This window comes from Ambystoma mexicanum, chromosome 9, assembly GCF_040938575.1.
Source record: "Ambystoma mexicanum isolate Mex_15411 chromosome 9, UKY_AmexF1_1, whole genome shotgun sequence".
Lineage (NCBI taxonomy): Eukaryota > Metazoa > Chordata > Amphibia > Caudata > Ambystomatidae > Ambystoma > Ambystoma mexicanum.
This window is the reverse complement of record NC_090931.1, coordinates 1,415,403,810-1,415,475,898: the sequence shown is the minus strand read 5'-3', so window position 1 is coordinate 1,415,475,898 and position 72,089 is coordinate 1,415,403,810.

Sequence of the window (72,089 nt, the reverse complement as noted above, 5' to 3'; positions counted from 1 at the left end):
CTCAACACACCAAAGGATGAAAGAGGTGGGAACAGGGTCATGTAAGTAGTATTTCCTCTATGGTGTCGAGTGAGGCTTGTTGGGGTATATTGGTGTAAAGCGAGATTATATCAAATCCCAGCAATAGGCAGGTTGAGGGGTCAAATTCCAGGTTCTCGTAGTTGTTGATAACCTCCCTGGAATCTTTGAGATAGGATTGCATCTTCTGTACATAGATTTTCAGATAGTGGTCAGCAAATGTAGAGAGTGGTTCTAATACAGAGTTAATTCCCGCCACTATTGGTCGTCCTGGAGGGTTAGTTAGAGTCTTATGTACTTTTGGTAAAGTATAGAACGTTGGAATGCTAGGTTTCTTGTTGTACAGAAAGTCTGCTTCTTGCTTAGAGATCCATTTGCGGCCTTTGGCCTTAAAAATCTTGTCTGAAATCAACTGTGGGAGTTCTTTAGTTGGTTCCTCTACGAGTGGGCGGTAATAGTGAGTATTGCTCAGTTGTTTGTCGCATTCTTTAATGTAATCAGTGCGATTGAGGATCACAATCCCTCCGCCTTTATCGGCCCTTTTGATGATAATAGAGGGATTAGCTGATAGAGAGTCTAGGGCTCTGTGTTCAATGTTTGATAGATTCTGAAAAGGTCTATGTTGATTAGCTTCAAGAGAGACTATATCTGCACTTACTTTCTTTTCAAAGATCAGATGTAAATGTACAGTTAGCCAAGCAACTCTCTAACATCATGCCTTTCATTCACCCACAGGAACATCATCTGACATGGACGGCAGCCAACCTGAGCCATCGAGGGCCAGCGAACGTGCAAGTTTAGTTTAGTTTAGTTTATTATTTATAATGCGCAGTTATACCCAGGGGTATCAGGGCGCAGCATGTACAAGAATATGCGAAACTTGGTTACAAGGTGTAAAAGTACGAATTGGCGTAGGGAGAATGTACAGAACAGCAGAGAAAGCAAGCAACATATACAATATATACACAATAGAAGTGGCATGCATACAAGTATGGATCACAGGAGGAATAACCTTGGCATTTAATTGTCTGGGAGGTCCTTCAGTTTCAGCCAAGAGATGACCTTAGAGCGGAAGTTCAGGTAGGGCATGTCTGCTCTAAGGTTAGGGGGCAAAGAGTTCCAAAGTTTGGCTGCTTTTACCGGGAAGCTGTTACCTCCTATGGTGGCGAGTTCGTAGTTTGGGACAGAGAGGCAGTCTTTGTAAGCCGTTCTGAGGGGTCTCGCGGAAACTTGTCTATGGAACCTGTTAATCAGGTAGATCGGGGCGGCATTGTTAAGGGATTTGTAGGTGAGTGAAGCCGTTTTTAGGAGGATTTTATCTCTGGTGGAGAGCCAATTGTTCTGTTGACTGAGTCCTGATATATGCTCTCTTCTGGGGATCCCTAGGGCTGCTCTCAGGGCGTTATTCTGGAGAGTTTGTATCTTGCTAGTGGTAGCCTTGGAGGATCCCAGGTAAAGGGCATTACAGTAGTCAAGGCGGGATAGTATAAGGGCTCTAGCGATTGTAAGACAGCTGGTATCTGACAGAAATGGTTTAGCTGAGCGGATAAGTTTGCACGTGTATGCAGATGAGGATGCCAGTGAACTCAGTTGTCTTTTGAAGGAGAGGTTAGAGTCTAAGTAGAAGCCCAAAGTTTGAACCTCCTGTCCAACTTTAATGTTGTTCCCATCTATCTTGAAAGAGTTGTAGGCCGGGCTAAGTTTCCTTACACTGTCTGTTGTGCCCATGATGATAAGCTCTGTTTTCTCATCATTCAGGCATAGTCCGTGAGTGGCCATCCATGCCTGGATGATGATGTACACCCTATTTAGCAAGGCCAAATCCTTTCCATAATCTCCAGAAAGCGGAAGGAGGATCTGAGTATCATCTGCATAATTAGTGTAGGTGATACCAAGATGATCCAAATCATCGAAAAGGGGCTTGGTAAATATGTTGTACAGTGTAGGGGAGACGCAGGAGCCCTGTGGTACACCACAGGTGATGGGTATGGGATCTGCTGCAGCTGTGGGCGAGAAGACCCTCATAGTTCTACCGTTAAGGAATGAGGTGATCCAAGAGATGGCCTCAGGCGAGAAGTGTGCTGCTGTGTGGAGATGTGAGCATAGGACAGAGTGGTCGACCAGATTGAAAGCAGCAGCAAGGTCAAGGAGGAGGAGCAAGGCAACTTGTCCTTTGTCCCTGAGTGTGTCAATCTGAGCTTTCAGGTCGATGAGTGCAGTCTCAGTCCATGTTGAGGGCGGAATCCTGATTGTCTGGATCCTAAGAGGTGGTGTTCTTCCAGGTGCCTCTGTATTTGAACGTAGGCGACCTTGTCTAGGATTTTTAGTAAAAAGGGAACAGTTGTTATAGGTCGGTAATTGGTAGGTATGACTGGGTCAAGAGTAGGTTTTTTTAGTAATGGAAGTACCCAGGATTGTTTCAGATTCGTGGGGATGGAGCCAGTGGTGAAAGAGGCCTTGATCAGTTTCGTAATGAAGGGTGAAAGATCGCGAGCAGCGTCTTTGATAAGCTGTGCTGGGCAAAGGTCTCCCTGGCAGTTAGAGGGTTTCAAGGACAAGATAATGTTTTCTACGTCGAGAGTATTGACTTTTGAAAATTTGAAACGGGTAGGGTCTGTGGTTACGCACTTGTCTGGTCTTCTGGAGGGGGGCAAGTCTTTTAAGGTCGCTTTTTTGCTAGAGATTTTAGTTTGGAGGGTCTTGATCTTATTGGCCAGGGCATTCTGAATTTCTGAGCACCAGTTTTTATCTTTGGTGCAGGTATCAAGGGGTAGTATGGGGGTTTCGACTTCTTTGAGAATGGAAAAGAGTTCTTTCATATTGGACTTGGCAGATGATATGCGAGAGTCAAAGGAAGTTCGTTTGGCAATGTATATTTCTTTTTTGTAGAGTGCAGTTATTTTAGATAGATTGAGTTTGTTAGCAGCTGAGGGACATTTTTTCCATGTAGTCTCGCAATTTCTCTTTTGTTGCCTCAAATTTTTGAGGAATGGTGTATACCATTTGTTGAGGTGTGATTTCTGTTTGCTGGGTCTGAGTTTGAGAGGGGCGATGAGGTCCAGTGCTGTGGCCATGGCTTTATTATATTCCTCAACTAGGATCTCTGGGTCTGTGTTGTCCGGAAGTGAATCAAGTATGGGGAGAAGGTTCGGGATGAGTCTTTCTGCGGTAATGTTTTTCTTGTTTCTGGTGAGAATAGGTGGGGCTGTTGTTGTAGGCGTAGGTGTCCGTCTATCGGTAGTTAGCCAGAACGAGACTAGGTGATGGTCGGACCAGATTAACGGTGAGATATTGGTGATGTTTGCTACACAGTTGTAATCGGCCACCCAATCAAGTATTCTACCTTTCGAGTGAGTGGAGGCCATGCTTCTTTGCGCGAAGCCTAGTTCAGCAAGGGTGGTGGCAATAGAATTAGATATATGGTCTGCTGGGTCGTTGTAGCCTAGGTTGAAGTCCCCCAAGGTGAAGACTTGAGATGAGGTTTTAAGATTACTAGTTAGGATGGCGTTGAGGTCTTCATCGAAGGTACTGATGGGTCCTGGCGGATGGTAAATTAGGTGTATGGTAAGTGTTTGGGTGTTATTGAGTGGGACTTTGACTGACAGGTTTTCGCAGGATTGGACAATGTTGGGTATAGCAAGTCTCATGGGTAGGCTGAGTTTATGTATAATAGCGACACCCCCTCCTCTGGAATTAGGGCGATCTTGCCTCAGGATGGTGTACTTATCTGGGACTGCTAGCATGATCATGGGGCCTGCTGCAGGGTGTAACCAGGTCTCGGTGATAGCCAGGAAGTCTAGGTCGTCTTTGAGGATCAAGTCTGCTATTTCTATAGGATGTGCTACTAAGGATCTAGCATTGATCAAGGCTCCTTTAATTTTAGGGCTGACTGTATTTGTAGTGGTAGTTGTGTTCTCAGTAGTACTTGTGTGTCGTTTATCTTGAGTTGGTCCAGGTGTACTCTGGCAGGGGTGTATGAGTATGGGGCTGGAGGTGAGGTTGTGATGTAAGTTAGCAGTTTTAATATTGGGGCTGAGTTGGGGCGACTGCTTTGAGGATTTATGTAAGGTAGGCAGCGATCGGGCCAGTGGCTCATACATTTTGGCTAGTCTAGCTCTAAGTGTTAGGTTTCTGTCTATGGTAGTGCGGGGGAGATTAGGTAGTAGCTGAAAGTTGGCTGGCTCTGTAAGGGGTGGAGTCTGGTTGGTGAGGCTAGAAGGATGGGGCAATGTGGACGATTGTGGTGCCATCTTACAATAAGTAGCGAGGTTCAGGAGGATGAGGACGGAGGCGTCTGTGGCACATCACACCATCCGTCAAGGTCCCGTACAAGCATATCTGGCATTGTGCAAGTGAAAACTGCCACCGTACACCAGGCAGCCATGGCGGATACCCCAGCTGCCCCTGTCACCTAGGCAGCCCCTGTGCCTGCACCCCCAGTTGCCCTTTCCCCCCGGCAGCCTTTATTCCTGCACCACCAGCTGCCCCTGTCACCCGGGCAGCCCTTGTGCCTGCACCCCCAGCTGCTCCTGTCACCCAGGCAGCCCTTGTGTGTGCATCACTAGATGCCCCTGTCAACCAGGGAGCCCCTATGCTTGCACCCCCAGCTGCCATGAACCACCTGGCAGTATCAGCAGTGGCACAGGGACACACAAGTGGATTGTCAGAGGGACATGTACCACCACCACACCAGCAGCCCGACTCATATGCCACAGACAGCAGTAATGGGGAGGCAGCTGTCGAGGCAGGCTTAACACCGGCGACAACACAGATCACACCCCGGATATGTTGGGCACATTCAGCTCCATGAGCCCGAGAAGTCCACAGCGCTTGCCCTACCCCTCAGTACGTCAGATGAATGTGCATCTCCAACGAATGGAGGAGTGTCAAGACACCCCCACTGTCCTGGTGCAGCAGCACTTGGAAGAGTCCCGTCTCATAACGGAGAGTAATCAGGCAATTGGATGTCGGGTTGCCCATGCCATGCCAATGGGTGGTCAGCTTGTGCCACCATACATTTGGCTAGGAGGGTCCGTGAGTGCAATAGCGTAGTCAAATATTGCAGAGACAATGGCACTGGCCCTCCAGACATGCATGTCCTCACTCTCTCACGAAAACACGCTGTTGTCCTCCACCATCTCCACGCAGGCAAGCTCCCAGGCAGCCAGCCCTAGGAGGAGATCTGTCTGGCTCCTTTCACAAGCACACACATGCTGCCAAACGTGGGCACATGTAGTGTGGAACCATCGACACTTGCTCCACATGTGGCTAATTTGGGAGTGGGAGATGGGAGGGTAAGTTGGTGAGTCAGAGGGGGGTTCACAGTTGGGAGATATAGTTGGGGAGTGGGAGGCGGGTTCACAGTTGGGAGAGATAGTTGGAGAGTCAGAGGGGGGAGGGAAAGTGTGGGTGGGTATTGAGGTAGCATCTGTTTTTCAAATGTCTATTTAAAAATACACTGGGTTCTGCATATCAATCCGACTGGACTTTCTGTTTCTGCGTGAGTATTAATTCTTTAATGTAAGTGCTTGAAAATACGTGCCACCAGCTGTGCACCATATGATTGTGTGTAGTGTTCAAAAGAAGTTGTGTATCAGTGCATCCCATGCATGTTGGCCATCCATGGCCTCCTGTCGTTGTCACACTGGCATCCCGTCATCGTTGTCATCCCCATCCTCCTCCTCTGCAAGTTCCATATCCGAGGGCAGTGCAATGTTGCGTTGAATACTCATATTGTACAACATGGCATATGCCAGGGCAATCTTGCCAACCTGGATGGGTCGATACATAAATGCACCACCGGATCTGCTGAGGCAGCAGAGCCTTGCCTTGAGTAGTCCAAATGTCTCTAAAGTGCCCCATGTATGTATATGTGCCCGGTTGTAGGTCTTCTCATGCATGTTACATGGCCGTCTATCGGGTGTCATCAAGCATGGCATGAGGGGGTATCCAGCATCACCTGCATAGGAGTGACAGAATGGTAATTTAATGTTTGTGGTGTCAATCACATGTCAGTGATGTGAGCATGTACACATTTCAAATATTTAATTAGCACAAGACGTAGCGCATGCCACAGATGACCCTATTGGTTTTTGCAATGTTACATGTAATGCCATGACCATATTCAAATGTTTGGTCACTCATTCGATCTGAGACTGTTTGGCCTGCTCACTGTCTGCAGTCATGGTATGGCCTTCCATGCACCTACATGTTTTTTGGCTGGTATGGAAACAAGGGTGCGTGGCTGCCCATTAGGATCCGCCTGTCTTGTACGGTGCAAGCAATCTACCTACCGTACCTGCAGCACCCAGAGGCCAGACACTGCTGTGCGCAGCTGGCCCGGTAGGCAGTGTGCTCAGGGGAGCACCAGCTACTTTCTAACGGGTAACAATACTCTCATGTATATGTTGCCATTTCGTACTGTGGCACTCCATGGTTAGGGGGAGTTGCATTTTACAGGCACCTGGCTTCCTGTGCCACAGAAACATGTAATGGCCCTGTGTCACTGGTAAGCCAGGTGCATGTAAGGGCTGGGGTGTCGGGCAAAACCCGGTCATGGGCAAGCTCGAGCTTCCCGCAGGCCTACGGATGTGGCCCATGTGTGTGTTGTCATTGATGTCTTTCACATATTGATGCCCAATCTCACTGCATTGTTCTTTCATGTTGTGTGTTTTTCCTGCTTCACCATGCTAATCAACATCTTCAGAGTGCTCATGTGTCAAATTGAGGTGGGTGTATGACCTGTAGTGAGCGACCAGTGCTTGCTAACCACTTGTGTAGGCATGTGTACTGGATACCTGTTGTGGGGATCAATGCTGATGGTGTGTAGGTTTGCATTGCATTATTTGGACTTGTCTGTGAAGCAGGCTATGGAGAATGTGCACAATCCTTTAGCAGGCACATGTGTAGGTTGCCTGATGCATTGTGGTACATGTGGTAGATTTGTGTTGCCTCTTTCGATTTTCAATGTATAGGTATTGGGTGTGATCCATTTGCCTGTTTGGTACAGGCATTACATGCCATGAGAATAAGGGATGCAGTGTATTTGTGTTGGGTTGCTTTTGCCACATGATCTGTTGACTGTGTTTCTATCACCCCCCACCTCTCCAGGTCATGCTTTGGTCATTCTACTCCGCCAACAGTCAGGTGCACTCTGGTGAGTGCCTTTTCACACACCCACAAAATACACAGAGGTCATGCATTGGTCATTCTACTCACCCAACAGCCAGTTGCACACTGGTGAGTGCCTATTTACTACCCTCTCCCCCAAATACACAGAGGTCATGCATTGTTCATTCTACTCACCCAACAGCCACGTGCACTCCGGTGAGTTCCTATTTACTGCCCCAACCCCGAAATACACAGAGGTCATGCAATGGTCATTCTACTCACCTGACAGCCAGGTTCTCTCTGGTGAGTACCTATTTATCCCCCCAAATACACAGAGGTGATGCTTTGTTCATTCTACTTACCCAACAGCCAGGTGAGCTCTCTGATGTGCCATGCCATGTACCCTGGCAATGTGGAGTTCTGCAAGACCATTGAGTCGCGTGTGGATCCTGGAAACCGTGCACTGAAATGGGGTATGAGGTGTTCTGCATCACAGACCATCTGCACATTGATGGAGTCGAATTGTTTGCGGTTTCTATACACTGCCTCAATGGCATGTCTGGACATCAAATCCACATGTGTGCAATCTAAAGCACAAAAGCAATTGGGCATGCCTCGCAGGGCATTGAAGGCCACTTTGGTGACATTAACCTGGGAAGGGGTACGGGGTAGGGTGATGTGAGCTCCCACATGGCGCAGCAGTGCACCCAGTACCTGGAACAAGACCCTGGAAAAACAGGGTTGTGACAGCCCATGCAGCTCACCCACGGTGTGTTGGTATGTGCCGGTCGCAAGGAAGTGCAGTACCGACACTACCTTCAGCAAGGGGGGATTGCAGTCTGTATATTTATGAGCCTGCTGATGTCATCATGAATGATGTTATGGTCTTGCTGTCAAGCCGGTACAAGGCTTGGGGTCAGGTTCCAGGGCAAGGCAATGGTGCAGGGTATTGGGAGAAGCCTGGGGGGTGCTATTGGATATTAATGTTAGGCACGGCCAACTGTTTCCTCCTTTGCCTCCTGCCCCTATGCCACCTCCTCTGCCTTTCAGCTGATTCATCCTCAATCCCTCCTTGCACGTTCCACAGCCCAATTGCTGCTACAGCAACTGCCAGCATGGTTGAGTTAGGAGGTAGGTTGGGTGTGGGTGTGGTCCTTTTGTACTTTCCCAGTGATCAGTGGTGTGCAGCTGGGCTTATTTTGTACACCTGTGGCCAATTTGCCAACATGTTTGGGTTGGGAGGGGTAGTAGGTGTGGGTGTGGTGCTTTCCTCCATTCACTTTGGTCAATGGTGTACAGCTGTGGTAGTTTGTTTCGGAAACCTGGGGCCTGTTCCTGCAAACCTGGCACTGTTTAACGCCTGGTCTGCGGTGCCAGTATTACAGGTGCAGTGTTCACAGTGCCACTGGCATTTTAATGGTGGTGTTGCCCTGCATCTGGTACTCCGAATGTGCCCTTACTAATGTCGTGACAGTAATTAAGGCACATCCAGCGACTCTTTATGCAGTTTAAGGTAACGGTGCTACCGGGTGCGTTAGCACCGTGGGTGTCACTTAACGGTAACAGTGTTTCCGCACTTGCGGCTCTGAATGTGCCGGTTTGGAAAATAGTGCCGGTACGGTGCTACCGGAACTGCTCTTTCCAGACCGGCATACTTGTAATGAGGCCCACTTAAACACAGTTTCTCACTCGGCTGCATCCGGAAGTGCCTAACTCATAAACTTTCCAAACTCACTCTGACTATTGATGAAGCCAAAGGTTATTTTTTTCCCATGCTTACTGTTTCCTTTGGAAGGTAAATGCAAATAGTTTTTGCATGTCTTTTGCTAGAGACACACACCAATGCCGAGTTGTCAGATCTAATGTGTTAAAAACCTTTGGCCCTTGGATTGGTGCATTGACTTGGTCAATGAATGGGAAGGGCCACCTTGACACCGGTACCCACTTATTCACTTCTTTCAAGTCTGCGCATAACCGCCACTGACCATTGGGCTTCAACACGTCTAATATGGGCAAGTTTGAGGTACTTTTAATGGGTCTAATGATTCGACTGGAGTTTACGTTTCTGATTATTTCTACCAAAGGCCGTAGATAGGCCAAGGGTAGCCTACATAGTCACACAAAGACAGGTTCCCTACCATGACCTTCTGGCAGTGTAGCGATATGCAGGTCAGTATGCCCAGATTCATATGCATCTCTAGTGAATACATCCTTGAGAACTAAACATATTTTCCTCAACTGGTCTTTCTCCAACTCATTTGTGCATGCATCTGTCGCTTGGACGTGTTCCTATAATATATTAGAACATTCTGGAAAATCCTCCAGAGCAGGAATCTCTGTGCTTTCTTCTAATTGGGTGGCAACATCTATTTGGATAGATGCCACTCTGAAGTATTTTGTCATTTCAGCCTCAACCCCATTTTCATCCACCTGGAACCGAATGTAATCATATTGGCGATGACAAATCACATCTTTTGCTTCATTAGGATACTCTCACTGAATTTTGAAGATCCCTTTTGTTTTGCAGTCTAAAGAATTAGGCAGTTCACCTTGTGTAGCGATATAGCTTCTAGGAATGTTCCCTATAACTGAGTTGTTCAAATATGTCGTGTGTAATATGATGTTTACATTGCCTTTCCGTATGGCATACATCCCTCTAAGTAAATCTCTTGACATCCTTTTTAATCCACTAGTATCCGGATGGGACCATCCTCTGCTTCTACCAATGGTGTGGGTGTGTATTCCTATTCTAGCCCCTATTGTCTCATGGTTTCATTGATACACACAAATGCAGTACGCTCCATAATCTGTTGTCTCTTTCTGGATTTCAATGCTACTGTAAACTGCCTTGTGAATGCATGAATGGCAACATCTTTGTTTTACTTGAAGTTCAACTGCATACAGCATCATTTGTGCAGAGTGGTATGCTTGCCTTCTATTCTCAAATTCGGGTGCAGACCCATCCAGTCTGGACAAAACATTTTGATTTAGAAAATCTAAAACCATACTCATTCTGTGCATGGTAACATTTCCCATATAGAATGTGGCCTTATTTACACTTACAATCCATATACTGTGATGGATGCTTTTGGATCCTATTTTTATTTTCAACATGCATCTCCCCACAATTCTATATCCCAAATCAGGGCTGTCTAACCCGAACATTTGTTGACTTTTTATTTTAAAACTAGGTATTTATTTCCTTTCAAGCATTTGTTTGAACCCTTACTCATTAATGAACCTCCTCTCCTGTTAGAGGCCCAATACCACCTCAATCATTGCCAAATGCCCATTCATGCACACTGGTATCTATGCCTGACCTTCAGCAATGTGTATCCCTGCAATGGTTGAAATATATTTTTTCTGATCTGACACCGAAGCGTCACATTGTTTACAATCTTCATCACTTAGAAATAATCGTAAAGTATCTTCATCCGCGTGTTTGCCAATTTGTCTCAGGATCTAGATGCACCTCCAATGGCTGATTTTCTTATTCCCCTTGCATTTCATCCTGGCATATGAGAATGATAGTGACATTAGGTACACAGCCATTTCGAAGATACACCTCTACCGCTCTCTCTGACGTGGCAATGGTGTGGCATTCCCTTGCACTCCTAACCTGGATCACCACTTTTTAAGGCTTTAGGGACTTTTTAACCAAAGGCCACCGGACACCATTTACTCTATCAATTAGTGCTCCATCAATTAGTGCTGAGAGCTGCTTCAGACAATTTGAGCCTAATAGGACTGATGTCTCCTCCATCAACATGACCACCACTTCTTGTCTCAGTCTATCTTTCCCAATGTTGATGGGAACTTCAGTCACACCTTCTACCAGTATCTCTTCACCATTGAAATTATGCACAGGGACCTCAATCCGTCTTAATTTAAAAATGTTTTGTGGTGGTATCCATTCATTTATGCTATCCAGCATTGTCCTTGACATTACAGTAGCCTGTGCACCTGTATCTAACATTGCAAATGCATTGCATTGCTCTTTCACTGTGATACAGGCTACAGTTATATGTGGTACAGGATACATAATATATATCTTCACATTCTTCAAGTATTTATAGGAAATGTGAATTGTTACTGATCTCAGGGCAGATTTTCTTTAAGCCTGCCTGGCGTCTTGCTAAACAAAAGGGCCTGTGGAATGATATCGTACCCCCACTTTTGCCCATTTCATTTCCAAATTCCCTGTTTATTTTTCTGCCCTGAGATTCCACTAGAAGCTTTACTATTGTTTGGCCTCACTGCAGAGCCATCCCACCTGAGTGCTCATCCAATTCCTTACCTGCTTTTTCCGCATTGCTTTGATTATCTTCACTTACCTTCCCTCTGGGGCATGACGGCTCTGTGTTTTCATATTTTTTTTTCTCCATGTGAAAGAATATCAATATGTGTTTTTTGGAACTCAACTTGCACTTGTACTTTGCCTGTTATATGCACCTTGTTGAACATCTCTGGCTCAAAATATTCCTATGGGAGTTTTTATCTCTGTGTAGATATGAACATTGTTAGATTCATCAGGTAATGAAACCCTTTTTCACTTGTTTTAGCATTCTTTCTATTCATATGATCTAGTTCTGTTTCATTTGTTTCCGGTCTGTTCAGTGCACCATTAACCATGTGATGACACATTTTCTCACTGCCTATTAATTGTTCATTCATATGTTTCTCATCCTTTTCATGTGCAATATGTTTCTTTTAAAACTGCCTTTTACCCCACTGTTCTTTGGGTTCCTCTTGTGAATTTTTCTTTACCATTTCCCTGGCTTCACATAGTTGAATGGAGTCAATACTTTGGTCTAACTCTTGGTTAAACTACAATCCTTTCTTGTGTGTGCCTTTGCCTTTATTTCCTATTGATATTGATATTGATATTTTATTTGTATCGCACTCATACACAAGTGGTTCAGAGCGCGACAAGGCAAGGGAGGGGAAAAAGGGAGAACAAAACAACAATCTTACTAGGCCCAGTGACATTGAGAATGTGCAAGTGCAGGGGAGAGGGAAGGCGAAAGTGCAGTGGAAAGTGCTGAGCAAAGGAATAAAAAACAACAACAGTGGTAGTGCAGACAGCAGGTGGCAAGTGCTAGTTTTAAGGCAACAGACAGGGGGTGCCTGGTAAGTGCAGAAAATGGGGGGGCTATAGGGTTGCAGATACAGATCCAAGTGCAGGGTTTGCCAGGAGGCAGTGCAGGTGCATGGCAGGAGGAGCAGGTACCTGGGCTCTAAATCAGAGGATAACCAGGTACACAATGCCAAAACAGAACAGATCAGCAGGGGAGAGGAGGAGGGAAGGCAGAAGCAAACAGAAAGTTCTTGAGGTGCTTCCGGAACCGGAGATGGTTCTCCTCAAGTTTCAGAGTGGCATGGAGGCTGTTCCAGAGGGAGACCCTAGCCGAAGACAGAGTTCTAAATCCAGCTTGTTTCTTTGAGAAATCACTGACCCTGAGGTAGTTTGAGGTGGAGGAGCAAAGACTTGAGGCCAAGGACAAATCTTGCAGCCGTGTTCTGGATGAGTTGCAAAGGGTGCAGAGGGAAGCAGGTAGATTTAGAAAAAGGCTGTTGCAATAATCCAACCTAGAGAGAACCAGGGCTTGAGAGACAGTGAGATTCTGGGGGAAGGGCATAAAATGCAGAATACTTCTGAGGAGGTGATGTAGGATGTTTGACTTTTTTGAGACATCAGAGATGTGGGCAGAAAAGGTTAGCGTGGAGTCAAAGATAACCCAGCGGTTCTAAGTCTCACAGGTGGGGCTAGGTGGAGGTCCAATTGAGGCCGGCCAAAGAGTGACAGGAAAGGTGGGTGAAGGTGCGCCTATGAGGAGAATCTCCATCTTATTGGCATTCAGGCTGAGATCATTGGCGGCACACCAATCCTGAAGAGCAGACAGGCAATCAGAGATAAGAGAAGGAGAAGAGATGGCCGAGGGAAGCCTGTAAATAAGTTGAGTTTCATCAGGATAGTACTGAAAATTGGAGCATAAAATGGCAATGTGATGGGCGAGAGTTGCCAGGTTTTGGTTGAAAAGCCAGGGTGAGAGGTTAGACCCCTGGGGAACACCGGAGGTAGAAAAGGAGATAGAGAAAAGAAAGGACACAAGTTGGACCTCGGAGGGTCGATCATAGAAGAAAGAGGTCAACCAGGCCAGAGCCTGGTCAGTGATACCCAGGTTGTCACAGAGATGGTTGAGGAGGATGGTATGGTTGACTGTGTTGAAGGCAGAAGAGAGATCAAGTAGGATGAGGACAGAGGGGGTGTTAGAGTCAAGGTTGGAGAGCAGATCTTCACAGATGTTCAGGAGAGCAGTTTCCGTGCTTCTGCAGCTCTAAAACCAGATTGATGGTCGTGGAGACAACCAACAGAATCAGAGTGAAGGTTAGCTGTTGTGAAAAGAGGAAAAATAACATGAGGCCGGGAAACCCAAAGGAAACACACCAAACACTGGTTACAAAGGAACATACAAGTACTTTATTTTAAGGACAAAGAATGACAAAGTCAATGACAGGTCAGATAGCTATCGGCCCTCAGTACAACACAATGAACTTCAACGGGGTTCGATGTATTCAGTGAGAGACTGTACATTGGGACATTCAGGCTTTTATACATTTCTCCAGCCTGTTGTCCAACCCCTTCGTGGGTTAACCATTCCATGAATGTATTACTGGTCTCGGGTCTCTGCCAGGTCAATCTTCTAATACATACATCAGTTTGCGCATAGATCAGTTCCATTGATACAGGTAATCATTTTACATGCAGGTCAACAGAAGGACAAGGTCTCAGTTCACGACCCTAACAAGTGGCTTGCAGGCAAGTTATATATTAGCTGTACAGAGGTCATGTCGACCAGATTCTGTTCGGAATGGCATTGTCCACCATTTTGATGTACAGGGTGACTTTTACACAACAAGAGAACCTAAAATGGCGGTTTGATTCAAGATGGCGGCTTACATCAATTTCTAAGGTCAAGACCTTGCCGTAGAGAGTTATTTGCGTACAGTTTTATGCAACTTGGCGTAGGCCAATATACATACAATCGTTACAATAGGAGGCATAATTTAATATCCAGTTTGACACTGTGAGATGGCAATCTTTTCCTTGAGTTTGCCCAGGAAAGGAGTGAGGGAGATCAGGTGATAGTTTGCCGGGCAAGAAGGTTCAGCTGTGGGTTTCTTGAGAAGATGGTTTACAAGGGTGTGCTTCAGAGGGGAGAGGAAGTCTCCGAAAGCGAAGGATAGGTTGCAGAAATCAGCCAGGACAGGAGCGAGGGTGTCAATGTGCTCATTGATGGTTTTGGAGGAACAGGAAGAACCTGTTTTGATGAGACTTTCATAGATCAGACTTGTCCAGCGACTTTGTCAGGGGAGAAGAGAGGAAAGGATGAAAAAGAGGGTGGGGTGGCTGCAAGAGGGCAGGAGTTCACAGAAGGAGAGAGGAGAAGAGGGGGAGGGGACGAGAGGGTCAACAGGATGTCCTGTTTTTTTTAGATGAAGTGAGAGGCAAGAGCCGTGCAAAAGGGCCTGAGAGGCGACAGGAGGGGTAGAGACTTCAGCAGGCTTGGCCAAATCTTTGCAGATTTTGAAGAGTTTGGCCGAGTTTTTAGATACCACAGAGACACACGCCTGGATGTGGGCTCTCTTCTTAGTATGGACCGAGAGTCGGTATTGCCTTTGGAGCAGGCGGCAGGCCAGTTTGTCAGAGGATGAACAAGAAGTCCTCTATTTCCTTAAAGGCAACCTGCACTAACGTTTAAGGGTAGCTAGGTCAGAGTCCTACCAAGAATTGCACTTGGCTTTGGGCTTCAAATGGATCTTCATGGAAGGGGCAAGAGTATCAAGAGTAATAGAGATAGAAGAGTAGAGCAAGGAAAGGGCTGTGGCAGGATGTGAGTCAGCCAGAGGCGGATGGGGGGGGGGGGAGGTGGCAGCAAAATCCTCAACTGGCACATGCTTCATGGGCCGGATGTCCGAGAAGGTAGGTGGCAGTGGTGGGGTTGGCTTGGCCTCGGGGGACGAGAGGGAGAAATGAGAGGAGAGGAAGGAGTGATCGCTCCAGGAGAGAGGAGTGGTCAGAAGGATGGAGAGGGGGAGGTCAGAGGAGATCAAGACATCAAGTGTGTGCCCTGCAGAGTGAGTCGGGCCAGAGAGGAGGTTAGAAAGGGAGAGGGAATCGCAGAGGTCACAGAAGAGTACAGAGGAGGAACAGGGAGAGTCTATATGGCTATTGAAGTCACCAAGAAGGAGGAGTTGAGTGGTTGAGGTCAGGAGGGAGGAGGAGAGATCTGCCCACTCAGAGAGAAATTAGGTGATCTGACCAGGAGGCCGGTATATAGTAGCCACTTTAAGATAGTGGTCTGGAGATAGAGACAGAAGCCCACTCAGGGAAGATCAGGGCAACACACCCTCCAGACTGGGTGGATCTGAGTGCGGAGAGGATCTTGTAGCCGTCAGGGAGCAGAGTGTCAAAGCTCATGTCAGAACTGTCGCGAACCATGTCTTAGTGAGACCGAGGACATCAAGGTCAAGTTCTTCCAAGAGGTGGCAGATGTCAGAGGAGTCTTTGACAGCAGAGGGAGAGTTGAGAGTGGCAAGAATGAAGAAGGTTGCCAGCCTTAAAGGCCTTCTGCGGAGGGTTACAGATCAGAGGTACACCTTGCGGAGGTGAAGAAGGATCCTGAGATGGGACAGGAGAGGAGGGAAATCAGGTAAGGTAGCCAAAGGGGGGGGGGCAGAGTGTCATCTCCCCTGTGTTTTCCCAACTCTATGTCACTGTGCAGCTCTGTGTATTTGGCCAATGATGAATCAATTGTGGCTCCAGTGTGGGATGTTTGCCTGATTAGTCATTTGTTGGTTCCTTAATGCTCTTCATTCTGACTTGTCACCTGTTGCTGACTCTTCTGACCAGCTCATAGCCTTCCTATTTGATCAGACGGTATGTTCACATGTGCTTGTAGGAATTGACATCTTTTTGGACCCCTATAAATATTCATCTTTTCTCTAGAACTGTACTGGATGGATTTAATTGCCCTGTACTATTTTGGTTACCTTCAGGTGTCTGAATTCTGTTAGTGTTTCCCCTGAACTCCCTTGAAAGAGGTGGTGGGAACATGGGGTTGTTCTCTGTCCATAATCCCCCTGTGCTGTGGCCTGAACATAAGGGTGGGGTTTATAGGTCACATGATGTCTTTAATTCCTTAGATACCGTTCCCTTTGTTCCACCTGATTACCATTCCCATATATCATTGTAGCAGGGTTACATCTACTCTGTTCTCCCAATGCCTTGTGTGGTCCAGTATATGATTGAATGGAATTATTAGTTGATCCTGTCATACTGTATGAAAATCGTACTAGTGACGAGTTTCAAAGGTTCTGGGACTTCACTTCATCACTTTTTATTTGACCTGTCTACAGTCCAATATTTCTCTGTGACATACATTTTGAAAATGCAGGAAATGCTGTTGTATCTTTGTTTTATGTTTGGACTCCTTTTATTGTGAGAAACAACCTCCCGTATTTTCATGGCCTGGCCCAGAATCCAATGCATACTTTTTTCACTTGAGAATTGGTGGCTGAGTGAGGTAATGAGCTCTTTGTGGAGGTCATGAAAAAATGTGCTTTTGAGCTCGACCAAGCTAACATCACAATTCACAACAAACCGCATGAATTCCCTTTTTAATGTTTACAGGAATTGTCTCTGGGATTCCTCTGGGCATGCAGATAACACATGAACTGCCCTTTTAGCTTATTGGATTGATTTATAGGGTGAAAAGAATCTAGTCAAATCCTACTGATAATCATCCCATACTGAAATGTTCACTGAGACGTCGCAGAAACCTAGTATGTGCTTGAACAAATGGAAGAAAGAGATATTCTGTTCCTTGGGATTTTTTATGTCTGGTATATTTGCACAACCTCTTCTATATGTTCTTCTATTGATACATTTGAATCCTTTTAAAAGGGCTTCACTAGTCCTTTAGCGATTTTCATAATCTTAAGTGGGTGAACGAAAGGGATAATGTTCACTAGAAAAAAAAGATTTGTTCACCAAAATGATAGGTCAGGATGGTATGGCTAGGGTCTCCCTTCCCCACGTTTTTAGCATGGAGCAAGATGGGACTCCTGAGCACAGCACACTCCTGGACCTCGCCAGCACAAAATCACAGTTCGTTTTCAAAATATCAGAGCCTACTGTGGCCAAGCCTTTTTCACACAAAATCTCTTGCCTCAGAGGACCTGATGTATCATAACCAACAAAAACAAAAGAAACTTCAATAAATCTTCACGGGCGATTACACTTCACCTTAGTATCCCCCTCTTTCGAGCTCTGATCCTTCGTGTAACATAGGCTTCCCTCCACCGGATTCACTGTGGCCTTTTATTCAAAATGTAATATTCAAGAGTCTCAATGTCTTTTCAAACAGTCATTCACTGTGGACAGCCCTCGATCGGGTTCACATTTGCCAAATACACAGTTCACTTTGCTTTATCAGAATGCAGGTTTCACATCCCTTTACTTTTCATCTTATCGATGTGTCTAAGACTTTTGATTGTACAAGGGGTTTGACTCGACCCTTGTATGACCCCTCTGACTACTCATGCCGGCCCATCGATGGGCCTACAGGTACTTGTAGTTTCAACAAAGGGGACCAGCCAGAGTCCTTTGAATGAGCGCTCGCGTAGCGCCTGACCATTCTGTAGCTGGTCATTCAGTGGGCTTTCTTTCCAGTTTAAAGACATACAAGTTCTTTGTTCACAAGTTCATACAATGTTGCCGTTTGCATCCTTGCGCTCAACACAGTCCAGTTTTCTATCAGCTATCTCCGACTCACCGGCTGTGCTGAACCCTTTGGCTTGTCTTGCCTCTGGAGTCAAGGATGGAACCACAGCAACAAGCGTGCCTCTCCATCTGGGTTATCAATGCGGGAGGCCCCTGTGCACCGCTGACATCTGTTACACCACACGCCAGTTGCAAATCCTGGTCTTATGATTCTTCTTTCAGAGATTTCACAGGGTTGAGTTGAAAAGGACAAGGGCAATTCCCTCCTCGTCATCATCTCAGGTCTCGCCGTCTTCCTCCTCCACTTGAACTGCAAGTATGCAATAGCTGCTTCCTCGTGCATTTGGCCTTGCTTGACATGTGCTCTCGTGCTCCAACTTTTATCCCTGTGGAGAAACGAAAGGGCCGTCAGGTGTGCATAGTTATTGTCAATTACCTGACTCTGCCTGACCCTTGTATTGGGACATGTCAGGTAAATGGCTCTGGTGTTAGTCCGTTGTCTTTAAAAATGTAAGAAAATGTTTGCATCGGAAATGGGGAATAAAGCTTCTAAATATTCTATGGGGTAAAGAGTTTACAAGGAAGGGGGTACTGCGTCTTACCCTTCGGTGTCCCACTTCCACTCCTTGAAGACCCCGCATCCAGGTGATCCTCCCCCACTGGTCCACCACCAGGAACTGGATTCAATAGTGATGGCTGTGTCCTGGCCACCTGGATGACAGATCTCCAGCAACACCTTCAGGTTTCTCACAACACTTGCACAAGACCACTTAACTTAATGCACAGCACTATTGCCAATCATGATCAAATGTGTGCCCAGCGCAGCACACTATCAGGAAATATGATGCTGCCACACCTGACTGATGCACTTAGCTAAAGGTTTGTATATCAAAGAATCTTAGCTAGGCGTTTACAGACTTTCTACCATGCATTTCAATCTAAATGCACATTTACTTCTGGATAAAACCCAAATGAAACTAGACACAATAAAGACCACTGTACACTTTCACAGTTAGGCACTTTTATATAGATATTCAGTTTCATCTGTCAGAAAAATGCACTATGCATCAACACACATTTTACCTTGAGTAAGTATAACAATTCAAACTTAAGATAACCTGATGCATCCTAACTGGCACTGTTTGGCTATGAAAGCTGTATACTATTAATATAGTTTTAGCTCTCAGTTACTGCCCTAACCTTGCTTAACATTGGGCCTCATTACGAGTCTGGCAGTAACTGCGGCGGTAAAACTGCCTGGTTACCGCTGGACTCGTATTACCATTCTGCCTCCGTGACTCCCGGAATTACCAGGTCATTATAGCCCTGATGTCCCGGGAATTCCGGAGGCGGAATTCCGTAAATCCCCATTCCCATTGAGTCCTATAGACTCAATGGGAATGGGGAAGTGGAAACCCTGGTACCATCTCGTGATGGTGCTGGTGTTTCCACGTCTGCCTGCAGGCGGTAGGTGTTCAACCCGCCAGGTCAGACATGGCGGGAAGATCACCTCCCGCCTGCAGTACTCGGGATCGGGCAGTCCGGAATTAACAGTGCCGACGGGTTTACCGCCACTGTTCATTCTGGACTGCCCGACCTGTAATGATGCCCATTGTGTTGGTAGCAAGATTATGAGATTATGAGATTGGTGATTATGAGATTCCGACCCCCACTGTGTGAGTGAATGAAATCCCCAGCTAATACTTTGGATTAAGGCAACTCTGTTAATCCTTTGGTATCAGAAGGATAAAAAAAGTTCTCTCTTCCGTGTCCACTCAGAAACTGCGCGAATTAAAATACCCTGCAGAAGGGGGTCGTAAATGATAGTTGACCGATTAATGCCTACACCAAGCTCTTGCAGCCCAGTATGACTCTGTCCATTTCTGCCAGGACACAGGCACAGATTAGAAATACGGCCTTCAAGGAACTACCCCGGCAGCAACACCACTCTGCAGCCCAGCCGAGAAACTTCCAGAGACAGCTATACAGGACATCCCTCTCCTTTTAGCCAGCCAGCAGCCTCTCTCTCTCATCTGAAAGCTCACAGAAAAAAGACTGATCCTTCCTTCTTTCTCCCAATTTTAAACCTCTCAGTGAAAACCATCTCTTATCCTGTGTCTCAGTACATTTTTCTTTACCATTTTCCCAGCCTCTTCCGTGGTGTCATCTGTCATGTGCCAGAACCATTTATTTATTCATTTAGAACTTATAAAGTGCACACGAAGATCTGAAGGTGTCTAGGTGCTGGTATTGGCAGTACAGACAAAAGAAAGCTCTTTACCAAAAATACACACTGAAAAGGTTAAAACAAATGTTTTTTGAGCACCATGCAGAAGGAAATTAATCCTCCATGACTCTCAGTGACAGAGGAAGCACATGCCATAGTGTAGGAGCCATAACTGAAAAGGGGCACCCTCCCAGGCGTGTCCGCATGTACCTCAGTATTTTAAGAAGTTACAGAGAAGCAGAGCGCAGCTGCCTACTTGGATAAGAGCGCTTATTCTACTCTGGGCCTGTATTGTGTAAAGCCCGGTGAGTGACACACAGCACCTAAAATTCAATCCGTGTCATCACCAGGAGTCAATGGAGGTGGTGCAGACGAGCTGCGGAAGGCGTCAAATGGGACACATTAAGCCCCAATCTTGCTGCTGAATTCTGGAGTACCTGCACAGGTTGTATCTGATATTTAGGTCGCCTGAAAGATATCCTGCAGTAGTAGTTCAGTGACCCTATTATAGTAGACGTGTCCATCATATTTCCACTTTCTGGGAGAAGCAAAGGCAATAGCTTTCTCAAGATTTTAAGTTTCCCATACCTGGCCTTATAGACTGCCGACATCTGTGCTTCTAGCAAACCCGCTTGGAAGGAGTCTAACCCCCAGGCTTTCCACAGATGCATATATTGTTGAGCAGTGACCCAGCAAGTTGGGTCAGACTTGAGAATTCCAGAGACTGCAGGCCATTTGGGGACCAAACACCAGGACCTCTGTGTTTTTTCTCCATTTAGTTTAAGCCAGTTGGCAGACATCCAATTGCCCAAGTTGACCAGGCAGTCCCGAAGTTTGCTGAAGGGTTCAGTTTGTGGGGAGTCCAGCCAGAACACTAACTGTGTGTCATTGGCGCAGGTATAGAATAGGAATCCAGTCTCAGCGATCAAGTCTGCCAATAGGCACATATACACATTAAAAAAGAGAGGGGACAAGGCTGACCCTTGAGAAACCCCACAGGTCAGACCAGAAGTCAGTGATTGGCAGGCCTGAAAGGAAACGGTCTGAATCTGTCCCTTTAGTAATGACTCAAACCATGCCAGTAGGGGCCCTGTAATGCCTGCTTGCTCAACACAAGTCAGTAGATGCCGTGATCCACAATATCGAATGACGCAGAGAGGTCCAGGAGAATTAACACTCTGACCTCTCCACTGTCCTGGAGAAGAGATAAGTCATCCAGCAATGAAATGATAATGGATTCTGTACCCATTGTTGGACGAAATCCAGACTGATATGGGTTTAAGCAGATCCATCCAGCACCCATCCTGACCCCTCTGATTCTGCACGTGTAATTTTCCAGCCCCTGGCTTAAATGACCTTTGGACTATTCTGCATTACACAGCATCACAATAATTTTGCATCTTCCTCCCTCTCTTCCTGCTCTGCAAAATGAATATTTATTTTGAAGACCCAACGTACAGTCACACTGCATGCTCTGCCTTGCGAAGCACTGCTGTTCAGCTTTCAATTTTGCATTACTGAAACTGGCAATGATCAGTGAAAGTGTGTGTGCGCCTGCTGGAATATTAGTGAACTCAGAGCCTGTGGCCTAAAAAAATCTGGCCCTCTCGATTTACCCCTATACTAAGTGTAAGTAACCAATGTCAGCCCCCTTTTGACCATCCATATTAAATATTATTAACCCATCTCCTAGACTCAACACAGAATATGCTGCTCACATTAATTAGCTCATAATCTCCCCTACAATTCCCAGTAAAATGTGGTTGGCGCCTTCTCACTTTCTTACAAGCTAATCTAAGAACAGTGGGTCAGACCTGCTTCTTCTATATCTAGTGCTTGAATGGATCAGTAGTAAACACTGCAACAACTTCTATGAGATAGCTGACACCCGTCTACTTTACAGAGCGCTCCTTGGACACAACCATTGTTCCGTCCTGTAGGGACATGATCAGCTTGTCCTTAAATATTTTCTTAACAGGTACTGTTCGTAAAGTCTGATATGGAATGGGAGTACTCTTTAGCATATTTGCTGTATCTTAGTTGGTAACCCTATTTATTGTCATGCGATGTTGGCTGGAAGTGGTAGATTAGCTAACACTTGACCCGGTCACAATCATCTGCCAAACCTTCCACGTCATCTCGCACTGCAGAAACAAGCATGTTTTATAAAATAATCCTTCCGGGCAGTTTGGTATCTGTGTCATTTTAAATGAAGAATCAATGATGGTTGCTCGCCTACAATGTTATTTGTCCATCAGTATGTTAAATCATTTGGAATTTTTAAACAGTTGAACCATTCGGTCAGCAAGAGCTATGCCATTAAACGGACCTTTTGCTTTGAAAGGCACAACACTGTGTTTAATGTTGTGTCTTTAACAGAATTTGTGTGGTATCACTTCACTGTCTGGAGTCTGGCATTCCCCCTCCAAATGTGGCAAGCGGTGTCTAAAAACCATCTCAAAAGGTGATTAGATTCTATAACATGAAAGACTGAGATTAGCTAAGCGTAATACAACACTACATGCTGAGAGGTTTACTCCTGTACTTTCTTCTTTTGCTCTAATAATCTTTTGATCACGTACAAAATGGAGTTCCACCTCGTGGGCACACGTTGCATATTTGTGCTGTCAATTTGATGGTTAGAAAGAAACATTTGTATGTGGAAAAGGTGGGCACTGCTGTGTTAACTCTTCTGTTTCTAAAGTGAATGATACTTGGATAGTTAAGTCACATCTGTTTGGAGCTCTGTGGTGAAGGGAGGCCCCTGGCACCGGGCCAAAACATATACAAACACTCAGAAGCCCACAGGAGATTTCCTGTGAGAACCACAAGCTCTCGTACTGCCCTACTGATTAGAGCAATAATTCTGTACTAGTTTTCCATAAGGTTTGAAAAACAAAGGTTGCAAGAGCAATTTCAGCACAGTGTTGTTTTAATATATATACAGGGATGAGGCAGTGGAACGTTTACAAGGGACACATAGGTGCCTGTGCATTTCGGATTGAATCCATCATCAGGACAAATCCCTCTATACATTTACACACGTTGTTTGGTTAAACAATATAAGAAAAAACCATACACGGTCATATGAAATTCAACAGGAAGGTCATGATAGCAATAAACCCAAACGGAAACAAAAGGAGACAAATGCGAGAAAAAAAAAAACAGAAACAAAACAAGAAGAACTCTGGCTAATACGTGTGAGTATATCAACAGAACATGTGATAAAAGAACCAAGTCACAAAGTCGCATGTACCTTGGCTTCCACTGCCAATAAAAAAACTGCAAAAAATAGAGAATCATATTGTTCAAGCTCATGTAAGTGGAATAGGACACATTGGGCCTCATTACGACCTTCGCGGAACGGGTTAACGGGCTCCGCTAATGGAGGCGGACCCGTTAAACCCATTCCATGAAATTACGAGGTCTTCTTGCGGGACCCGGTAAGGACGCCTGGTAAAACCAGGCGTCGTTACCGGGTCCCGCGAGGGGAAGAAGGAGCTAACAACGGGCCAGTCACAATCGGCCTGTTGTTAGCTCCCTCCCTCATTCCCATTGAGCCCTGTGGGGGCTCAGATGGGAATGGGGAAGGTCCGGGCCCGGGTTCCCAGAGGGAAGAATTACTGGGCCCTCCGAACTCGGAATGGCCCGGTAATTCCCCATTCTGGGAACCCGGTAAAGGAGCCCCGTTTGGCGGCAGCCATGGAGCTAATAGCTCCAAGGCTGCCGCCAAACTCGTAATGAGGTGCACTGTCACCTAGTGGCAATGTACTCCCTCACCTGTGTTGTTCTTAGAGCGTCACCGATTGTATGGTGAACATTCGTGGGTTGTCAGCCTCTGGAAGCATTTAGAATGCGATGTCTGTATTAGTGTTGTGTGAATCCAGAACTGCAATGGTTAAACTACAGCGCCTAGCGCTCATTCTTTTACCCTCAGTATGCTGCAGGTACCGCTGCCATGTCAGGTGAGTGAAACTGACAGCCCCGTCTGAGCTCGTAAAGAGTATCGGGACATGTAACGTCTTGCGCTGATCTGCACAGTGATGTCATAGGAATCCGATGACGGGGTGCCGCAATGGCATCACTAGCGCATTATGTATAAACAATGTGTCGTGATGAAAACAAGTAGGGCACTAGGCGCAGTCGATGTAAATAGGGGGTTGGGCTCAACCGGCGAAGCAATAGAATGTATTGCTGTAGATATTAGAAATGTGGTAAGAAATGCTGATGATGTGTAAATCTAGGGTAGAATGCCGGGACTCGCTGTGGGTGTGAAATATGGGGCGCATAGTCAGAAGTGTGTATAAACATACCTGACAGAGCTAAAATACAAATTGGTATTGTCTGTGAAATATTACAAAAAAGTGTACATTGAAAAGAATGAAATGGATGAAAAAAAAATGAAAAAGATGAATGCAGTTTGAAAAATGTCCATAGGTAAGCAAGAGGTTCATAGGTAAAATGCTAAATCAATTTCTTTGTTGATTCCGTGGGGGGCTAGCGAGTCCAACTTTTCGATCCAAAATGTTTATCGCTGGTTAAGTCGTCTTCCCAGGTCTTCATGTGGGCCAATCTTAGTGACCACCTCAACTACTTGGACTTGTATCGTGGTGTTCCTCCATCCAATGGCAAGTTAAGGTTCTCCAATTGTTCTGGATTATTGTCTTAATGTATCTACTTTGGATAGAGTATCTGGAAACGTACAGCAGGAATGGTGGTTTCTTTTCTTTACGAACTCTAGTGAGCTCAGCAGACTGTGAAGTCGTGACTACCTGTTCCCTGGATGCATTGACATCCTCGGGTCTGTTACCCCTTGTCAAAAATGAGTGGCTCATTCTTTCGATTTGTTCATCACAATGATTAAGGTCGCTGACTGTCCTTCTCATTCTCTTTCTGAACATTTAACAGAATGGGAGATTCTTAAGTAGACTTGGCTGATGGAAACTCAAGCGATGGAGTACACTTTTCCTATCTGAGATCTTATGATAATTGTTGATGTTGTATTTATCACTTTTCACCGTGATCTCAATGTCCAGAAAGTAAATTTGGTTGGTAAATATTTCACTAGTGAATTGTATCCTCGGGTCAAAAAAGAGACATTGAACATCTTAGATCATGATGGCATTCAAGCAAAGTTGGGCTGAATAGCCCTGCCTGTTTTGCAGAGGTCATTTTCTGGTTGATAGCCATAGTAATATCTTAATCGTTTTTTAAAAAGTGGCTCCAAGCATTCTACATTTGTTCGATACTATTGAGGTTAGTTCTGGGAGTGGGCAATCACTTTGTGTTTTTTCTTTGTTTTTTGTCAGGCTACTGGGGATTTCCTTTGACCAGTTTCCATGATTCAAAATCTTGAAACACTATCCTACTATCTGTATCTGCAGTCAAATCCCCCTACATGGTTATTTATTTTATTTATTCATTTATAAAGCGCACAACAGTCTGGATGCATCGCAGCACTGTTACAGTGAGTTGTTGTGAACATCAGTGCATGGTTGCGGTAGATTGGTACTTTTGACAAGGTTACAACATGATGTCGTATCAGCAGAGACAGTTTAGTAGTGTGTTGTGCCGGGAGTACAGTCAATTGAAGAGCAGTGTTTTTAGAGCTTTACGGAATGCCCCAAAAGAGGCTTTTGCTCACAGGCTGGGAGGGAGGGAGATCCACTATATGAGGGCAATGAAAGGAAAGCGTGTCCCTCCGACTTTAGCATGCCTGACTTTTATTTGTCTGGGTCAGTGGCCGTATGGGGTTCTTATGGGTCTGGTAGAACCTGCTGTCGTGAACTTTTGAGCGAGATAGGAGGGCACCAAATTGGTGAGGCATTTGTGAGTGATGGCTAGTGTTTTGAAAATGACACATTCTTTGATGGGAAGCCAATGGGCTGCTCTCCTGGTGCCAGATATATCTTCTCTTTTGGGTATGCTAAGAGCAGCTTGTAGTGCATTATTCTGGATAACCTGGAGTTTTTGTAGGTTTTCTGAGGAGCTACCGGTAAAGAGGCCACTGCTGTACTCAGGCTTGGATCCCATGATTGCCCTGCTGATGGTGCGACAACTGTCAGTGGAGAGGAAGGGGTTGGCAATGTTTTGTGGCGTACGCTGCTGAGGAGGCAATGGAGTTGACGTGATGGGACATGGAGAGTGTGGCATCAAGGTAGACCCATAGGGTCTTGACTGTAGGGGAGACAGGTACTCGGATGTTGTCTATGTTGAAGGCCACATATTCGTCACTCAGTTTTTGGAGTACTTAGTGGGAGCCTACCATCAATATTTGGGTCTTACGCCCGTTCAGGCAAAGTCGGTTAGCTACCATCGACTGCACTGAGGGATTCTGCCTCTTGGTCTTAGTTCCCGCAGAGGGTGAGGATGACTTGAGTATCATCGGCATAGTTTGTGTAAGCTATACGTAAGGCATCTAGGATATGGAAGAGAGGCCTTGTGAATTTGTTGTACAAGGTGGGGGGGATGCAGGAACCATGTGGTACTCAGCATGTGATGGGGATAGTGGCCGCACTTGCCTGATCTGAGAACACTCTCATGATTTGCCATTTGAGGAAATAGGCGATCTGGGTGCTTTCGGTGAGAAGTGAGCTGCAGTGGTGAGGTGGTCACAAAGAAATGTATGATTCTCTAAATCAAAAGCTGCTGACAGGTCCAGAAGGAGAAGAATGGCTGGTTTACCCTGTCCCTGATCTCCTCCACTTAGATCCACTTAGGTTACTTAGATCACTTATAGTTTCTCTTTTAAATGGCCACCTCTCAGTTATCAGATTCAGATACTCCATCTCCCTGCTTTGGCCTCAGAGATTACCACATCTTTTATTTCATATTATCACAATCAGCCTGTGTCGGAACCATACAAGGCTGTTAATGGCCCACAAGCTTGATCCTTGGTAGGCCCGAGCAAAGTAAGGGCCTCTGAGAGAGCTGTGGGCTGTTACCTGCAATGACCGCCCATGACCCTGACAAGGGGATGATAGCCATTCACAAACTACAGTTCATCCGGCGTGCAAATGGTTTATTTTTTATTTTAGGGTGATGGGCTCTGTGTGTATTGCGTGTGTCCCTTTTCCATTTCTATGGTGGTAGCTACAGGCAGGATGATCACCGGGAACGGAGCACACGGCTCTGGTCATGCAGGTAATTGTGAAAGAAGTGAGGCGGGTGGGAAAAGGGTAATGTTTATTTTTTAGGGTGGGGATAGGTGGGGGACGTGTGGAGGCAACATGGAGAGACTCTCTGTTGCCCCCAAAATCAAGAGGGCACCATCTATGGAAGGCCCTCAGGTAGCTGGAAAAAGCAAGCAGCACACAATGTATTCTAGCCCGCTTTTCCAGTAACCTGATTAACTGAGGGCCCTTTCCCGGGTGCATATGACCAGTATCACCTCAACCTTTGGTTGGGATATTGCGTGCAGTACTATAGGCACAGATCTTTAACTTGTAGATGCCTCAATTGTTGCAGAAATACACTGGCCACCTTCTACACCTCCAATGGTAGCACCTTCTCCACAACATTTCACCAGAGATTGTTAGGCATTCCCTTTGTTGATGTCCCATTAACACCTTTTGTAAGCATTTGTACTGTCTTTAGCAAATTGTATTCCCATCTGCTTGCCAAGAGATGAAGATGTGTCCATCCAGGAATTCTATAAATATATATTTTTGATACAACACTTTTGTGCCGAAATTGCCTCCATAAAGAAATTAAACTTTTGGTTTGGCCCTTCATCACAGACTCACAGAAAAGCTGCCCTCTTGTTTGCACAATTTTTTGTGGCTCCCTCCACATACCAGCTGCTCCCTGACACATTGTAAAGGCTATCTTTACAGAAACCAAGCTCTCTTAAAAAAGTAAAGGTCTAGCTAGTATAGAAAAGATATGCTCTTGCTCCTATCATTCTTTCTTTTATACTGTACTGGCCAGTACCAACCTTTTGAAAATATATGTATTCAGATTTATATTTCTTTCTATGTACATAGGACTGAAGCTTGAAATGTTTTAAATAAATGGGACAAGGAAATCAGATATCTACTAAAACAATTAATTGACTGAAAAAAGAATGAAATGTGTTCACCTAAAAGTTCAAAAAATATTTTTTTCCAGAATAACAAATATAATAAACAAATTAAATTAAAATGTATTGTATTGAAATATTGTTTCAGTTGAATTAACAACTTTTCAATATACAGATTACATTTCAATTGATATTCTTTGATGTTTCTTAATGTAACCAATTTCTATCGTTGATAAATCCAGATTTTACAAACATGTCAAAATCACAATACAATGGTACAATGAACTAGGTTGTATAGCAACAGTAAGTATTCCAGCACCGTTTCTGATTGTTATAAAGTCCATGCTCTTCAATATTGCAATCATTATTATTATTCATGCTGCTGTGTATCATCGTGTGAACAATTGTCAATCGATAGGAAGAAAAATGAATATCAAAAAGCTTCCATGGACTAGAATTGTGATGGAAAGAGGTTCAATTCTCTTAAAAATTGAACAATGTCAATAATGATTGAATAGTTTGAAGCATTAAAGATTGCTGTCCATAATTCGTCCTTGGATAATAGAAGGCCATGACCAAAAATGTGTATACAGATATCTCATCCTCATATCAACAAGGTGTTGGCAGAGAATCATCAGATGTTTAGTTGTCTCAATAGGGTCAGGTAGTTCACAATACTTGCATTTCTTTTCTGAGTCTGGTAAATTATTATAGGTGGCAAGTTTACTTTTGGTAGGAAGTAGGTCAAATCAAATCTTAAAAATGAGTCAGCATAGACACGATCTGGAAATGTAGTTAAATATTGTGGTAGTGTATTAAGTAATTTTGGTTGAAATGATCCCAACCTGACTGCCTGGTATGTACTGATTTTATCAAGAGCTTGATTTTGGCTTTGTCCGGAAATTCTAAAAGTAATGTTTCGGATATATCAGCTGCCTCTAGTAAGGCACTGCAAGTCAGTTTCCATTCAAGCATAGGTTTAGACGCTGAACATTAAAACCCCTCTTTCAGGACAAAGAATAGATTTTTTGTGTCTTGCGATATCAAACATTTTCTGTAGGTCTCTAGCATTAACCATGATACTGATGCATGGAGAGATACAAGTCCTAGTTCCTATCAAATGAATGCACTGGGGACACTTGCGAGCACTGGCAGTATGTGTGTCCAATAAATGCCCTCCAGTATGTCCCACCGAATAGATTGCGGATACGCTTTAGATTGGCTCCCGTAAGTAATGATGGGCACAACTTTTTGCATATAATAAATTTGTGCTGGTGAGAGGGAGAATTTCCCATAAGCTGTTTGTATTGCTTTTCCTTGGATTGCCAAGAGTCTCATTCTTGAAGTCCGTTCTCCTTTATATGGTTGTTCAGAGGGATGGGAATTTAAATTAATTCTTAGATATTTGATTTCATAAATCTGTTTTAATTAATTATTCCCCATTGTCCAATTGAACTTGAATTCTTTACTACTACGAATATGATGAAATATGAGTATTTTCGATTTGTCGGTATTGATTATTAAATCATTTTTTGTAGTGTATTCTGATAATGCATTCAATTTTCTCTGTAACCCAATAGGAGTTCTGTCTAAGAGAATGAGATCATCAGCATATAGTAAATAAGATATCTCATGTTTTCCCAGTTTTGGTGGAAACGAGTGTACTGAGTTAAAAGCCAGATCATTGATATAAATGTTAAAAAGTATTGAGGCAAATGGGAAGCCTTGTTTCAAGCCCGTGTTTGTCTCAATCAAATTTGATAAAAGCCCAACAGTCATCATCTTCACTTGAATAAAGGTGTCCGAATAAAATTGATAGATTAAAAAGATAATGTACAACGGACAGTTAGCTTTAAAAAGTTTAGACCATAAAATTTGTCTGGAGACAGAGTCAAATGCTTGCTTAAAATCAATGAGTGCTATAAAAATCGGATATTTAGCTTGAATTGCTTGTTGTTTTAAAATCGTTAAAAATTAGAAGATTCAAAGTTGTTCCAACGGCTGCAACAAATCCTGATTGTTTTTTGTCCATGAGCTCATTTTCTGTTTGCCATCTTAGTAAATCACGAAGAATAATTCTCGCGAAAATCTTACTAGGCGCATCAAGCAAAGCGATCGGCCTATAGTTGTTAGGATTACCTCAACTTCCTTTTTTGAATATGGGTATCACTATGGCCTGTTGCCAAGATGGCAGTATCTTAGACGTATGAAGTACTCTTAAAAAACTAGTTTCTAGAACCGAAGGCCAGGATTCAGGGTTGGATTTCAGAATTGCATTGGTTAACTTATCTGGCCCAGGGGCTCTAGAAGAACTTAGTTTTTTTTATTATCAACTCAATATCGAGTTTCTCAAATTTGAGTTGATTTAGTGCAGGAACAGACCCAAACAGTTCTTTTGTCAATATGTTAGGTTTTAACAGAAGAGATTGAAAATTAGATGTCCATGATTCTTCTGATATCATGTTGAGCATGACAGATTGGTGAGCATTAGAAGGCAGTTTATTTATTAATTTCCAAATTTCACCAGAAGATTTCAACATGATAGCGCTTAACATTAGCTCAGCTCGTTCTTGTTTGTGAACTGCTAATAGATGTTTGATCTTATTTCTATAAATTATTTTAAGATTTGCCTTTAGAGTTTTGGAATATCTAACAGCTGGAGTTCTCAATGCAATCTTGAGATCTTGCTTAAGATTGTATATAGCTGGATTTTGTGTATACTTTTAAACACATTTCTAAGGATTTAAAGAGGAGACTTTTTGTATTAGTGTCATAATACTATCATTGTAAGATGTTTGTGAGGAACAAGAAGATTGTAAGGTACTCTCTTTAACCCATAGATGTAATTTATTAATTTGGTTTGGAAACCATCTAATACAATTTCCAGCATTGTTGATTCCAAGTTTGAAGGGGAACTCAGATTGCTTAACAAGTGTATGAGGAATCCAATATACTTGCAGGCTATTATGATCACTCAGTGTGGTGGGTATAACTTCGAAAGCGGGTATTAGCTTATCTGAGTCTCAGTTAATATATACATAATCAAGAATTGATTTACTCATATTTCTAGACCGTTTTGCCCTTGGAGGTGAGTCTTCCGGGGTAGAACCGTTAAGCATATTGAATTTTCTTGTACTCATCAATCAAAACCATCTTGAGGCTCTTGAGTCAGGACACATTTTAGATGATAGAAGAGTGTTCAAATTGAGATCACCTGCTAATATAGTAGTTTTAACTTCAGGTAGAGTTAAAATTTTATTTAGAACATTCTCAATTTTGTCTAGAAATTGTAGTTCAGAGGAAGAAGTAGGGTTCCAGTAGATATTTAAAATTATACTGGTTGGAAAGAGAGGATGACTTGCATTGTTGGTAGATACTTTAACCACTTGTATGCCTGGGTCTGCAGATAACCATGGTTGAAGAGCCAATTGTGAATCATTGCGAATAGCGGTGAGGAGACCAGCAGCTAGATGACCTCTAGAGGGTTTTGAAGCTAAGATAGATTCAACTTGGTGATTGGGCCAAATTGGTTCAGATAGCATCCAAGTCTCTTGTAGTAAAACTACATAAAATATATTCAATTGCGAGGATTCAGAGAATAAAAGATGACAGAATCCTCTAGTATTCCACGATATTAAGGAACAAGCATGGATGCTACCTGTAGTAAATTCCTAATGAGTTGATTGATGTTCATTTTTTTATTGCACTTTTTACCCAGTCCCATTTCGAAGGGTTGGGGTTTGTCATGGAGGATGGTTCATTCATGCATCTGCAAATTGGTTTTCCATTAGAAATTAAAGTTGAGGCCACTGAGTTGTGACAAGATTCATGGTCATTTAAAGGGGGAGGTGTTATTGTTTCAAGACTCATTCCTCTGGCAAATAGTTGATGTCTCTCAGACCATAGTAAATGTTTGACAAGCAGTGATGGTGTAGTAATGATGGTAATATCTTGTTGAGCAGGTATTGGATATTTAACTGATTCAAAATCACTGTATTTTATGTGTTTTAAAGTAGGAATAGAGTTGAGGATAGTTAATATTGTCGTTCCATTTGGAAATGGGTCTGAGTGCAGTCTGTCCAGCATTGTGAGACAAATATTTTCGTCTTTCAAAATAGAAGGGCCAGGCTGATAGAAGGCTGGTCTTATCTCTTCATGAATTATATCAAGTGTATTTGACATTTGAGGATTAGGATTTTGAATTGAGTTCAATGATGATGCCAGTTGAGTAGGATTTAAGGGTAACATAGTATGAATGTCATTACTGCTCATGCTAGAAGATATAATAGTTTTGTTAAAGGACTCAGTTGACGGCAGGAGCGGCATGGAACATGCAATGCTTTCTTGTGATCTAGAGCTCACTAAGTTTTAGTTGCATTTTTGATCCATGGTTCTAAATGCCTGTGGGTGGATGTCAAAGTTTACATGAGAGATAGGCCTTAGCTGTTGTTTTGGTTGTTGGGTATGACTTTGGGTATGATGTAAACCATAATGAACATCCTCAACAATTGATTTGTTGCTGTGCAGATAATCTGATAGATTCATGAGTTGCTCGTGTGTAGAATCTAGATTTATTGGACAGAGAGATTCACAGGCAGTTTGAGGTAACTTGGCAACTGTTTCACACTTGGGATGAGATACACTTGAAACAAGATTTGACTTATCAGAAGTCTTACCTTTGAAGATGCCAGCCATCGAAACCGCAGGATTGATTGAGGTGTCATTTTCTTGTCGACCAGAAGTAGACTCCGAGGCCTGTTCAACATCTATGATGGGAGGCCTTTGAATGGGAGAAGACAAATTCGCTATACATTTTTTGGTCTTGGATTTTTTTGTCACAGAAGAGGCCAGATTTGTATTTGTTTAAATTTTTTCTTTGTTCAATGTTTTGCTTAACATTAGTATCAGTAAGATACTGAGATGTTCTTTTTCTATTGCCCTTTCTTTTTCTTCTTTTGTTTTGGGAGGTTTTCGAAAAAAGATCGTATAACGATTTTTCAATGATTATAGAGCCAATACTCTCAGGATTCATTATTTCAAGGGATATGTTCAATTAATGGTATAATTGAAGATGAGGCAACTTCTGGTTTGGATTGTGGCATCTCCATAGATATTACATTTGTTAATCCTGCAGCTTCAAATTGAACATGAGAGTTAACTATCTCAGTGTTGATAAACAACATTTTGTTGGTAGCTAGCCAATCAAGTTTATTGTGGAGAAGTGTTAAAGATGTATTTTGGATGGCAGCACGAAGGTCTAGTACCTCATATAACTTGGTAAGGGGAAAAATGCTAGCGTTTAGGGCCATTAGGGCCAATTCAAGAATGGGATTGGAACTGGAGGGAAACCTGAAAGAAGGCCTCGGGTTGGTTTGGCAAGGGAAGCTACTAGAGATGACTCTGAGTCATCAGAAGGAATTATATCTTGTGCAGCATCAGTTGGATATAACTCTGGCGAATTTGAGAGTGCAGAATGCTCTGAGTTTGGCTTAGATGAGATATTATCCATAATGACACCAGAGGCAGGAGAGCTAACAGAGGTTTGGGTAGATTGGAAGGTAGGTACTGGAAGCGACAAACTTGAACCCGTTACAGTTAGCATGGGATGAGTTAAGTGGTTACTTGAATGGTTCTCCGGTTGAGAACGTCCTAGAATTTGGGAATATAATGGAATTTGGGCCAAAAGATGGGCTGCTTGAGGCTGTTTAAGCACTTGTGAATTCATATAAAATTGGGGTAGGTAAGTTGGCATATGAAAAGAGTCTGTAGCGGTCTCATTGTTGCCGGCCTCAATGCCTCAATGCATCCTTGCATGGTAGCATCAGATAGATGGTTTGGTAAGAATGCTACATTAGCGTTAGAAAGGGACGGGAAATGGAGGTGGGCTACCGATGTTCGTTTGTTATTAACATTTGCAACATTCGTGGGAGATATTCTCACAGGTTCATCTTCAACTAAGATTGTACGAATGTCAGAGGCATATGCAATATTTTTAGGAATATTGACGGTAGCCTTATTCATTCCGGAGCTCTTAGGAGACTTCAAAAAGAATTGACGTTGCAAAGCAGGATTTAAGGAACGTGGCATGCCAGCAGTTGGTCCATTTTTGAATCAAGGTCTTATGAATTAAACACTTCTAGAATCGATTTTAGGTAAACAATGGAGGGAGGCGAGACCGCACTTACTTATAGAAAGTGTTGAATATTAAATCAGGATACTAGTACGCGGGCTCCAGTTTTCAGGCTAACGAGCCAAACAGCTGACACGCTGACACACTACACCATGGCACTGCAGTACAGCAGTCAGTACTCCTTTGGGTACTCGAGCGGCAGCGCATGCGCTGGTGCGCGCAATGTCTGGCAGAAATAGGAAATCACGTGAGGGGGCGTGGCCAGGCTAAATTAAACAGAAGAAGGGTGTATATATTAGTATACATATAGAGCAAAAGTCTTAAGGTCTTAAGTTCAAATAAGTGATGAAGTGAATGGTATATAAAGATATATACCAAGATATTCTGTGAGTAATCCTTGGTCCTTAGGTGATGCAAAACAGTGTTGGCTGCAGACCTGCAGTCAGTACACGTTTGGGTACTCGAGCGGGTACGCGCCGGCTGTTGCGAGCGAGGTCTGGCAGAAATAGACAATCACATGAGGGGGCGTGGCCAGGCAAGATGTTCTGTGACTAATCCTTGATCCTTAGGTGATCCAAAGCAGTGTTGAGCGTGTTGAAACAGTGTTGGCTGCAGGCCTGCAGTCAGTACTCGTTTGGGTACTCGAGCGGGTTAAAATAGAAAACACTACTTTGCAACTGCATTTCCATTACATAACAATGGCTTTCACAAACGCTTATTTTTTTTAAAAGAAATAGTATAAAACTATGGAAAATTAATATAAGAAACAATCTGAACAAATGAAATGGAAAAATTGAATTTATTAGTTATACATTAGATAAAAAATACATGGAATGAAAGCATAAAAAAGATGTACAATAAACAATGTTATAACTGTACTATTTCAGAAAGAAAAAAAGCACAGACTGAGTCAGCATCTTGATATTTCAATACCGGCTCAATTAACCATCCCAGTAGATATTGTTAAAATTAAAATGAAGCAAACTCAACAATGAACCAAAACAATCTGTTTTTCTTAAATAAAATAATTCAACTGCAAAGATGAAGCAAAGTTTTCCAACTAGATAGGAATTTGTATGAAGGATGGCTTTGAAATGAAACACAAGCTGATAAAGGTCTCTCTCTCTATTGTCCTAGGAATAGAATGTCTTCAGGCAGGTAGCGATGGCCATGTTGTTCTATATCATAAGCTACCGGTATCCCATAGTTCAGCATTCACATATAGCATTATTCAATCAAAGTCGAGCCATCAAATACTGATATGTATATACATGGGGAGAAATCTGGTTCAAAACTGAAGAGTAATTTTGAGCTTCAGATCAAAATGGTTTGCATTGTTGGTGTCAATTTCTAAACGCCATTGTTTGAATAGGCTTGAATGTGATTTGAGCCAGCTTGCCCATTCCTTATACAAACATAAACAATCATGCATCATTAATTAGACAGTCATTTTCATCCAAATATGGCCCTATATAGAATTCATACTACGCATGATCGTGTTGTGGCCGTTTCCCTGCCTTTGATGAAACAGCCATTGCACTTATTGTCGATGCATTTTTTAGGAGGGTGTGGTAAGAGAATACTAATTATTGCTTTTTAGTGCAGTGGGAGTGAGTGACATGGGTGGGAGATCGGGGTTTGTCCCCCGTAAAACACTGCCACAAGAATAAGGTGAAATGGCCACCACAACGAGGTGTCTCAGATCCGAATTTACAATGCAGCGGGTCATCTGCCACGCATGGTGAGCTCACTTGTACGCCACTGAAAGTACACATAATTGATGGTTTCCGGGGCATGGTACTCAAGTGGAATGTCTTTTTTCAATCTGACCAGGGGCATTCAGTGGATATCTATCCCCCATACTCTCATCTGTAGTTTGCCACATTAATTTGCAAACTCTGTTTTCCCCTTCTCTCAGACCCTATCCAGGAAAGTGCTCTTACTTTCATGAATAATGCCTATGATACACAGACCATGAACGACCACACTGGTAACAGAGAGATGACCTCCAGCATGTTAGGACAGTGTCATTTATTCAAAACTGAATCAACAACAACTCTCTATAAATAAACAACAACAGAAACAGAAGTGATGGCAGTCACTACTAAACTCTACCTCTGGAGTAGCATATCCTTGCCTGAAGCTTTTCAACCATAAGAGTGTTACACGGGGTACTATTTCACAGGGCTGTATACGCCCTGGCATTTTATATGTAATACCGTTGTATGAGTAATTCCATTTCTGGATGGATCTGATTCCCCTGCCATATGCTCAATGCCAAAAGCTTACTGTGTATCTGTGCACTGCTGCATCATTATCCTGATCTGCAGTGCTTGCCCTACCAGTGGCACAGAACAGGTTCAGAAGACACAAGTGCCCATTGGACAGCTGCAGTGACAGCCAAGGCCCTACAGTGTAGGGGTTGCATTTAAGACAAACACCCCAGTACCAAAAATCCATAATTATGGGGTTACTCTCCTGTTGACAGATATATCTTTAAATATTAGTCATAGCTGAGCTAGGGTATGGTGGGTGGTATTTCAGAGAATTATTACAGCCACAGAAATGTGATATCATGCATGGGTCAGCATTGTGGGCCAATCACAGCTGTGAAAATACCATTTGTATTTTCCCCATACAGGTTACCTTTGCTACTGCTAGCAAGATTGTAGCATTGGGGATGCCTCCACAGAGTGACAGCCACGGCACAGGAATCAGTCCTGGGAACAGAAATCAAAGGGCACATCCCATCACAAATGGCTTGGCCTAAAACCAGGGTGCAACACAAAAGAGGTGATGCCTGGAAGGTTCTGAATTAATGTGAATCTCTGGCAAATTCTCTGGGCACCTCTCCAGGACATTGTTCCTCAGACTGCAAAGCCATTAACGAATGGGGTAAGACCAAATGTGAATCAGGCTTCGTTCCACTTCAAAAGAAGCAGTCCAGCCTGAACTGCTTGTTCACATCCCTTCTCTACCAGACCACAGGCAAACCCAGACCTGTTTGAGCCTCATTGAGGATCATCAATGAGGTGTAGCTTGGGTCTCTAGGTCCGGCAGGTTCGGGGCACATGTCTGTTTAGTCCCTTCCTACTCGGGGTGGCTAAGCAGAACAAAATCTGCAAACCAAAATGGCATTTGATCCTATTAAGAAGGAAAAACCGAGGGGTTAGTGTAGACACAGGGTATTCTTAACAGCTGGAGGAAGGTTCTACCATCTTGTCTCTCTCTTTCTAGATATTTCCTTTCTGTGCCCTCCACTTCCTGTAACACAAAACATTTTAGGTGGGATGTCAGAAGGCAAAGTCCACTTGCTACAAGCACATGGATTGGACCTTTAAAGAAGGCTTGCTTTTGTCCAATCACCTTTGGACTTTTACCCTTAAAAGAAGGGGTCTCCCACTCCTTTGATGATTTACTTTTGGAAAAACATTTAATGAAGAATTTGTTGGACCTCTGTTGGGAGAGTTGATCTTTTCAAAGATCTCCACCAGTGAGGTGAGGAATGAGTGTCCAAGGCACAGTTGAGCTCTGTCCCCTTATCATCACAAGGGACCATTGGCGATGAAATGCTGTTGGGACAGGACCTCCCTCTCTGCCATCCACAATGGGAGATTGTGCGAGAATGAGAACAAGAAAGAAAACTTATCCTGAGCCAAAGGGTAGAGACTTACGGCAACTTAGTGTCAAGGAATGCAGGATCTTTGTGTTTCCACCGTAAAACGATTTTACCCGTGATTCAAGCTTGTTCGACTGCATTGAGTCACAGGGCAGACCTAGGCTGCCTTTCACACTCACCACTGAACTGAGCATTTGAACCTGTTCAACACCCCACTGAACAAGTCAGGAACTTTGTTTGCACCATCTCGAACTTGAAGCTCATCAGTGCACCAGCCACCTTCAACCACCTTTGAACTGCCAGCATCTTCATTGCCGATCTTCATAAACATTTGACTGACACTGGGGATCCTTCGAATCCCGATTTTCAAAGCCACTCGACTCTAACTGTGCATCCAATCACCAAACTCATCTCTTTTGAACCAACTGTTTAACCAACCCAGTTGCCCACAAAATCTGAACTTCTCCAAGCATCGCCTTCAAACCACACAAACTTCTATTTGATTTCTGCTCGACATCCGCTCCCTGTCTAGAACAACACGACTGCTGGATCTGAACCACTGAACTGCATATTCAAACCTGTTCACTGCTGTACTGTTCTAGTTGAGGGCACCATTGCCTCGGCTGGATATGCAAGCACTTTATTGCATCTACCACCCTTGAATCACTGCTCGCCCCCCCAGCATCTTCACTTCCTATCATCATTGTCAGTCAAACTGACCCTGTTGAATTATCGAGCACACAACACTCAAATGCTGCATGAAACCGCTCAAACTGGACTGAGCATCCAGTCTTCAGGCTCTTTGCCGTCAACTGTTGTACTGATCCTGGTGGCCCTCACAATCCACAGCCCCTTGAATGCTTCATTGAAACGATCCTGCAAGAATCACGCATACAGTCACCACCATCTTAGCAGTGAAACCAACTGTCAAACCGCCCTGGTGGCCCTCATGAATCTCCCTTCTTCATGCATTGCCTTCAAAATACTACAAGCTTGTTTGGCCCCTATTTAACACATTTTTCCACCTATACCAACTCAACTGCTGCACTCGAACCCTGTTGCACTGCGCAAACAGCACCAAGAAGCCTGGTTTGTTAGCCTTCAGCTGCTAAGAAACAAAGAAGGAATACTTGACTGCTAAATGCCTCCTTGCTCCACCTTTGGGCCCTAGAGACTTGTTAGTTCACCTTTAATCCCTATCTTCACCAGAACATATATGTTCTACAAAAAGGGTGGTATTTGCTTGCCTTACATCCCTGATTCATGGCCCGAGAGCTACATCACTTTATCTGTATATATTCTGTTTTCTTTCCTCATGGGTGGGTTTTGTGTACTGTTTTTGAACAGTCCCTTTAGTTTCGACTGCTGTGCTATTGCTTTTTGTGTTGCTACTGAATAGCATTCACTTTATAATATATGTATGCTTCGATATCTTACCAGTTTTGGCAAATACTGGGGCCTGTAAGGGCATTCCTAGTGATATTCACTTGTGCCGTTTATGTAAGGTACAGGTGGAGTCCTGCAGACATATCCTCACCCAACGCTCAGCTCTCAGCCACCGTTAGAGGAAAGGGTACAATGCATTTTAATTATTTGGGTCGGATCAGTTTTGGTCCATGATATATGGCACGGAATCGTTGGTGGTAACATCGGTGGCATATCACATTTGGCAGGGGGCAAAAATTAGTCTGGAAGAAATCACACCTGTAATTCACAAAATGAAATTACCAAACCCTAAGTGGACTAATTTATACAAAAAATGTATTAATTCCCCCCAAGGATGAAATTAGTGCTTAAGATTGATAAAGTGCAATAAAGTGTGAGGGTTAAATTCTTGAAATGGTTGAATTATTTATGAATTTGTATGGGTTTATTTTACATTAACATCTTTAGTAGATATTATATTGCCTGGTTTTACTGTTTTGAGAAAACCTTGAAGGACTGAGTTTGTATTTTATAAACATATTTTACTTGTATCTATGTTTGTAGAGTATAGTGTAAACGGTGATTGTATTTAGCCATAAGCACTTTATTCAAAAATAAAAACATAGCTTCCACATCGCCTTGAGAGCAGAGCCTGCACTCGGCCCTCGTTACCGCAAAAGGTGAAGGTGGAATATCTCTTAACTGTGCCTGTTTTACCTTTATGATTGGGGTAATTCTTGGTTTGTAGTAGGTTGAGGGCGGAGTAGGTGCTTTAGCCACTAGTCACCCTTTGTTACTCCTGTAGGGCAGACATCATTCTGTCACGAAGAGTCTGTTTTTACTAAGAATTACTTTATCGATTTAAAGAAACTGAAAAGGTCGATGCCGTTCCAGACACAGGCTGTCAATGGTTTCATTATATCAATGCTGGCAACAGTATTTATCTTGATCTGCTGCTCAAACTAAGGTTACATGGTAACGAGTTAAACATGCTGCGGTCAGACTCTTGCTGCATCTTCATAAATTTGATCCAATTTCTGCTGGTCTGAGATTGCTTTATCGGCTCCAGGTTCTACGCCAGGTGACTTTCGAATCAATGTGTCCCGTGCACAGGTCATGTACAGTCAAACTCCTTTGTCATAAAGAATCATGCATGGTGTCCCCGCTAGAGAATGAAGCTCCCTTGCCACCTGTAGCTTAGTGATTCCAAGCTTGAAGAGTGGCAGGTGATGAGGCATCTATGAGGTGGAATAAACAGCTGGCTTTTTTACTAAATGAAGAATACCACCTACAGTTTAGGAGGAAACTTAACATATTAGTGTTTACAGTTTAATATTGATATATCTGCCTATAAAACAGTGTATCTATTTTGTTTCTGCTACTTATGCCATTGGTCATTTCTTAGGACTTCGTTCACTCTTGCTGTTCTATAGCACCAAGAACCCTTCGAGCAAATGATTGCACTCAATAGAATTGATCACATAACAAGCCGGTGACTAATATAACATTTGGTGATTGGGAGAATGCCCTTTGTGCTTGGTCTCCAAGCGGCAACTCGAATAACTGAAAGATATGTTCTGTCTTGTCCCCAAATAACACATGCAAGGTAGTAGCAATGACTTGGATAACGTACACAATATACATATCTATGTTTGTTTGAGAGAGTGTTTGTGGGGGAGAGGCATGAAGAAGTACTGAGCTGTCTTACTCTACTGATAGCCACAGCGTGTTGCAAATGCATATCATTCCTTGCTCCGGGGTACTCCCGGGTATTAGGCAATCCTCTGCTGTGCACAGGAATTGAACGTTGAGCATCTGCTTTCAGCGCCCTAGCTCCAGAGTCAGAGGAGTGTGGCAGTGCCTTTCAAACGATTGCTCTTCCTTGGTGAATGGGCTGGATTGTCTCACAATGATGGAAGTGGTACTTTTTCCAATGCAACATGGCAGCTGGGCTCGAACTAACACTCTGCATGAGATCTGCATATCCTCCATGCACCAACCACTGGAGCTTGAGCTGCACACACATGCAGTTTACAAGAGAAGACTGCATTCCCTCATCTTAATCCCTGATGAGCACATATTTATCAAAACAAACCCTCATGTGTTGATATGACAGAAGATAACAAACAATAACAATCGGTGCTGTGGGCGAACAAAGCAAGAACTGCTGAAATTGCCATGCTTATGAAATATACTGCGTCTCAGTAATCCTTCACTTGCTCTCTACACTCTGTGGCTTTGCATTGGACACATGTTAGGAATGGACTGGCACCATATGTTCCATAACAAAAAGAGGACGAATACTTAATATATATATATATATATATATATATATATATATATATATATATATATATATATATATATATATATATTCTTTTTTTTTTTTTCAAAAAGGAAAAAAATGCCCTAGGACAGGGCAAAATTCGATGGGTTGCACTCTCAAGAGCAGCTGGGAAACGAAATCCAGTCTCAGCAAGGAAAAGGCATGACAGCAAATCCAGGCAGCACAAGTGTTTCTTTATTAATAAAAAGGTGCAGCAAAAAGGGAAAGCTTGGTTACAAAACGACGCGTTTCGCGGTACACTGACCGCTTGTTCACGTAGGTAGGGTGTTTCATGGAAGAAGGACTTCTTATATTAGCTTTAAAAACCTCTATGATACAAGTGCATAGAATGTCCCCATTCACGAGGTGGTACAAAATGATGAACACATGGCAGCCATCTTAAAACATTTAAGGCACTTCAACATGCAGTGTGTTAAGTAAAATAAAAACACATCATAAGTGTCAATACATCAACCAAATGTTATATGATTGAGAATATAGCAACAATTGCACAGATGTGCTGGCTGCGAGGACTGTGGAGGAAAATGGCAAAAAGAAGGCCTCAGGTACATAACGAGTATCAAAGGAAAAATATATATAAAAAAAGGATATATAAATATATATAAATACACATCGTTCAAAATAAACGTGTGTTTTCCAATGGTATGTCTGTCAACAAAGGCTGGTACCCAAGGTTAAATAAAGTCAAAAAATAATGCCATTCTAAGGCAACCGCCAAAAATGACGAGCCCTGCCTTGTAGGTCTGTCCATGTTATAACGTCTGAAGCAGCCATTACCTCAACGCTGTCCAAGCAGCCCCACAACATAATGTGTTCACTAGACAAAATATAGCCATTCTAAGTGTCCAAAGTTGGTCTCGAATAAACAAAGATATATAGTCATGTAAGTCTAAGTTTACGCATACATATGCGAGGTGTAATACAAATCGAACTTAATAATGCAGTCTTGAGGCAGTATAAAGTGCTTAGTGCTTTAGCAGCAGTGTAAACTGCTAAGAGCTTTAGCAGCAATTTTAAAGTGCTTAGTGCAATAGCAGCAGTTGTTAAAATGCATAATATTTAGCAGCAAGGTAGGGAAAAAGTTTAAAGGAGAGAAATGTCCAGACAACAGCAATGATAAAATGCACAGTGCTCTACGTCCATGGATGCACAAATATGTTCCTAAGTGTGTGGTGCATATACTAAGTAACATAATACAATTTGAAAGTCAAATAGATAAAAGAATGAAAGTCAATAAATATATATATCTCACAAATAGATAAAATAACAATGTCACTGGAACAAAAAAAAAAGAAAACGTGCATCCATGGACGGCTGTAAAGTAGACAACAAATTTATCCCCAATAAAGTGCATGTGCAAAAAACTTTACTTAAAATTGCCTACCATGAATGGTAAACTATTCCCTATAAAAAAATCCTCAAGACCCTTTCCGCTCGATGAGCCCAGCAAGGAAGAGATAACATCACTGGGAAATTATGACCTTAAAAAGACTACATACCAAGCTACAAATAATCAATCGACAATGAAACAATGCGAGACAAAAAAACGAGATATGGGGACAGAGTAAAAAAGCAATTAAGAAGCCTAAAACCAAGCTATACAAAAATATTGATCAAAGTGATAAATATCAATAGAAAATACCCTCCTAAGAATCTAGTTAAAAACAATCTTATGCAAGATATGCTTCACAATCATTTGGAGAAAGAACCTGTAAGATGCATCAATAAAAGAGAAGAAAGAAGAGTTAGTGTACATTACTACATAGGAATGTGGACCGGAATGGAAAAGTATTCAAATATTAAACACACTAGGGGTCACTCTTGAACATTGCAGGTACCTAGTATTGCAAAAAAGTGCAAGAAAATTCACGAAGTATGCTTAATTGGTACCTAAAAACGTATATAACTCTTCATCAAGATTGTGGCCCCTGGGTTTTTTTGTTTCAAGATCGAGAATGGACCTAGTTTCCAGTTGTCTCAACAGTAACTCCCAGTTACCACCTCTGGGTGATTTAGGCACTGTCCGAATACCGAAGAAGGAAAAGCCCTCCAATTTACCTTCATGTTGAGACTGAAAATGCAGAGCCATCGGATAGTTGGGATCGACATTTCTTATGGCTCTTATGTGTTGCATCATTCTCAGCTTCAATTTACCCTTTGTACTGCCCACATACCACATATTGCAAGGGCAATTCAAAACATAGACCACAAATTCTGTATCGCAAGTGATTCTGGATGCGATTTGAACATTATTACCCAGTATAGGATGTATATAACACGTCTTGTTGACTGCATAAGTGCAGGTTTTGCATTTGGAACACTTATGAAAGCCTTGTGGTTTGGTGTTTAACCAACCATCAGTCAATGCATTGTCAATAGGCCTCATAAAGCTGGGAACTAAGGTATCCCTAATTGAGGTAGATCTGCGAAAAGTAATATTAATGCGATCTCCCAAAATAGTATTTAAATGCTCATCTGATTTAAGGATATGCCAAAGGCGTTGCATGACTTGTCGAATCTTGTGGGCACCCTCACCATAAGTCAAGATAAGACGTGTCTCACTGGTGTCTGTGGTTCTGTGTTCAGGGATGTCAGCTGACAAAAGTTGAGAGCGATCAATCGCTCTAGCATTATGGAAGGCTCTCTCCAACACTTTTTTGGGGTAACCCCGTTGCTTAAATTTGTTGGCCATGAGGGTACATTTGCAATCAAAAGTTTCGATCTTAGAACAATTTCTGCGTATGCGAATGAACTCCCCATAGGGGATACTCCATTTTAAAGCTGTAGGGTGATTACTCTTGGCGTGAAAAGGGATATTGGAACTAGTAGGTTTTCTAAACAGACAAGTGGTCAATTCACCTTGAGCAACAGTAACAAGAATATCCAAGTATGTGATAGCAGTCTTGCTGTGGCTCTCCGTGAACTGCAGATTAAGGTCATTGATATTGAGTACTGCGACACAATCCAACCATTCTGCACTAGATCCTTCCCAAATGATAAACAAATCATCTATGTATCTAAGCCACAGGGCAATCTTGGATGTGTGGTAACAGTTTCTAGTATCCCATACAACAAATTTCCCCCACCAGCTCATCAACAAATTTGCATAGGAGGGGGCAAATGTAGAACCCATAGCAGTACCTTGTAATTGCCTGAAGAACTGCTTGTTGAAAAGAAAACAATTATTGGTTAAACAAAGCGAAATCATTTCCAATATCATTTGAGAATGTTGGAGGTAATTCAAAGATCTGGTATGCAAGAAATGTTTACATGCTTTAAGACCATCTGTATTTCTAATTGACGTGTAGAGAGAGACTACATCAAGTGTTGTTAATAGAAAAGTAGATTTCCATGGTATACCTTCTATACGACTGAGAAAATCTTTGGTGTCACGAAGATAAGAAGGCAAGGTGGTAACAAAGGACACCAAAGACTCATCAATGAATCTCAAAGTGTTTTCTAACAAGGCACCACATAGGGTGACTATTGGTCTGCCAGGAGGCCTTATAAGGCTCTTGTGTACTTTCGGCAGAAAGTAGTCGTAATAACTGGGAACTTCGGATGTAGATAAGAACAAATGTCCTCATCCAACAGGTCTTTCTCTTTCCATGTCTGTAAGAGGTGCTCTAATTTGTCACTCATGGTTCCAGATGGATCATTTAGTAATTTAGCATAACAGTCCTTGTTCAGTAGTTGTCTATGGGCCCCTTTGATATAATCATCACGATTCATGAGGACAATATTCATGCCCTTATCTGATGGTTTGATAATGCAGTCCGTCATGGCACTCAAACGTTCAATAGTGCATTTTTGTGATGCAGTAACATTAGTTTTATGAGGCACCCGTTTCTTCCTGATTTTTTTTAGATCCTGAACAACCAAATCTTGAAAGGCCTCAACATGTCCCCCTGGATTAAATACCGGGTTGAAGCGTGATTTAGCTTTGAGTTGTGTCTTGCCAGGCCAAGCTGTGTCAACATACATGGAGGCAGATTCTTGGTCCCAAACATCCATGTCTCGATCCCCATCAGTTTCTAGATCTTCCAAATCTCTTAAAGTAAATGCATCGTGAATAGAAACATCAGTGCCCCCCTGGAGATTAGATTTTGATTTAGATTTAGGTGGATACATGGTAAAGAATTTTTTCAATCTAACTTTACGCATGTATTTGTCGAAGTCAATCCGAGTTTCAGCATAGTCATATCTGGTCGTAGGGCAAAAGTTGAGGCCCATTTGCAATACATTGGTTTCATCAGCGGTAAAATGGTGGGTGGGCAAGTAAATAATAGACATATCCGATTGATCCATTGTTCTTTACTCCAGAGCGTGTTAGTCACCCTGTTTTGTCCGCGCTCGATGTTGATGCTGCGCCTCCCCCGCCTTGTTTTTTTCAGCCTCTTAGAACAGAGGCTTTTCCTCTTCCTCGGCCTCTGGTTTTCTTGCCGCTGTTTAACCTTCCCTCCATACCCAACAGTCTCATCTCCTCTAAAAAATTAAGCTTTCTAGAGGGCTGTTCACCTTCACTTTCAGTAGTTTCAACATCAGAGGAGGATATATCAGTAGGAATATCATCAGTGGTATTAGCTGTTTGTTTAGGGAGCTTCTGACGTAAAGTATCAAACCGTTTTGCAAAGGTCAGTACTCTTCCTTGTTCATAGTCTTGTTTATCCCTGATGAATTTCCTTTGTTTATGTAGTTTTATGTCCTCCTCGTATGCTTTGTATCCATTTTCAATGCTAATACAAAGGGTCTTACCCTCCTCACTTGGATCGATCTTTTCCAGTTCCTCCTCAATGTCCTGGATCTTAGCCAATAACTTGTGACGATCCGTACAGGCATATTTGATCAAAATGCTCAAAAATGTGACTGAGCGGGTATTACTGGATTCGCCCCATTTCTGTAGCATAGCAGGATCCTGTTCTTCAAAAGACGGTGTGGTAAGGATACGCAGGCCTCTCGGAATGCGACCAACATCAATATAGTTCTGTAGGGAGTGTTCCTCCCACCACTTGCTGATCTCGCGACGCCTACATTTTTCTAATTCTTTAAGCAATCTAATTTCATTATTAGATGGTAAATCCAGGGTAGGCACTGGTAGAGTAGGTTTATTGGCAGGTTGCTTCTCACAAAAAAGTGAAGCTGCTTGCGTTTTTCTCAGGTTTTCCCTTTCTTGTTGTGATGCCATGGTTAGTATGCACTGAGCCGCCTGGATGCGTGAAAAGCCCCTTCAACTTTAAACAGTGTTAGCTCTTTAAGCACAAACGCAAATGCAGTACACGTGCTAATATATCCGTGCGGATAGTCCAATGGGCGCTAGGCACAAGTAGAAACAGGCAGAGACAAAACATCCACGTAGTCCTACCTGAGCAGCCGGCACTTTACCGCATCCTCCAATGCAGCGAAATACCAGTCTGAGACACAGGCAGGATGTAGTGGTGCTCCGTAACTCTGCAGCCTCGCCACACAAAGTCGAAATGGACAGTCCGGAGCGCAACAAATAAGCCCTTCACAGGATTCGAGAGGGAAACAGGTTGTGCGCTTCAAATATAATGGATGGGTGCAAAATCCAGCGTCGTGAATCCCACGGCGCGGTGATATTTTCAAAAAAAGGAAAAAAATGCCCTAGGACAGGGCTAAATTTGATGGGTTGCACTCCCAAGAGCAGCTGGGAAACGAAATCCAGTCTCAGCAAGGAAAAGGAATGACAGCAAATCCAGGCAGCACAAGTGTTTCTTTATTAATAAAAAGGTGCAGCAAAAAGGGAAAGCCTGGTTACAAAACGACGGGTTTTGCGGTACACTGACCGCTTGTTCACGTAGGTAGGGTGTTTCATGGAAGAAGGACTTCTTATATATGCTTTAAAAACCTCTATGATACAAGTGCATAAGATGTCCCCATTCACGAGGTGGTACAAAATGATGAACACATGGCAGCCATCTTAAAACCTTTAAGGCACTTCAACATGCAGTGTGTTAAGTAAAATAAAAACACATCGTAAGTGTCAATACATCAACCAAATGTTATATGATTGAGAATATAGCAACAATTGCACAGATGTGCTGGCTGCGAGGACTGTGGAGGAAAATGGCAAAAAGAAGGCCTTAGGTACATAACGAGTATCAAAGGAAAAATATATATAAAAAAAGGATATATAAATATATATAAATACACATCGTTCAAAATAAACGTGTGTTTTCCAATGGCATGTCTGTCAATAAAGGCTGGTACCCAAGGTTAAATAAAGTCAAAAAATAATGCTATTCTAAGGCAACTGCCAAAAATGATGAGCCCTGCCTTGTAGGTCTGTCCATGTTATAACGTCTGAAGCAGCCATTACCTCAACGCTGTCCAAGCAGCCCCACAACATAATGTGTTCACTAGACAAAATATAGCCATTCTAAGTGTCCAACGTTGGTCTCGAATAAACAAAGATATATCGTCATGTAAGTCTAAGTTTACGCATACATATGCGAGGTGTAATACAAATCGAACTTAATAATGCAGTCTTGAGACAATATAAAGTGCTTAGGCCTTTAGCAGCAGTGTAAAGTGCTAAGTTCTTTAGCAGCAATTTTAAAGTGCTTAGTGCAATAGCAGCAGTTGTTAAAATGCATAAGATTTAGCAGCAAGGTAGGGAAAAAGTTTAAAGGAGAGAAATGTCCAGACAACAGCAAATATATATATATATATATATATATATTTTTTTTTTAATAGTGGCAATGTGATCACTTTTCAAGCATACCTCGTACCTGCTACTTATACTAACACTCAACCAGTCTCTGACTTAAAAAGGGGTGTGTCGCTATCTCAAAGGTAGGAGCAATATTAATACCAATAACTCATTATCCAGTTCCCACCACTAGCGCACCTCTCATGTATGCACAGTTACACACATTGCCCAAGTCATGGGCAGTTTTGCACCAGTCCTTTGCAATGTGACTCTGAAATGCGCTCCTATTGACTGGTGTGGCATCTTATCATTGCCCTGTGCTTTTGGGTGTAATGGGAGCCACTGATACCCCTGTGGCACAAGGGGCTGCCACCGTTCCAGGGCCGCATGATCTACTCAATGCCTGTCTATGTCACTCCATGTTGAGTCATCAGGTGGTCCCTCAAGACATTTTGCTTGGCGGTGCGGGGGGGGGGAGGGGACAGTTTTTTGTTGTGCCTCTCATTGTGCGGTGGGGCTCATCAGATGTTTGCAACTGTTGTTTGAAAACCTCCCTGCACCTGACCAGCATGGTCTAGTCCTTGTGCAAACATTCCTGGCGTCAGTGCTATTTATATCATCGGGGAATAGTGCAGTCAGAAATCGAGAAACTATGGCTGGATGCTCTCGGCTACGAAAAGCCAGCCTCGATTCAATGTGTGTGTAATATGCAAGCAGCAGCAGGCCCACTGGCAATAAGTACTAAAAATGTGCTGTATGCTAGTCAGGAGTGAATTATTCCGCTTCATGAATGCCACTCCTGTTCATCAATCTTGCTGGCACTTTTAATGAGCAACTGTGACTCTACTTCTATGAAGGCAAGCCGGCTCCTGCCCCGTGGCTCTCTGTATAATTAAAGGGCCGCCATCTAATATTCAGGGACACGGAATCTGCCGATAGGGGGCGCTGCCTCTGCTTAATTTGCCCAAAAAAAAATGGGTGTAAAAAGCCCTGCTGGTCTGAATTAATATCAACTGACGTCTAAATCAATCGCCACTACAGTATTTTGTGTTCCAGGAAAGCACAAGGGTCTTTAGATTTGTGTGAAATGTTTTGACCTAGCCGGGTTAATAAGACTACTAAGCAAATGTGGGCAAACTTTGCTCGCTTACAGGTGTTCATGCCATTGCATACAGCATGTGCAGAGAAAACAAGCGCAAGAGGGGCAGTGACAATAAAATTCTCCATCTCAAATGGAGAAGCACAGGGAGCTGCAGTGCAAGGTCCCCTCAAACAGAGAACAGTCACATAGCAGGGAAACGCACAGTTTGGTTCCCACACACAGTGAACAGGAACACAGACAGCAGCAGTGCAAGCTTCCCTCGTACAGAAATAAGAATGCAGCACCAGCGACAGCAGTGCAAGCTTCACTTGCACATGGAACACGTGCATAGACAGCGGCAGTGGAAGCTTCCCTCACACAGAAATAAGAATGCAGCACCAGCGACAGCAGTGCAAGCTCCACTTGCACAGGGAGCACGTGCATAGACAGCGGCACTGGAAGCTTCCCTCACACAGAAATAAGAATGCAGCACCAGTGACAGCAGTGCAAGCTTCACTTGCACAGAGAACATGTGCATAGACAGCAGGAGTGGAAGCTTCCCTCACACAGAAATAAGAATGCACACCAGGGACAGCAGTGCAAGCTTCATTTGCACAGAGGGCACGCGCATATACAGCAGCAGTGGAAGCTTCCCTCACCCAGAAATAAGAATGCAGCACCAGCAACAGCAGTGCAAGCTTCACTTGCACAGAGAGCATGTGCATAGACAGTGTTAATGACTCCAATCAAGCATTCCCACTAAGTCAGTGCCTTGTCTGGGATTGCTCAAGGGAAGCCCTTATTTATATATTTTTATGACAAGTTATAATCTGGATGATGAACCCTTGTATAACGCCCCTCTCTTAGAATCCCCCTGACCCCACTGAGCCAAGAAGTAGGTTTGTTTTGCAAATTGCAAAGGTTTATTTGAAAAATTAAACAATAGATATATATCACACTTTATAATAAATTAATATTTGATATCACACTTATGAGTATAATGTCGATCAACAATGGATAATGTTATACTAGCACACTTATTTTATTACTTAGGAGTTGGTACGGAAAGAACAAGGTAGCTGAGAATACTTTTATGATTTCAATGAATGCAGTGATGGAAAAGAATGCAGCACAGAAATAATTTGATATGATTTCAACAAGAAGTAATGTGATCACTTTTCCTTTTGACAATTCACTCCCCCCCTTTATGCAATATAAGGAAATGGAAAGAGAGCACACAGTCTTCAAGAATACCAACATAAATGCAATACAAAGTTCCAATTCCCCCCCCAGCAAGCTGAGAAACATGGATGATTTTAAACACAGGCAAAGTACTTTAAAGGTGGTATGCAAAGAAGGGAAAAATATGGTAAAAATGATTTTAATTCCCTCTAGAGGTTCAGGGTGAGTGAGAGATACTTTAAATCAGTTCAGGCCAGCCCTATCAATGATTCAGGGATGGTTACCAGGTTGAAAATGGAATTCTGTAATGGAAGCAAAAGACAAATGTTTTTACACGTGGCTGGAATGAAGCAAAATGTCAAATCGCTGCAATTTAGTCACGTGCGTCGAGCGTAATTACGGAGGAAGTATAAGGAGTAGCAAGTCAGTTTAGATCTTGTTGGAAAGCTTAGAATCTCAGAATATCACAAACGGTTCAAGAGATACGGACGATTTTGTGAAGGTAGATTCTCAAAATAAAAGTAAAGCTCAGAATGACAGATGACAGTTTTGCAGCTTTGAATCAACAGGAGGGACACGATTTCTATGATGCAGTTCTCATTAGGTTAAAATAGTTTGAATTAGATTATTTTAAACTAAGAGATTGGTTTTGCAGAGTTCTGGCTGAGTACTCACACTATATTTTGGACAGGAATGCGACTTCGTCACGGATCTGGTCAACAGGTTGGACTGGGCTTCTGGGCGGTTTCTGGTACTGGTTCTCTGGTTCCGGATCTCTGGTTCTGGTCTGGTCTGGTTGGGATCTCTGGTTCTGCTCACAGCAATCTGGTCTGGGTCTGGTCTGCGGTTCTGGATACAGCTCTGCTTTCAGGGTGTTTCTGGCACAGGGGTCTAGGCCAGAATCGGACAGCTCAGCCCGGCTGTTTGAATAATTGCAAATGATTTTGAGGCCTGCTGAAAAAGGATTCAGCTTGTGGATTCAGGCCTCTCTGCTACAAGTTCTGGAGTCTGGATTCAAAGTTCTGGTCTCTGGAGATTGATGGATTTGAAGTCTGGAGTCTCCGTCAGCATGCTACGCAGGAATTCAGTTGAAGGTTGGAAAATGAATGTCCCTACCTGGGTTCCAGTGGCTCTTTTTATGTCTTTTGAAAATGGGTGTGGATGCTAACTTTCTTTGCCCAACCCACTCACGATTTGATAGGTCAGGGATTTCTCTTTGCCCTGATTTGAGAAGGGAACAGTGAGTCAGAGTGATGAGGTAGGTTTATGGTCAGAGGATCCTCCCCTTGTCAAATTGCACACAAATCTATTTCTGATCCAAATACCCATTTATCTATGTACCATTTTTCGAATATTATATGTCCAGTTAACATATTTTCTGTAGCACCAAACCATCCGATCCCTGTCTTTTTATGTTGTCGTGTCCACTTTTGACAGAATTGCATCCAGATAACGACCTCTAAACTTTTCCAGATTTTACACAAATCTGCACAGGGGATATGGGTTTCAGATGATAAAGTGTCAGATTTTTAACATGCATACATTGGAGTAACAATCTTATTTTCCACTACTACTCCCCAGAACGTACCACAGAGTCCTGACACCTCTTAAAATGTGCACAGAAAAATCACAATAATGATGATATTATTTATATAATTTTTACAAGTCCACACTTTGAATTATCCATCTTTATAAAAATTATGCTCTGGCCCCAAAGGGGTGTGGTTTTCCAAAGCACATGGTGCAATTTCTGGTTTGTCCACTTCCCCCAAGCTCAGCTTGCTCACAGAGGCACTTCTCCTCCCACTTCTCCCAAGAGGAAGCTATTTTACGACCCCCCCCAATATAACATTTGCCTGAGCCCAAGACAGTGCTTTGTTCAGTTTCCTGCAGTCCCTAGGTGCCACTCCCCTAATTCAATCAGAGAGGTGTCATCTCCTTTAAGCAGGGGCAGCAGAATGCAACCAGGCCTGGGAACACAGCTGCTGATCAAGTTTCAACTCCTGTTGGGGGTAGTTGTCAGGCAGAATTCAATCTCTTTAAGCCAGGCTTCAGCTAAATGTCACTTTGGTTCCCAGTTTTCTATATTCAAACCGAACTTGCAATTTTTACACATGCAGCTAGAATGCTGATTCTAAGTTCAAAACTATGACATTTAACAGTTGCAAACTATGTGACACTCAACAATAGGTCACTCATTTATTTTAAACATTTCGATTTTAGTGGCTTTAAGTCCAATTTCACTACAGCTGCTGACATCCACAGCTCAGCCAGTTTCATTATGAACATTATTTTGGGCTCTTTCTCTTTCCAGATTTTGTATGCACACAAGTCTACCTCCTGCCAAATGTCTGCTGGTGTTCATTGAGATTTTTGAATATCTTGCAATGTTTAAAATAGGCATTTTTAGCTTGCATTTCAGAGAAACAAAGGTGATTTCAAAGCGCTTTCTGAGCTAACCGGCACTGCTGTTTTTTCCTTTGGCACACATTTCACCCATGGCACTCCTGGCCCATCACGCTCGCACTGGTGGGTGGCAGGTCAGGGGAACATTTTGGTGTGCGCCAAAACTGCGCGGTTTTCCTGGATTCTGGCGCAACGTGGGCTTTTCGGCCATCTGGATTTTCAAAGCCCACAGCACCAACTGTTGCAGCATAATGGTCCAAACGTGGGTCAGGACACCCAACAACAGTGGAAGTGGAAGCTTCCCTCACACAGAAATAAGAATGCACACCAGGGACAGCAGTGCAAGCTTCATTTGCACAGAGAGCACGCGCATAGACAGCAGCAGTGGAAGCTTCCCTCACCCAGAAATAAGAATGCAACACCAGAGACAGCGGTGCAAGCTTCACTTGCACATGCAACACGTGCATAGACAGCAGCAGTGGAAGCTTCCCTCACCCAGAAATAAGAATGCAGCACCAGCGACAGCAGTGCAAGCTTCACTTGCACAGAGAGCACGTGCATAGACAGCGGCAGTGGAAGCTTCCCTCACACAGAAATAAGAATGCAGCACCAGCGACAGCAGTGCAAGCTTCACTTGCACAGAGAGCATGTGCATAGACAACAGCAGAGTAAGCTTCCCCACACAGAAAACAGATATCTCACCGACAACAGTAGTGCAAGTTTACCGCAAAAAGAGAACAGTCACAGAGCAGGCAACCACACATTATGGTTCCCTCACACCGAGAAACAGAACACAGGCAGCTGCAGTGCACGCTTCCCTCACACAGAAATGAGAATATTGCACCAGCAGCAGCAGAGCAAGCTTCACTTGCACAGAGAGCACATGCATAGACAGCAGCAGAGCAAGATTCTATCACAGAGAAAGCAGATATAGCACTGACAACAGCAGTGCAAGATGACCACAAACAGAGAACATTCACAGAGCAGGCAACCACACAGTAGGGCTCCTTCACACAGAGAACAGGAAGACAGGAAACTACAGTGCAGGCTTCACTCACACAGAAATGAGAGTACACCACCAGCGACAGCAGTGCAAGCTTCGATTCACAGCTAGCCTATCTCCTGGCGTAACTTAGATGTATGGCGAAATGTTCTCAAAACAAACATCACATTCATCACCAGGTTTTGGACTGCTGGAAGCTTAAGCAACAGCTTTTTTGAAATGTGAAATACCTAAATAGAGATTAGGCAATAGTGTAGTTTAGAAAGGACTGCAGCCTAGGTTAGAATCTTAAACTCTCCCTTATCCAGTTAGTTATTGCACTGACTAATGTTATAGAGATGCAATGTGAACTGTTATTACGACAGCATTCACTTGAGGAGAAAAAGAAAGATGACTCTCAAACGGATTCCTGGACATTTCTACAGAGGCTGGAATGATTCCAAGACATGGAGGCCAATTAATGTGGAGCCGGAATTCGATGTTTCAGGATCTGAGTGTCATCTGCACACAGTTGACATTGAATGCCCAACTTGCTGCTGACTTAAAGTGTGTTATGTATATATATAAATATATATATATATATATAACAGGGCCTGTGGTAGCGGCCCTGTTGTTATGGTTAAGTTGCTGAACCCATAGGAAGAGAACTTTTTGTGTGGCCTATATTTTCGCCTCCCTTTGATCAATACTCACAAAACTTTGTAAAAAATGTATATGGCCCCTGAAGTTTGGTGAGGTTTTCATCAAGGGGGGGCAATGTTATCCCAAAATGTGTGTTTTTTTTCCATAGACGCAATGGAAATAAAAATGTGCTAATGCCCACAGCCCAGACTGGTGGACCTATTTTCACCAAATTTGCACCAGGAGCAGCAGCCTGGTCCCAGAAGAGTGCCTTTGTAAATGTGGTGTAAATCCATCCAGTATTCATTTTTTTTAAATGAGCCAAAGTAGTTGAATAAAATGTGTGATGGCTGGAAATGGTCCGTGGACGCACTTCCCTGTTTGGTCCGCGGACGGCATTGGATTGGTCAAGAGGACGCCTTGAGGACTGCGGACATCAGATGCGCCCATTGTTTGGTCAATACAAAACATGAGGTGCGTGAGATTTAGAGAAACACTGCCATGTTGGATTCGCTGACATCTACCATTGTCCGCAAACATTGTGGTAAAAACATATGAAAAAAACTCAACATTGCACTTGCAAACTAATTGAACAATCTCTGGGGAGGTGAGGGGTGATGAGGATGGGATGGGATATGGTCCTAAAAAGCCAAAAAACAAGCATTTTTCTTTTCCAATGTGAGCGAACAGTCCGGGGCAGTCCTGTGATGTCCACAAACATAGTGATTATTAGTGCATTACTGAGTTGGTGAAGAACAGTTTATGGGTGGCTTATAACTTTGTTGCCACTCAATGAAACTGCATGAAATTTCAGAATTTCATTCTAGACCTGATTCTAAAAGTGTGGTGCTCTTTTATCAGGAGGGAAAACAATTGGAGGGGTGTCCAAAACATATTGTAAAGGCTTATAAATGTGGTGCCATTTTATGAATCTGCGCAAAAGTTTGCAAAAAGAGTATAGCTCAAGATGTAAATGTTTATGTAAAGTATGGTAGGATTTTGCAAGAGGGGGCTAAATTAGAGGGAGGTCTCAACATTTTTAGATGGCTTATTACTTTGCTGCTGTTGCTGTTTGAAGAATGTGGACACACGTTTTCAGAAAGATTGGAGACCCAACCTTCAATGTTTATGCAAAATCTGGATCTATTTTGTCAAGTGGGGGCTAAGTTATATGACTGTTGTATGCATGTACATTTTGACACTTTTGAAAAAATAAAACATAGGCAGATTTCCATCAAACTTCTCTAAGGAGCATTGACAAGGTCCTGAAAGTATGGTTTTGCAAATGTGTCCATGTTTTATTTTTTGACAAGTGTCATAATGTAGGTGTGGCCATGGGCAGTGGCCAGATTGTCCGGGTCATTGCATAAGGTCATGACCTGGACGATCTGGCTACTGGCAATGACCATGATGGATGACCAATGGGGATAAAGTGGCCATGTCCACCAGGGACCGGCTATGTGGTAATGTTTTTCAAAATTGGGATATGTTTGAAAGGGAAAAAAATGGGCTTGTGCTAATAGGGACATAGGGTTCTCTCTCCACCTTCTGCTATGGAAAGGGAAGAGGGGCTCTGTACAGAGCACCACCTTCCTTTTCCATGGTGGCCATCTCAGAAAAGGATTTTCCTTCCTAGAGTGGGACACTGCGCACGTCCTGGTGTAGGAAGAAAAATACTTTTTTCTTTTGTACCCCGGGTTATGGCTTTGGCAACCCGGGTGCAAATGGCCTTCATCCCTCATTGCAGGTGCTGGAATGGGGGCTAACAGTCCACAGCCTTCTTTATCCACCCTAGCTACGCTTGGGCTGATAACTTGGGCTGGCGGGTCGCTATCCCCATTCCAGTCCCAGGAACGGGGGATGAGCACCACATTATTCCCGTTAGCATAACACAAAATGCTAATGGAAATCTAGGAACATCGTATTGAGTCTATGTACTTTACTGAGAAATGTAAAGTAGATGGAGTCTATAAGATGTTCTGTTAGTTCTATTTTTTAACAGTTAAAGGTGGTTCCTAAAGGAACCTTTTTTTGTTTTTTAATTGTTTCTTTTTTGTAGGAGAGGTTAGAACGTAAGGTGGGGACGGAAATGAGGGAAGGGGCACTGAGCATTAATATGGAGGGACAGATGGACAGGGGACGATGTTGTGCAAGTGTTACATCTAAGGTAGAGGGCAGTGTTCTCATGTTCTTTGATTACAGCTTCAAAATCAATTTGAAATGTCTCCCCCTGCAGAGTCTTATGGTGCATTAAATGCAGAGGTCTGTTGTCTTTGAAAGATATGGATCAACAGCCTCTTTTATTGCTTGCAAGGTAGCTGGTGGGATTTTTGTCCCACAGAAGTAGGCTGTGTGGTTACAGTATTTATTGAGGAAGATGAGGTGGAGGAAGACAGCCTACTACTTGCTAAGAAAGGAACAGCCTTTCTGAGAGCATTGTAGTGGTTGGATTGAGTGTGGCGGTGCATGGAGGTGGTCCCGTAGGGGTACTGTGCAGTTAGTCCGCAACTCAGTATAATGTTGCACTCAGTGCATTCCACTTTGGTAGTTTTAGCCTTTATTACATTCCCAACAGTGGCAAAGAACTGCTACACCCATGATTCTCTCTTATTGCTAGAGGTAGGCACTTCCTATACCTCATATTCTTGGTCCTCTGCATTGTCTTTGGAAGTACTGTGCTTTTTTTGTTGTGTAGGTCCTCCATTTGGTGATGGCTCTTGGGGAGGAGGATGGCAATAGATGATGCAATTTTTAAGATAAATAGCAGTTTTGTTAATATTCTTCCAAGTATCTACTCTGTACTAGATTGTTAATGGATAATGAGTAAGTATAGGTGTAGGAGTGTCAATCTGGAAAAGTGAATACCCTTCATTTGAATGATAGATGGCCGAAGGCCAACCGTCTTATGCACAGAATTATAGAAATACAGACTGCTATGCTTGACGAACAAGCGACCATTTTAAACGTAGCAAGAATCGCCATTTTGCTTGTTAACCATTGCTCATTGCGTTCTGCCTAAAACTGCTTTGCAGCTTGCAATTCTTGAGAATTCTGCTTACTCTGCTCAACTGTTAACATTGTTGTCTGAATATGAAAGGACAAGGTCGCGGGACTAAGGAGTTTGTTGAAACTCCTCATGAGTAGCCCAGAAAGGAATGCCCACGCTCCCTCTCTGTAGCCTTGAGGGAGAGCTGCAGGGCATTTAATCATTTCACAGCTGCCAGCCAGTCTTGTACTGTGGTAGAATATGTTAGAATAAAGCAGCTAAAGGCTTGAATTATGCTCTTCTTACGGCCCCACCTCACAAAACCCTTTAGAGCGTGTCGGCTCCCAGGACACGAATAGCACCTCATAGATAGCAAAGCTTGGAATGTGGCTCTTTCCCCATGTGCAGCTTGCTTCCAAGAACAGAAGCACTGTGTTCTGTTCAACAACTAGAAGATGCCTGCGCACTTTCTAAATTGCACATTGTTACTAGAATAGACATTGAAAGTGTCATAATTGTCAAACTCGTCGGAAATGTCCATCATCTTCCTGAGTTCAAAGAAACTTAATAAAAGGGGGGTGTTAAACATGACATAGCTGATTGTATGATATGCATTTTGTATATATGTAACTGATGTACGTAATTCGCTCTCTTGTGTCCCTCGAGGTCTAGAGAATAGACGTCGCGGGGCGTGAGACCACAGTTGGTCAATTGGGACTATTTTTGCTTGCAATAAACCCTAGCATTGGGAATTTGAACCTTGTGTCTGGCGCATCCTTTCGTGTATGGTTATTGCCTTATTTCCATATCACGAGGGACCCCTGGGCACCCTTTCAAGATGGTGCCCGAATAGGGACCCTGCCCCACTTGCCCCATCGTATACGTTGTAACGGAGTAAAGGCGGAAGAACGGCGAGGACGGGACGATCAAGCCGGGATCAAGCCGGGATCAAGAGGTGTACGGGGCGCCCTGTAGAAGTGGAGAGAGATTCCTTCTCAGATCTGCACACATCTGATCCCTGATCGACGTACCGGGCCAGAGGGCAAAGGAGGCGAGGGTCCCGAAACGAGGCAGAAGCCAGAGAAGTGCAGACACAACGTTGGGAGAGGTTGCATCAGGACAGGCAACTTGTTTTATCAGGTGAGTCATTCCCCGATTCAAACAAAAACCTGATTTTTGGTAGAGTGTTGATTTTGCAAATTCATGAACCTAGAAAAGTTAGTACTGCTACTGACCAGGTGTGTCCCCAAATGTTGTCAATAAATGAAACAAATATATCATAATGATGGGAATCCTGGTATGGGTGGTACTCTTGGGAAAACCTCTAAATTACTACTCCATGGGGATGTCCAGAAAGAAAGTAAGGATTAAGCAAAGAAGATCACATACAACCATGATGGTGAATAAACGTGGTTTGTATTAAAATGAAACACATTCAAAAATAAAAAACATTCAGACATGAACAGGAAAACATTTCAAAATAATTTGTGTGTGGAAAACTTAAATAATCAAACCATAAATGGATAAAGAAATCACAGTTTAGCTTTCATACAAAGTACAGTGCTAAATCATTGATCATATAGCACACTTGTGAAGTCATAAAGGCTATGCTTCAGTGCAAAAGGTGGGTGTAGGGTGCTACCGTATTCACCGTATTCAACACAACATCTACATTTTTCGATGCTGTTGCTTGCAGGTGCCGTATTAGATACAATGGGCCTCATTACGACCCTGGCGGAGGTCCATGGTGCAATTAGCACCATGGACCTTGGCGGATATGGGTAAATACCGCCATGGGGGTTGGCGGATTTACCGCCCCATTCCGACCCAGGCGGAGCGGTAAATCCCCAATCCCCATTTTGCCCTTCCCCATTCCCATTCTTGCCCCATAGGGTATAATGGGAGTGGGGAAGGCGTTAATTACGCCACCGTAGAATACGGTGGCGTAATTAACACGAAGGTCCCTTACCGCCATGGATTTTTCCGGCTGCTAAAAGCAGCCGGAAAACTCTCCATGGCGGTAAGGAATCTCGTAGTAGGGTGGAGAGGTACGCCATGCATTACGCTGGCGTAATTCCCTCTCCGCCAGGGTCGTAATGAGGCCCAATATCTAAATTTTTCGATGATATTACAGGCGCCAACGTGACAGGGGGACCGTAGTCTTGGTTTCAAATATAGGTCTGGTAATAAATAGTCCATAGACCCAAAAACATCCTTATTGATACGAATAATCCCCTTGCGTATGGTACACATTTCAGCGGCGGAAATGTCCAGCTCCAATTGCATCAGCCGGAACAGTATTACTTTGAATGAACCGCCTTCATCAGGGCAAATAAGAGGCCCCTGTGGTAAAAAAATCAAAACACAAGAAAACAGTAATAAATAGGGTGTTCCTGTGTGTGAGCTCCTTAGTTCTTTCTGGACATCACTGGGATTGACAGTACCCATAATTGAATTAAGTGAAGGTGGGAACCGTGTGGGTGGTTCTATTGGAAACATTAAATGCAAGAATAAAGGGCACAGGAAATGCAGTAGCAAGGAAATCAACATGTGGTGATAGAGTTGGTAAGTGGTGGTGGGAAAGAAAGAACCTTACTCACCACTAAGACCTTGTCATGAATCTAGCTTGTGAGGCAGGCTTCCAGGCCAGGTCGAACCGGTTAATCAGCACTGCTGTTCCACTGGATGTGGGAGAGCCGAAGTCAGTCTCCGGACTAGAGTAGCCAGAAGGGCGGCTTGCTCTGAAAGTGGAGGCAAACAAGGGGGAGTCAAAGTTGGGTGCCCTCACACAATGTGTGAGAAAAGTCACAGTTTGAGTGAAAACTGACTTAAAAAAAGTGGGGGGGAAGAGCCATAAGTAAAGTAGAGGCCCCCGTTCGTATTGAAGCTTGAGTATGGTGCAAATTCAAACATCCAGGTTAAGGATAGTTAACCAAAGGGAAGGTTAAAATCATGCCTGGAGTACTGTCCACTTTAGCGGGGCTTTTCCGCTGCGGTAGACAGTCCTTGGAAAATGGCCAAAGTGCGCCACCTGGGGGAACGCCGGCTTATGACATGTATGCAAAATATGGTGTGTATGCGATAATATTTTGTGAAATTTGGCATAGGCAAACTAGAAAGCAACAGGACCATCAGTGGCCGATTAATGGTAGCTTTGAGATTGCGAGGATAGATAACCTAGAAAGGGTACTGATTAGGAAAAAAGCGCGACCCGCAGCTTTTGAGACAATCAAAGATTGGAGGAGGGAAGCAATACTCCGATTTAGGAGTAGAGAGAAGCATGCGCGTAGGCACAAATCGAAGCTTGAGGTAGCAGAAGAAAAGGAGGAGGAGGAGTGGACGGCAAGTCTAAGACGGGAAGGGAGACGTGAGCAAATGAACATAGAAGGAATATACCCGCAGCAGGAACTACACATAGCAGACGAATTAATGGAACATTTGCTAACCCATACGGGTCGAGGCCCAAAACCAGGATCGAAACCAAACACGCCAGTAGTGACTGCGCAGGCCCAACCAGTAGCTCTCATACCCCCTCCCAAAGCCCAAGCTCTTCCCCTCACGCAAGCATTAACCCACGCCCCAACCACAGCTCGAGCCCTCCCACAAGCGCAGACCGCAGACGCACAATTTCCCAGCACCCAGGAAGGCCCTTCACAGATGCCACCTGTGTCACTTGTCCCATCCGCACCTCCCGCTCCAGAGACAGATTCAGCACCATCCACCCCTCCCGAAGTCGAAATTGAGACCGGGGAGGCGAAAGGCGGAGCTGAAGGAACAGGATTTGGATGGGTAACTCGCAGCGCGATCAGCAAAGAAAGAAAGATTGAATTACAGCAAGAGGAAGAAATGTACATAGAAAGAAAAGATTGGATGGCAGCATTGGCCTCATTATATGGGTACCGAAGAAGCTACGAGAGACAGGTAGTGTTGGAATGCATGGGGGAATTTTTGGTGGGAGAATGGAAAAAGATACTTGGATATTTACCGCCACAACGATTGTTAGATTTGAATAAGTTAGCACGCAGTGAGCAAAGAGATGAGGATGTAAGAAAACATGTGTACAAACTCATTGAACTGAAAAATGAAATGGAAGATAGATATGCTGAAATGTTTGCTACACCTGAATATAGTCAGGAGTGTATTAAGAAAGGTAGGAAGGAGGCGTCGAGGTTGTATATGCAAAAATCGTGGCCGACAGTTTTTCCAGGTGGTGCAAAGCATTTGCCGGCACCGGGACAAATAGGTGATAAACAAAGATTGCAGGCATGGGTGGGGGAAACAATGTGATGGATGTCAAACAAAAGAACGTCAGTGAAGGAAGAAAGTGAGATATGTAATGGGTACCCATTGGAGATGAGAAAAGAAGCGGTGCGAACGATAGTAGGAGTGTTACTGCAGCAGGTAATTGGATACAATAGAGGTAGAGGAAATGCACAAGGCAGGGGAAATTTGAATAATATGCATGGGGTGTCATTGGGATTAAATCAATGTGCGTACTGTAAAGAGGAAGGACACCGGCGAGCGCAATGCCCGCACCTCCAGAATAGAGGTGGGTTTGGCCAGAGAAGGCCTCATAGAGGACATCAGGGGTCAAATGGCCCAAGCAGACAATGCATGCAGCAGCAACAGGGATATACCAATGGAGGTAATCAAAACCAATCCTATGGTCAAAACCAAGCTCAACAGAACCAGGCATTGAACCAAAGTGTTCCGAACCAAAATCAGGGTGGGCAGGGCCAACAGAGAAATGATCAGAGTGGAGGACACCGAAGGGGAAATGGGAATATTTTTGATAGACAGCCAAACACGTATTATAGCAGCAGCAGTGACTACACATCGGACGATGGTTATTTTTGCAAAGGACAGCCCACGGCAGGGGTCGGAACCAGTGTCTAATCCCGTGAATCAGAGAGGACCCTACGTAGATATGAGAGTCGAGAATAAGGAGCACCGTTTCCTTGTAGATACAGGGGCACAGAGGTGTTCGATAGACCACCACTTGGTTCCGGAGATCCCACTGTCGGGGCAAAAGAATGTTTCTGTAGGGTTCGCAGGTACACCAGTAATTAACCCCGTGTCCGAAGCTGTCCCAATTACAATAGGACCATTTACGGAACAGTGTCCATTTCTTCTGACAGAAAATTGTGGGGAGGATTAAATTTGTTGAGAAAATTGGGGGCAGTTATACATTGTACGGCAGATGGGGTGTTCCTCACGATTTGGCCTCACGATGCACCGGTGACGGAATTTATGTCAAAAGCGTTACCAGAAGAGCTAAGTAGAGTACCAACCTGTCTGTGGGCAATGCATGATAACGATGTAGGATGCTTGAAAATAGAGCCAGAAAAAATAACTTTGAAAGAAGGTGTTACATTACCACGAATTCCCCAGTATAAAATTTCCTTTGAAGGTGAAAAGGGATTAAAGAGTATTGTTACTGACCTGGTGAGATTGGGGGTGGTTGAAGAAATTGCAGGTAGCACGTGCAACAGCCCGATTCTTCCAGTTTACAAGAAAGGAGGCAATGAAGTACCATATCGTTTCATAATTGATCTGCACGCATTGAACAAAGTGGTAGACCCACAATTCCCTTTGGTCCCAGATGTCACAACAATAATGACAATGATACCGGCCACTGCAGAATACTTTAGTGTAGTTGATTTTAAGAATGCGTTCTTTAGTATTCCAGTGGATAAAAGCAGTAGATATCTGTTCGCGTTCACTCTAGGAGGTCGATCATTCACATTCACACGCATTCCACAAGGATACACAGAAAGCCAGAGTATTTACAGCAGAGCGCTAAAAGAGCAGCTAGACATGTTAGAATTACCCGAATGTTGCGTACTCTTGCAGTACATAGATGACTTGTTACTAGCTGCTGACACAAAAGAGATCTGCAAAGAAAGTACTATATTACTATTGACACACCTAGCGACCCATGGTCACAAGGCAAGTTTGAAGAAATTCCAGTATAATCAAAAGGAGGTGTCTTATTTGGGTTACCTACTTTCGAAAGAAGGGAGAAGATTAACACCAGAACGCTTAGAAAGTATTTCTAGTATGCCTATTCCAAAAACTCAAAAAGGAGTGAGAGCTGTAATAGGCATGGCCTCTTATTGTCGGCAGTGGATTAGTAATTTTGCGTTGATTGTGAAGCCGATGATAAAATTAACTAAAAAGGATGCAGTGATGCCTTTACAGTGGGATGAGGAATGTCAGAAAGCGTTTGAGCAATTGAAAGCTGCATTGTGTGCTGCACCAGTTTTAGGCACTCCTAACTATAAAAAGATCTTTAGACTATTTGTGAGTGAGAGTGAAGGATGTGCATTGGCGGTTTTGACACAGGAACAAGCTGGAAGAAATAGGCTGCGCGGCTATTATTCTTCTGCACTGGACCCTGTAGCGCGCGCACTACCACGATGTTTGCGATCTGTTGCAGCGGCTGCTGCGTCAGTGAAACAAACGGAAGGAATGGTATTGGGGCATACTTTAATTCTGATGGTGCCACATGCCATAGACGTTCTATTAAACAGAACACAGACGCAACACCTCACCTCTGCTAGACTAACAAGATATGAGCTCATCTTGTTTGCACCCCACATCCAAATTATGAGGTGTAGCACATTGAATCCTGCAGAATTAATGCCACTGCCCATAGCAGAAATTGGTGACAACGAATCACCACCCCATGATTGTTTAATGGTCACTGAAGAAGAAACAAAGGGAAGAGTTGACTTGAGCAACATCCCACAGAAAGAGCCAGATGGGGAGTTGTTTTGTGACGGCTCTTGTTTTAAATTACCTGATGGCACATCAACGGCCGCATTTGCAATTACTACTCTAGAAAGGGTTGTGGAGAGTAAAAGAATCCCATATAATTCAGCACAAGCCGCAGAAATTATAGCCTTGACTAGAGCTTGTGAACTCTCTGAGAATTTAAACGTGAATATTTATACTGACAGCCAGTACTCCTTTGGCGTGGTTCATAACTTTGGCCGACTCTGGGCTGAGAGGGGTTTCTTGACATCACATGGGGCCAGGATTCAGCATGGCCCTTTGATTGTACGATTGTTGTCTGCACTCACGTTTCCAAAGCACTTAGCTATAGTAAAATGCGAGGCGAATAAAAAAGTAACATGTAAAGTGGGAGAGGGAAACGCATTTGCAGACAGGATTGCGAAACAAACAGCCACTGATTTGAGTACTAGAGTATGACAATACAAACAGAGGAAGTACCTTGTATGATAGAGAATGGAGTTGCCACAGTCAAAGAAATGCAGGCTGAGGCCACAACCGAAGAGATTCAGGGGTGGGCTGAGGGCTCTGCTGAGTTAGATTTGGAAGGATGTTGGGTGGACAAAGAGACCAAGAACTGGATCTTGCCAAATTGTTACGTAACCGCAATGGTTACAATGGCGCATAGCCCTACCCACATTTGCGCGAAGAAGATGGTACAACATTTATCCACAGTATGGAAAAATGAGCACATAAAAAAGAATGCAGAAAGGCTAGTGCAGAATTGTATTACGTGCCTGCAACACAATGTAGGGAAGGGAACCGTGACTCCAGTAGGTAGTTTTGACCCACCCTCCATGCCATTCGAGGTGATCCATTTTGATTTCATAGAAATGGAAAGGTGCCAGAACTACAAATATGTGTTAGTGGTGATTTGTGCATTTAGCAAGTGGGTGGAGGCATATCCTTTAAAAGACTGTACTGCCATATCAACGGCAAAAGTAATGTTGAAAGAGTATTTCTCCCGGTTCGGGCTGCCCCGTGTCTTGTGGTCAGATAACGGCCCACACTTTGTGGGCGCAGTAGTACTACAGATCTGTGCAGGTCTACAGATAGAGAAATGATTCCACAGTTGCAAGCATCCCAGTTCTGCCGGGCTTGTTGAGAGACATAACGGTATCTTAAAGTCAAAGATAGCTAAAATCTGTGCTGGGAGCAAGTTGAGTTGGGTGGATGCATTACCCCTAGCGCTATTGTGCATGTGCACGTCTGTGCAGGCTAAAACTGGGCTCTCCCCCTATGAAATTATAATGGGGATACCGGCAAATGTATGGTGCGCACCGCAGCCCAAAAGATTATGTGAGGTCGAGCATCCTGTGTTAAGCACGTACTGTGGCATTTTAATGCAGAAGTTGCGTTTGATTCATCAGCAGGTGCAGGAGGCGTTACCAGTGCGATACACCGGACTGGGGCACTCACTGGAGCCTGGAAGCTGGGTCCTGATTAAGAACTTTGAGCGGAAGACAGCATTAGCACCCAGGTGGCGCGGCCCCTACCAAGTACTTTTGGCAACGCAAACAGCCATTCGAGTGGACGGTCGCAAGGCATGGATCCATGCGACACATGCCAAAAGATTCCCAGGACTGCTGACAACTTCCGACGACCAGAGAAAGGAAACGGTCTTGGAAACGAAAGAAACTGTTGCCAGTCCACTGCCACAGCATCAGCCTGAGCGAGAAGTGAAAGATGAAACAAAGTCTAAGCGAGAAGTGAAACTTGAAACAGAGCCCGAGGAGGCTGCCAGAAAGGGGAAAGGGCGAAAAGTGCCCCAACGTTGCTCAGCAGAAACAACATCACTGCCGAGCGACACAAACTCTGCATTGCAAACACCAGCAGAAACAACGCGTGTACCCCTTTGGCACCCGCCAGTTTCTGCAAACGCACCAAAGCCAAAGAAAGAAACTGCATCATTGCCACGGCACTCATCGCTACCCATCATTGTGCCGCAGGCTGACACTGAGCCTGATACTGGAAGTGCAACGGCACTATTCACGGATCGTACAATACCAGGAGTGAAACGGTATAATTTGCGGCCTCGACAGGCAAAGGGATACACAGATATTTGGTGCTTTTCTATTGCCTTTGGTTCCACTCTCGGACGGAGTAGGAACCAGGGACATAGAGGAGAGAAGTGTGAGAGTTGTGCAAGTCAGACAATTCAAGACTCACGGCTCCTCGGTGCGCTTATAATAAAGTACATGTGTCAGGAGCCAGAGCAGGCAAAGCTGAACACACATAAGTACTAAGGCTGATAGAGTACATGTGTCCTAAGCCATAGCGGGACAAGCTGGATGCACATAGTCCTCTGTCAATAACAAACTGTTCAGAAATCGTCTGAGCAGTGGGAGAAAGAACAACTAATCTTGCTCGGAGGGGATAAGTGATCTAGGCTGTGAAAGGGTTGGCAGAACTGAACTGTGACATTTTCGTTGAACTTTTCTGGCATCAAGAACAAGAGACATTTGCGACGAACTTTGCCAGCAAGAAGAAGGACGATGAAGAACAAATCAAGACCGGTTTCAGCCTCCTCCTGCACCCCTGCTGAAAAGATGATAGTTTTAGAGACTGTAAATTTAGGGAAAAATCATGGTAAAAGGAATAAGGTACTGATTTGGACATTGGTCCTATGTTCTCTAAGTATGGTAGTACCAACAATAATAGCTATTACACTATGATTCCTGTAGTCCGCGCACCCATTAGAAACACTTTTGCCTAAAGCAGCTACTGAAAGCCCGGTTCATGTAATCACTGGTACTTTGTCCCCAATGGAAGAAAGACATAGAGAAGGATATGGCAACAATACATTGTTGCTCATAATGAACATGACCCATGCGGTTTTAAAGAAAAAAGATTGCTGGGTTTGTGCCCATTTACCACAGCACAGTGTGAAAGGGATAGGCTGGTATGTACAACCGTTATCGTTGGTTTATTCATGTGAAGTATTGTTGAGTGCAATGTTCTTTGGGAAATGGAACAAGAGTAATACGGGTCAGCTAGATGAGACCAATATGAATGAATTTGAGGAAGTGATCATGAGACCTGTGGGTTGTTCCATATTCCACAAAGCTCGCGTGTTTTCACCAGATCCCATGAGTAAAAATACACGAAAGACAACAAGACTAGATATATTACATAGGCAGAATAGACCGACCCCCCCAACAGAAGAAACATCAGTAATGATATTTTGAATGCGGGATGAATGGAATAAAGATGCTGTGCCCTCTGCCTATACAGTGGATCACAGCCCCAAAACTGCTCCCCTATGTTTAAAGAAAAAAGGTTCCTATAAAGTAGGAACGTTTATCAGCTGCCTGAACACAGTGGTTTTAAAGCACAAAATAGAACCTGTGTACGTATGGGACCCTGTTTACTTTATATTTGGGGCAAAAGCATATCCATGGTTACCTAGGAACTGGGGAGGTACATGCTACCTAGGTCTACTGTTTCCAGGAGTGTTCCTCTTGGAGACAGCAGAAGTAGCCAGACGAACAAAAGGTAGAAATCAAAGGAGTAGTGAAGATGGAATGATAGCAATAGATGTAGCCAAATCGTTTATACCATTCTTGGCCTAAATAGAAAATTCCTATAATATAAGAAAACTGTCTACAATAAAAAAAATACAATAGATTCAACAACGGATATTTTATTCAATATGACGTTAGAAGAGAAAAGAATAAGACTAATGGCACTACAAAACAGGCTGGCTCTTGACATAATATTAGTTGATCGCGGGGGAGTTTGAAAACTCATAAAAACTGCATGATGTGTGTTTATAGATGATTACACTCCTACGATATTTAAAGCAATCCGGAAATTACATGTCCTAAGTTCCACACTCTCTACTGAAGAAGGGGGTTGGGGGATAGGATCCTGGTTGTGGGGACTATTGCGGTCCTGTGGATGGAAGCTAATTTCCATACTAATGGTGGTACTTGGTATATTCATAACATGTTGCTGTTGCATACAATGCCTACCAATAGTTTGCACTGAGACAACTGAGGGATGTACTAAGGGATGTATTCACATGGTGTCGAGAGGAAAACAAATGCATGGCTGAACAGAGACACTGATGAAACAAAAACAGTAAAACAATTCATGGCTATAGACATTAATGATGAAGATGATGCTCATGATAGCATGAAAGGTTCAGACATAGATACCCCAGACTTATCCTCATCAGAGGAGGATACAATGAATGAATAAGACGTTTGGCATACGGCCAAAAGGAGGGTTTGTCAATCTGTAAAAGTGAATACCCTTCATTTGAATGATAGACATATCTTGATGGCCGAAGGCCAACCGTCTTATGCACAGAATTATAGAAATACAGACTGCTATGCTTGACGAACAAGCGGCCATTTTAAACGTAGCAAGAATCGCCATTTTGCTTGTTAACCATTGCTCATTGCTTTCTGTCTAAAACTGCTTTGCAGCTTGCAATTCTTGCAAATTCTGCTTACTCTGCTCAACTGTTAACATTGTTGTCTGAATATGAAAGGGCAAGGTCGCGGGACTAAGGAGTTTGTTGAAACTCCTCATGAGTAGCCCAGAAAGGAATGCCCACGCTCCCTCTCTGTAGCCTTGAGGCAGAGCTGCAGGGCATTTAATCATTTCACAGCTGCCAGCCAGTCTCGTACTGTGGTAGAATATGTTAGAATAAAGCAGCTAAAGGCTTGAATTATGCTCTTCTTACGGCCCCCCCTCACAAAACCCTTTAGAGCGTGTCGGCTCCCAGGACACGAATAGCACCTCATAGATAGCAAAGCTTGGAATGTGGCTCTTCCCCCGTGTGCAGCTTGCTTCCAAGAACAGAAGCACTGTGTTCTGTTCAACAACTAGAAGATGCCTCCGCACTTTCTAAATTGCACATTGTTACTAGAATAGACATCGAAAGTGTCATAATTGTCATACTCGTCGGAAATGTCCATCATCATCCTGAGTTCAAAGAAACTTAATAAAAATAAAAGGGGGGTGTTAAACATGACATAGCTGATTGTATGATATGCATTTTGTATATATGTAACTGATGTACGTAATTCGCTCTCTTGCGTCCCCCGAGGTCTAGAGAATACACGTCGCGGGGCATGAGACCACAGTTGGCCAATTGGGACTATTTTTGCTTGCAATAAACCCTAGCATTGGGAATTTGAACCTCGTGTCTGGCACATCCTTTCGTGTATGGTTATTGCCTTGTTTCCATATCGCGAGGGACCCCTAGGGGCCCCTTTCAGGAGCTGTTAAATGGGAAATCATGTTGTTCCTCCTTTATTGTATATATTGGCCTAAGCCCAGTTGCTATGCGAAGAAAACTGCGTTGCAAAGTTCCGATTCTAGATCGACTTCGCCACCATTTTATGTCCGTCCGCCATTTTGATTTCTATTCTAAAGTAATTCTGTGTTCTAAAATGGTGGACAGTGTTTCCCGCCTGTAACTGAGGCGTCCTGAACTTTGTATGTTAGTTAATGTATAAACTGTCTGGTGGTTGAAAACTTACCGCCAAGGTTGTAATGAGGGCCCTTGTCCCATGCTTGACTTGTAGACAGAGGATTGTCTGCGCCAACAAGCCCGATCCGCGGACATATATTGACTATAATGTTATACAAATACTGAACGTGGACACTAGCTGACTGCATTGTATAGGACATGTGTTAAGGCTTATTGTTAAATCCGAGAACACACTGTTGCCATTGTAACTTGTTTATATGTAAACTGAGGATGATCCATGAGCATATTGTCAGACAAGCCAGAAGTGAACTTGGCACAAACTCTAGACCATGGATTATTAACCTGTTGAGGGGCTGGACATTATGATTGGAAATGTATAAAATGTGCAACTGTTTAGATGTCCAGTACCACTCACTTCTTACACCGAAAGGGCTGGCATTCGCTGTGATGTACTGATGGCCAGATAGCTATCTGATACTTTGTTTCTTTGTAAACTGTACAGTTTTAGAATAAAGATCTGTGAATCTTTATAAGCCTGTGTTTGGTGGATTTCCTTTTGGAGTACTCAGCCTCGATATTTCCTTTTGCTTTTACAGCGTCACCCGAATGGGGACCCTCAAGGTTGATGCCCTCTCGTTGAAGGTTGATGCGGCTATTGGACTGGGATCGGACGGTGTAAAAGGGGGCCCCCTTCTTGGATGAGACGCGATACCTCAGCAGCGCTGCACAACCCGATCCCTGGACAGTGAGCATGCGTTCCAAGACGGCATCTTGACGAGGGTCCATATATCAAGGCGGGCAGATTTGCCGAAATCACCAACCATGTGGGACCTTTGATAGTTCTTTGAAATCTGATCGGACCTCCTTAGGATTTGATCAGGTGAGTCGTGACCCGATTCTTAAGTATCATGATAATGATATGATATGGTATTTGTAACGCGCCTAAACACAAGTGTTTCAAGGCGCGAGGAGGCAGGGGGGAACAAGGGGAGACAGACAACGATCCTACTAGGCCAGGTGTCATTCAGATCGTGCAAGTGCAAGGGTAGAGGGGACTGGGAAAAGTGCAAGGGGAAGGGGAGAGGAGGAAAATTGCTGTACATGATTAGTAGAATACAAGATAAATAATAGGGCCAGCTGGTGGCAAGTGCAAGGTAAGTGCCGGGAAAAGGGGCTGTAGGATACAGAGACATACCCGTAGTGCAGGTAGGCAGTGCAGGGAAGAGTGGCTGGGTCAAGGACCGAGATCGGTGAGTGGGCCAGTAGCAGATTCTGTGCAGGTTCAGTGATTGTAGCAGGGGAGAGAGGGAGAGAAAGCGGAGGCAAAGAGGAAGGTTTTGAGGTGCTTCCGGAACCAGAGATGGTTCTCCTCAAGTTTCAGGGAGGCAGGAAGGCTGTTCCAGAGGGAGGCCCCTGCTGGGGAGAGAGATCTACCCCCTGCTCGTTGCTTGGAGAAGCGGCTGACCCTGAGGTAGTTGGAGGTGGATGAGCGAAGAGCTCGAGAAGGAAGATATTTCTTAGCATTAGTATTAATATTGGTATATTACACTTGCAAGTGCAATTATTGACCAGGTAACAGTAGTATTCTGATATGCCTGGGAAATTGTCTGCCTGCTTCAGGGCTTTATTCCGCAATGACAGACAATCTTTGGAATTTGGCTGACCGGCGCCAAAGGAAGTGTCGCCGGCATGTACTATGTACTGTAAGCACGTCATTGGTAGTATAGTGTTTAATGATATTTGGCACAGAGAAACTAGACATGCTTCTGAACTTCAGTGGCCAATCAATGGTAGTTTTGAAATTCCTCGTATTGAATACTTAGAATCCATGTTATTAAAGAAAAAGGCTAGACCTGCAGCATTTGATGTATTACAGAATTGAAAGAAAAAAGCTATGCAGCAACTGAAGAGTAGAGAAAACCATGCGCGCCGTTCTATGACGAACGCCGAAAAAGCGTTGTTATATGGCCAAAATAAACAGTCTGAGTCAGTTAGGAATATGGATAGGGCATTTTCATTTGGTATCCAGAAAATGTATCCTTCTAAAGACTTTCATGTATCTGATTGACAAACTTATAAATGAACGAAGGCCTGGTGCCACTGCACCACCTCCGTTTGTTCCTCTTCCTGCTGTTATTCCTCCTCCCATAGCTCCTCCTGCTTTTCCTGTTACTCCTCCAAATGTTCCTCTTCCTCCAGCTGTTGTTCCTCCTCTTG